The 72,089-nt window shown below is 42.3% G+C and overlaps 3 protein-coding genes across 3 annotated transcripts in view; 2 read left to right on the top strand and 1 right to left on the bottom strand.

Annotated features, from left to right (window-relative positions):
• The window catches only part of kcnq5a (potassium voltage-gated channel, KQT-like subfamily, member 5a), a gene marked incomplete at its 3' end in the record, with an annotated part of 155,628 nt that extends 129,371 nt beyond the window's left edge, over positions 1–26,257 (top strand). The window contains exons 6-16 of the mRNA XM_080849375.1: positions 1,228–1,338; positions 3,001–3,096; positions 6,109–6,203; positions 7,659–7,685; positions 12,005–12,228; positions 18,475–18,583; positions 20,675–20,806; positions 21,130–21,243; positions 22,502–22,615; positions 24,013–24,139; positions 25,214–26,257. Of these exons, the coding sequence (XP_080705501.1) occupies positions 1,228–1,338; positions 3,001–3,096; positions 6,109–6,203; positions 7,659–7,685; positions 12,005–12,228; positions 18,475–18,583; positions 20,675–20,806; positions 21,130–21,243; positions 22,502–22,615; positions 24,013–24,139; positions 25,214–26,257 (2,193 nt within the window). The remainder of the gene's footprint in view (positions 1–1,227; positions 1,339–3,000; positions 3,097–6,108; positions 6,204–7,658; positions 7,686–12,004; positions 12,229–18,474; positions 18,584–20,674; positions 20,807–21,129; positions 21,244–22,501; positions 22,616–24,012; positions 24,140–25,213) is intronic.
• Positions 26,258–29,057: 2,800 nt separating this feature from the next.
• On the top strand, positions 29,058–42,454 carry ddx43 (DEAD (Asp-Glu-Ala-Asp) box polypeptide 43; the record flags this gene model as incomplete). Its single annotated transcript, XM_080848435.1, has 16 exons — positions 29,058–29,391; positions 29,600–29,655; positions 29,858–29,975; positions 30,261–30,416; positions 30,802–30,883; positions 31,234–31,390; positions 32,434–32,552; positions 33,229–33,339; positions 35,776–35,917; positions 38,669–38,769; positions 39,276–39,363; positions 39,608–39,735; positions 40,075–40,184; positions 40,932–41,070; positions 41,865–41,952; positions 42,296–42,454. 16 exons carry the CDS (start codon positions 29,058–29,060, stop codon positions 42,452–42,454), a joined length of 2,088 nt encoding a protein of 695 aa, XP_080704561.1.
• Positions 42,455–47,542: 5,088 nt separating this feature from the next.
• cgasa (cyclic GMP-AMP synthase a) lies at positions 47,543–66,277 on the bottom strand (the record flags this gene model as incomplete). Its single annotated transcript, XM_080848569.1, has 9 exons — positions 47,543–47,879; positions 48,232–48,331; positions 50,784–51,044; positions 52,947–53,116; positions 63,263–63,577; positions 63,976–64,075; positions 64,739–65,002; positions 65,220–65,436; positions 65,717–66,277. The coding sequence occupies 9 exons, from the start codon at positions 66,275–66,277 to the stop codon at positions 47,543–47,545; spliced, it is 2,325 nt and encodes a 774-aa protein (XP_080704695.1).
• Positions 66,278–72,089: the final 5,812 nt, after the last annotated feature.

Here is a 72,089-nt window from a genome sequence, read left to right as displayed (position 1 = left end):
CAGCAGCAAAACAAACAGGTTAAAAGCGTATCTATCTTGTTAAAGTAGCCAACTTACCTCACGCACATATGCTTTAGTAAGTATAGGTCTGAGGGAGGAACAGAGAGACATAGAGCACGGTTGTCACACAGCTAACACATCAGCACCCAGCGCCTGTGTAACACACAACCAGCCCTGGGCTACCAATATGCTGTTTACCCTGGGTAGGCACCAAGGACCTGTCCGCAGTACGTCACGGTGCCAACAGAGGGGTAGAAAGGGTCTTAAGTTCACCCAGCGCACCCCCAACCACTATCCACCCCTTCATACCCCATCTAGCATCTGCCCCTTCAGAGCCTTGCTCCGATGGCGTTTTCTTGCGCTACTGGCCAGGGGAATTTGCTTTGGCCCCCCAACCGTTTAAACATCTCCCACCTCGGCCACGTCCAAACCGCTAACTCGGCTGCATTAGCGCAGGAGGTTAAAAAAAGACTTATGCTAATGATGGTAGCGGTTTTTAAGGCGTCCTTGATGATTTTCACAGAGGGACTCGAAGTAGGCCTAAGCGAATGATTTGCAACCCTATAACTTGCTGTTGATGTCAGAAGCACTTATGCAAGACGTATTGGTGTTATCGAGACAGAAGTCATGCCTGGCTACAAGAATGAGGCTTTTATACAGCTCAGTAGCCTATGAGGTGATGTTCAAAACAGGTCAGGTCCAATGACGAAATGCAAACCTAGGCAAGCTTTTAATCTTATACCTGTCCAAAACATACTTAGTTAAGGAGTTAGTTAGTTAGTTAGTTAGTTAGTTAGTCCCCTCTCTGCTCTTATGTATACAGATATTTGAGTGTGGCTGGGCACTCTGAAGCTTCCATAGCTTCCGTAGGAGATTAAACTCTGGGTACACAGTATCACAAGGCTGGCTTCCTCTTGGCTTTTACCTAAGCACAGATAAGGTGAACCCAGATGTATGCCGGCCATTGGTCTGTGTCATTCCCCTCTTCAGTCTGTGGCCCACACTGTAGAGCTCCTCATTATTAATTATGTTAAAATTTAATCCATTAATTCTCGAAAAAACACAGTTCTGTAATTAACTGTAGGAATGTTGTTTATTTACACAATTAAACAGGCAACACAAATGGCTTGTGTTTGTTATGACATTGTGGAACAAAACGTTTGTAAATTTAAGTATAGAAATGAAATGTAAATGTGAGCCTCTTGACCTTATAACCTTTGACTGCAGATCACCCTCACTACTATTGGCTACGGGGACAAGACTCCGCAGACGTGGACAGGACGACTGCTCTCGGCTGGCTTCGCTTTGCTCGGCATCTCTTTTTTCGCCCTTCCTGCGGTTGGTAGTGCTATGAGCCTGGGCACACACACACACACACACACACACACACACACACACACACACACACACACACACACACACACACACAACACACACACACACACAGCACACACACACACACACACACACACACAGCACACACACACACACACACACACACAACACACACACACACACACACACACACACACACAAAAGGGATACACATTAACAAGCACACTCCTCAGCTGATTACTGTGTACACATATTCCTTTGTGGAAACAACCATGAAAACTTCAGAAAGATAACCCTTACCCTAACCGTTATAATTGTGACCGCAATTCATCACGTTTCCTCTCAAAAAACTGTGGCTTGTTAACTAAAGTCGTGTGCTTTGTTTCCATATGACGGCGCAGTTTGCATGGCCGCATACTATCGTTAGCCAAAACCTCTTTGCACACCACACATTGTGGCAGAGGTGCGCTCTCGGAACCCGACCATGTAAACCCTATTTTTAAGTAATCGGGATCATATTTCCTACGTTTTTTTGTGGGCTCCTCCCTTTCTGCTGACTTTGGTTGTTGTATCAGAAAGCGATGCATTTTTCATTGGGCCAACTTGTTCACACACGCAAGCACGAACAATGAGTTAACTGCAGAAACGGAAACCGTTATATATTTCTTCGCTTGTTTCGCGCCTCCCCTGAAAAAAAAACAAAAAACATACAGGCCAGCAAGGACAGCTTAATTGAGGATATAAGAGTAAAATATCCAAATAAACACGACAAGAGATTTAAACATAAACACAAACACAGTATATACGTATATATATGTATATATATATATATATATATATATATATATATATATATATATATACAGTATATGTATGTATGTATGTATGTATATATATATATATATATAGACTATAATAAAATGTTCAGACCCACATCACAAAAGTTACATTGTACACTCCCTCTGCACCTAAAGTTACTATACATTTTCGAAGGAAATCACTCCAGTTATACGTAGTCAGACAGACTGCATTTCTAAATTCATAACTGCAGCTGAGTGCCAGAGTATCTGGATGTGAGATGGTTGATGGTCGTCTCCGAGCCCTGGGCTCTGATCTTGCCAAAAACAGCTCCTCGCTGCCTGCACGGCGTCAGTTCAGAATGTGCGGGGGGTCACCGAGCGTTATTTCCGATCGCAGCTCCACAGCTCACAGAGTCCTCAGAGCTGGGTGTTCTTCCAGCGGACGACTGATTGCTGTTTCCACTCCTCTGTGGCTGTTTCTGGAGGCCTGATGCTCCTCTGTTTCTCTCTTTTTATCTCACTCAAGAAGAGAAAACAAGAGGGGGGGGGGAGAAAGAGACAGATATATTAATGTTCCACATGTGTCATATTTGTTCCCATCCCTCTTTGAGAATTATTAGAGCCAGAGTTGTTTTATGAGGGTTGGATGCAGATAGGACACACAGTTTCTTTTTTGGTCTTGTGTGGTAAAGTTATTGATGCAACTGCAGGCTTTTATGTCTGTGTGTGTGTGTCTGTGTGTGTGTGTGTGTCTGTGTGTAAGTGTGCGTGTATGTGTGAGGGTGTGTTTGTGCATGTGTGTTTGTACAGATTGTCCATTGCCTGTACTAAAAACTGATGACCAACTGTGTGTGTGTGTGTACAGGGCATCCTAGGGTCAGGCTTTGCTCTGAAGGTCCAGGAGCAGCACAGACAGAAGCATTTTGAGAAAAGGAGAAATCCAGCAGCCTGTCTCATCCAGGTAAAACCTCCAGCCACAGCCCTGCACACCTCCACACCGCATCACTTCACACCACATCACTCCACACAGTATCACTTCACACCGCATCACTCCACACCGCATCACTCCACACCACACAGTATCACTCCACACCACATCACTCCACACCGCATCACTCCACACTGCATCACTCCACACCGCATCACTCCACACCGCATCACTACAGCTGCAACACACTAAAACCCTCCACACCACATCACTCCACACCGCATCACTCCACACCGCATCACTCCACACCGTATCACTCCACACCGCATCACTCCACACCGCATCACTCCACACCACATCGCATCACTCCACACCGCATCACTACAGCTGCAACACACTAAACCCCTCCACACCGCATCACTCCACACCGCATCACTACAGCTGCAACACACTAAACCCCTCCACACCGCATCACTCCAGACCGTATCACTCCACACCGCATCACTTCACACGACCACACCACATCACTACAGCTGAAACACCCTACACATCTCCAAACCGCATCACTCCACACAGTAGTTTCCTCTGCCAAGTATAATATTCTTGTATAACAGAACACCTTTAAGGAAGTTATCCCTTACATAATTCTGTATAATTATTGTGTTCTGTGCAAAACCTCAAATCTGAAACCTCTAGCGGTTCCTTATTTTTTTTTTTTTTTTAATCACTGTAACTTTTTATAGAGACATACAGTATAAGGGTAATTACAATATTTTAATTTCTCACAGGAATTGTAAAAATGGAATCCAGACAGAAAAGATAGAGGTAGCATTTTTCCGTCATAAGTTTTCAAATGCTTCATCATGCAGTGTGTGTTAAAAACCTATAGACAATATTTTGTATATACTATATAGTGGACTCAGTCCAACGGTACCTTTGAGCCGACCTTAGCTTCGCTTTGTTCTTTTTTTATTGTCTGAGAGACAATAAATAAACAAATAAACACAATACACAGATTTAAGGTTTTGCACAGCAACAATATACTGAAATTAACCCTAGAAGTCATTGTTTAACTTTTCTTTACTAGTGTAAAGTTGGTCTGGTGCATAACTGTAGTCATTGGACTAAATCCCAATCTTACAGGACACTTTAACCAAGCTTTTGAATAATATGCCCTTCAGACAAATTCAGTTTTATAGGAAAGGAGTGGATGCCCTGACCAATGTTTGTTTGTCTGTACATGTTGTTTTATTATGAGAAACAAATAATACAATTTTGTTTTTGTCGTGTCTACAGGTACCAGTCGGTTGTCTAGACACATCTACCTCTAGCCTAATGTACTGAATAGAGTCTGAGTGACTGTCCTCATAATACTGAAGTGGCTTGTCTTATGGACCCACTGGAACATAAACTTACATTCACACACACACACACACACACAGACACACACACACACACACACACACACACACACACACAGACACACACACACACACACACACACACACACACACACAAACACACACCAGACACGACCACACACACAGATTTTAGTGTGAGAGGTAGAAGCCAGTCTCATTAATGGTGCAGAAAGTATTTGTCATCTTTTTCTCTGTTTTATTTCTTCATTTTGTCTGTTTGCTGAAGAAAATGAAAGATCATTGGATCTGCAGCCATGGTCCTTTATTAGATCCAAAGGAAACACAAGCAGATATTTATGTTACTTTTCCATGGAAGGAATTTTGAGTGTGCAGGTCCCATAGGACAATAGCTCTTCTTAACAGACAAAACCAGCCGCATCTCGGACAGTTGGAACAGCAGAAAGCAGATCTTCTTCTGGAAACTACGGAGTCATGCACACTAACACACACACAAACACACACACACACACACACACACACACACACACACACACACACACACACACATAAATTGACATGAACACACTCATCCATGTGCTAGCATATTCTGACACACACACACACACACACACACACACACACACACTGTGTTCATCCCCCATGGCTTTCCTTAGCTCCTCAGCAGTGTTCATCAATGTATTTTCTTTCATTACAGGACCTTCCGGAAGAATAAAGGCACACACCATGACCTCAACTTGAACAAATATCTATATCTTTGTCCTAATCACCGCCGTCTCTCTAGGCTCTGTGAATAAGAGGACTTGACTCAGATTCGTCTCAATAGGGCTCAGTCCCTTCCTCATCTTTATTTCGTTTGGAGAGTGGGCATTTGTTCAAAATCTACCTCTTACCTCTGAGTGTCATCTGAATTGACTCCTATAATAGATTCAATTCAATTCAATTCAATTCAATTCAATTCAATTCAATTCAATTCAATTCAATTCAATTCAATTCAATTCAATTCAATTGTATAATAGATCAAGTGATAGCATCAGTGTTGTAAGTCAAAACTGGTGCTGCCATAAGAGGTATATGAGGTATATTTTCATGTTCCACTCTCAAAACAGGACATCCTTATAGGTGCTTGCTTACATATTTGGGTGAATGTGCGCGTGTGTGTGTGTGTGTGAGTGAGTGTGTACATGTGTGTGTCTTGTTGTTTGTGTTATGGCCATACCCTCACCGTGCCCATGGCTTTTGTGCACCCTTCTTTGTGTGTGTGTGCGTGAATGTGTGCGTGTGAATGTGTGTGTGAACGTGCGTGTGTGTGTGTTTCTTCCACGCCAGGCTGCGTGGCGCCTGTATTCCACCAACAGCAGCAGGACGTACCTGAACGCTACCTGGCGCCACTATAAAAGCGTTCTCCCCCCGCAAAGGCATGTATTCCAGCAGTGCGCTGTAGACGACACTATGACCTGTATTGGTTTGTACTAATCTACCCTTTTTTTGTTTCTTTCTTTTCCCTTTCTTTCTTTTACTCTCAATTTTTTTTTTCCCCTTTTTTCGGCCTTGTTCTTTTCTTTTCTCCTCCCTTTTATTTTTTATCTCCTGTCATTTTTTCTTTTCTTTCATTTCCCCTCTTCCTCCCCGTTTCCCCTCCTTGTTCTGTATACTCTGCACGTAGTGTGTTTGGCGTAGCTATGCGGCTGATGAGAACTCGGTTTCCATTGCTACCTGGAAGCCTCATTTGAAGGCGCTGCATACCTGCAGCACTGTAAAGTAGGTACAACTGTGGCAGCTGGTGTTGTCTTTGGTGTCTGTGCTCCTCTTGAGCCCCCTATTACTCCTCCTCTCCTCCTCCTCTCTCCATCCCTCCATTTCTGGAGCCTAATTGGCATTTCCTTATCCTCCTCCCCTCATCAATCTGTCCCCCCCCCCCCCTCGATCTGATTGTAAACGGCCCTCTATCTCTAATCTGTTCTAATCCCTCTTCCATGAACGCATTTATCATGATACCGTCAATCTGTCGCTGTTTATTTTTCTCTCTCTGAATTCACCCTTTTGTGACGTGAAAAAAGGCTCACAGTCATCAAGCATGCCAGGTCTGGCCAGACTTGTGTAGTCCGACCGGTGCAGGTTAGGTGGAGGTGTCACAGCTCTCCAACTCCCAGCTGTCACATGGCTGTGAACACACACACACACACACACACACACACACAAAAGCTAAGGATGCCTAATCGATAAAGATTTTATCAGGGGAAGCTCTGTTAAGCAGAACAGGAGTCTCTCTCTCTCTCTCCAGATCATATCCTAGGACTGCTGGAGTGAGTTTACTCACAAAGAATGAAAAATGAGATAGACAGAGCGTAGGAGTTAGAGAGAGAGATTGTCAAACCTGTCAGTCGCTTAGTTACTGTACCGCAGTGAAGAGCCGCTTGCTTTAAAGTGCATAGCTGCCTGTCACTCCCTCTCACAGAGCACCTGCAAACACACCCACGGTGGACCACGGCGCAGTTGCACTCAGCTGTCACTCAGCTGTCACTCTTCATTACACTGCAGATGACATGTTCACTTCTGCCAGGTCCCCATCCTCCCATCTTTCTCACCCACATTCCACATTCCAGCTCCAGTTACTAAAAAGGTCCCCATGCACAGTAAATAATCATGCATTACTAAACTATTCTTTATATGACGTTACATTATCATTGTTCACATCACAGCATATATATAGAAACATTTTTAAATGTCACATAATCATTTAGTCCCCATGCACAGTAAATAATCATGCAGTATACTTTTAGTATACTATAATGTCTGTCACATAATCATTTAGTAACTTCATACACCCTTTGCATTCTCGATCTCTTCTGCTGCTCCTTGTCCTTCTGGCTTGTGCTTCCTTAGTCGCCTAGTGTGTGCATCCCCTGTTTGCTTTTGCACATGCCTGATGAGTGTGGCCTTGAGAACAGTGCTGCTCCAAAAAAAAGTAGCCGATTGTGTTGTTTGGTCTTTTTTTTGTGTGTTTGCTTTGTGTTGTTTTTATACTTCAAATTGTTGTGTTTTTTTAGTTTCTCCTTTTAACTCGTTCACAGGTGAATATATTGAGAATCAAGTTCTGGAAAAGCTCTCGATATATTTTAAGAGCACCTGTGTCTTTCTGTTGTGATAGTTCTGCGCTAACTTGTTAAGCTAACGGTCTTCACCTCTCTCTTCTCTCTGTACTAACACCTGAAGGAAAGACCAGGGGGAGACCACTACCAGGTTTGTTCACCTCCTCTTTACAAACACGATTCTGTGTGTTTTATTGGTTTCTGTATGTAATGTTTAAATCCTGTGCTCCTGTTATCCGATACATATACATTTTCACTGGGTTTGATTTATGGTCAGTGTAATCCATTGTCTGTTGTATACTGATACTTCTTTGAAATGGGTTTTACATAGCTACCTCAAACTGCGTACTGTATGTATAGTTTGTGTGGTATGTGTGTGTGCGCTTATGTGTGTGTGAGTGTTAGTGAATGTGTGTGTGTGTGTGTGTGTGTGTGTGTGTGTGAGTGTGTGTTTATGTGTGTTAGTGTAAGTGAATGTGAGTGAATGTGAGTGACTTTGTGAGTGTAAGTGAAAGCGTGTGTGTTTGTGTGCGTGTGTGTGTGTGTGTGTGTGTGTGTGTGTGTGTGTGTGTGTGTGTGTTACTGTGAGTGACTGTGTGACTGTGTGTGTGTGTGTGTGTGTGTGTGTGTGTGTGTGTGTGTGTGTGTGTGACTGTGTGACTGTGTGTGACTGTGTGTGTGTGTGTGTGTGTGTGTGTGTGTGTGTGTGTGTGTATGTCTGTGGGTGCAGGTGAGATGTGTGTGAGAGCTGGGAGCTGCTGAGTGCTGGGCGCAAGTATCCCGTGTTTGTCACTGCCTGTGCTGTGTCTGCCGGCACATGCTGATGACTGAGCCATGATGCGCTTTTTCCATTCAGCTCTTATTTATACAAGCCATTAAACACCGGCCAGAGCTCAGCAGTTCCTGTGCACACCACCAGAGAGAGCAGACAGAGAGAAAGAGAGAGGAAAAGAGAGAAAGAGAGAGACAGAAAGGGAGAGAGAGAAATGGAGGAGTGAAGGAAATTAATGACAACGGAAATTCAGCAGGTGGCTGTTCTCTAGTTTTCACTCAGTTGAGTGTGTGTGTGTGTGTGTGTGTGTGTGTGTGTGTGTGTGTGTGTGTGTGTGTGTGTGTGTGTGTGTGTGTGTGTGTGTGTGTGTGTGTGTGTGTGTGTGTGTGTGTGTGTGTGTGTGGTGTGTGTGTGTGCATGTATTTGTGTGTGGTCCGTCCTTGTGATGCTTGCGTAGCTGAGGATTTCAGTGTCCTGAGCTTTCTATAAAGATAGCAAATGCAACATTAAATAGGGAGCTTACTCTAATGTTTCTTTAAAGCTGTGCATCCCCAAACTTAAATTACACAAATATTTTCTCTCTCCATAAAGGGAAAAGCCCTTTACCAGAGTTCTGGAAACTGTTGCGACCCAGCTCCCAAAAAGCTTCAACTGTTTTCAAATGTATTCTTTCAATTACTGTAGCTGGCGTCCTAATGGAATTTTTGTGTGTAGAACTCGCAGATGAAAAAGTGAAAACAACCATAGAGTGGGAGAGAGCTGAAACAATCTAATTTACAGCTCTGAGTTCTGCTTGGTGGTAGAGAATGGGATTTCATTTGTGTGGAAAAAAACAAACTTGCCACGCTGCAAAAAGCACAAAGCAAGCACCCATATAAGCTTTAATACGCTTTCAATGCATGGCCTAATCTCTTGTGGTGAACACACGCTTGTTTACATGAAAAAAAAACAATACGAGGGAGAAAGAGAGACAGAAAAAAAGTGAACCGAAGGAAATGGCCTTCAAAATACTTTATTATGTAAGAGTGTGTGGGTGTGTTCGGGTGTGTTATGACTCGTGTGTGTATATGTGTGTGTATGTGTTTATATATTGTGGATATTTGACGGTTAATTCATTGTATCGCTTACTTGTGTCTTTTCAATGTGGTCAGATCACAGCCAGGTCAGAAAGAGATGTCAGTCGTTTCCAGTGGCATGCTATATATATACTGTCTATGTCTCTCTCCTTACATTGTGTTTGTCCTCATGTGCTTCAGTGAAAGTAAAGTGCTCCTCTCTTCTATCCATTTATATCCCCCTACTGCTGCTAGTAAGGGTCTTAGTAATAGACAGAGACTCTTCCGGAGATATACCACACGGAAACATAGGTACCCAGCATCCCCTTCTCCTGCTCCTGTCACATGACCTCTGACCTCTGGGAATGCTCAACTAACTGCAGGTGCATGGACGATGACAGATTACCCAGAATGCTCTGGTTTCGGGTCCTTGCACTCCTCCTCCTCGTATGAATCCCGCGTTTTGCTAGAGAGGAATGGTTCCGACTTTGACTGAATCGTGCCCGTCTGGCAACAACACACACAAACTGACCCAATAGCACATACAGTTCCAGTCAAAAGTTTGGATACACCTTTATTTTGTGTGTTTTCTTTACTTTTATTATTTTCTACATTGTAGATTAATACTAAAGACATTTAAACTACGAAAGAACACATATGCAATGATGTTCTAAACAAAAGAAGTGTTATCTTCCATGTAAAAAATAATAAAAGTAAAGAAAAAATTTGTCCAAACTTTTGACTCGAACTGTACACTTACAAAAACATGTTGTTTACTGTCACAGAAGATATGATTTGTCCTGCACACACACAGACTCACACACACACACAAGCATGCACCCACTGTCTCTCTCACACACATACCACAAGACATGATTCTACGAAGGCCTTGACTGCACACACAGACTCACACACACACACAAGCATGCATTCACTGTCTCTCTCACACACATACCACAAGACAATGATTCTACGAAGGCCTTGTCTAAATGTACACATTGTCTCTCTATCCACTATCAGTACAGGAGTGAGTCTATCAGTTTATTAAGTGAGAAGAGATTGTGGAAGACCACCAGTGAAAGTCTGTGTGTTGCATGCCATGCATTCCATACGCACGGCATAGAACTAGAGAGAAAATAGAGAGAGCATTTCTAAAATATGGGTTCTTTTAGCATTGCCTTTCTATGAGGTACTATAAACACATCATCCCAAACTCACTGCCTAGCTTTCACTTATAAAGCTGTGCTAGCCTTCTGAGGTTACTCCTGAATTCAATGTAATAAATGGATGTCAAGCCTCAACCATAGAAATAGCATAACTATGACACCATTTCCCTTTTTGAATGGTGGATTCCATCTACCCGTGTTATAATTCCATCTACCCGTGTTATAAAGATTGATAATATATATCCAGAGTCATATCTTCAGTTTGGTAGGCACAGCTGAGTCATGCTAATGTGAGCATTAGCATGGTAGCGCTTCACACAGTCCTTACCAAGCATGTTGCATGTGCATATAATTCTGCATGCTCCCAACACTGGGCCATGGGTACCAGTACTCACCGTGAACACCTTCAGCCAATGTCATCAGGGTGAAATGCATATTCAATTATCAAATTAATAAGAATTTCTATTTAAACTTATGGAATAGAATTAGGCCCACAATCAGAAATCTATTTATGTATCTATTTATCAGTTTATCTGAACAGTCAACTGTCTGTAGTTCTACCAAAAGTCTATTATTGATGATGTATGCATTTAATCCTGAGCCCTATCCACTCATCTGCATTCGCATGTACATATTAACCCCAACTGTCATAGTTTTCACTTGAACCTCAACCAGGCGGAGGGGGCATAGGAAGACTGCATTGGACAATGCATCACAGCTGTCTACAGTCCTGTTTAGGTCTTCTTTCCGGGCCTCTTAGACTGTGTAGAGCTATACAGCTGCTGGCGAATGCAGTGGCCCTTGTGCATTTTCACTCAGAATGTCCCAAAGATGTTACCAGAGCATTTTGCCTGCTTTGCCATTCAGTTTGAGCATCTGGCACCATCACATAGACTCTGGTGACGTTGTATGTCATGTCAGGATAGTATGTTTGGTTTGTCTGACCAGGTTGCCCTTGGTCGCATTGCCTGGTTGATTTGAAATTGGTTTGAATAGGTTAGCCGCTGATGTTTTTATGCATCGGCTTTGTTGTAAGCCTGCATGTGGTATTTGCAGACATGATATGAGGCAACTGTTGTGGCCAGTACCTAAAATCCTTTCTTTCAGTCTTTATAGACACTTAGGATTTGTGAATGTCCTCTTGATGATTCTGCACCTTTGCTATTCAGATCAGTAGTAAACACCCAGTCACGATTTGTCTTTTTTGTCCTCTCTCTCTCTCTCCTTACTTTTCTATTTTTCCCAACCTCTCTATCTCTATCCCCTGTCCTCCTCCTGATCTCTGGACACTTGCATCCTTCTATCCTCCTCTCAATCTATCCCTCTCCTCCACTCCCTCTCTCTCTCCTCCTCTCCCTCTCTCTCCTTCTCTCCCTCTCTCTATCTCCTCCACTCCCTCTCTATCTCCTCCTCTCCATCTCTCTCTCAATCTCTCCCTCTCCCGCCTTATTCCCCCCCCTCCTCCGCCACCGTGCAGTCAGAAGCTGAGCTTTAAGGAGCGTGTACGGATGGCCAGCCCTCGCGGCCAGAGCATCAAGAGCCGGGGGACGGCGGCGGTGAATGACCGGCGCTCGCCCAGCACCGACGTGAACGTGGAGGGAGCCAGCCCGGCCAAAGTGCAGAAGAGCTGGAGCTTCAACGACCGCACACGCTTCCGACCCTCACTCAGGCTCAAGAGCCAGTCACGCACCGTGCCTGAAGGTGAGAGGGGTGTGTGTGTGTGTGTGTGTGTGTGTGTGTTGTTTTTAATGACTTGATGTGTTTGTTGTTGGATGTGTAAAAAATGTATTGTGTATATATATATATATATCAGTTTTTGTTTGTTTGTCTAAAAAGTGTAGGAACATATTTCCTGTTTGTGTGTGTATGTGTTTATATGTGCGTGTGTGTGTGTGTGTATTTATTTTGCTGCACAGGCACTCACATCATCCCTGGCCTCAGCTACGTCCTTAAGCTGGGTTTCATGTCTCAGTTATAAGACTTGCGATGGCAGTATCAAAACAGTATGCATTGATTTTGTCCGGCTGGATTTTCAAGTCAGGCTGGACTATTTTTCAAAGCGAACTCTAAATTGTGCAACCAAGCAAGTCACAGTTCAGGTTGCGGTCTCTGGAGACACTCTCAACCCTCTCTTGTTCCTATCGACAGTGAGGCTGTGTGTGTGTGTGTGTGTGTGTGTGTGTGTGTGTGTGTGTGTGTGTGTGTGTGTGTGTGTGTGTGTGTGTGTGTGTGTTTGTGAGTGTGTGTGTGTGTGTGTGTGTGTGTGTGTGTGTTTTTGGCCTGACTCGGTGGTAAACAGAGTAGCTGAGGGTGCATGGCTGGCCCTTACCACCCCCACCTGGCAACACACACACACACACACACACACACACACACACACACACACACACACACACACAATAACTGTTTCCTCTGCTTACTTTAAAGTCTTCATGCTCTGGGGTTTCTGAGGGTGTTGAAGGGGTGTGGGTGAGAGAATAAACTAGAAATTCTTTTCAGCAAGAGAAAGTGAAGGGTGATTGCTCAACTGCTGCAGAGGATCAGTAACAGTAAATGTACAGATCAGACATACTGTACAAGAACACGCATATATCAATGAATAGAGACTGTCGGTAGAGGAAGTCAGGAAGTAAAGAAGTAATTCTGGTGTCTGATTGGTTAAGCCACAATCTGTTGCATAGTGTAAAACAGATATTTTAGGTGCTAGAGCTGTAACGTTAAGTCCCGTAAGAAACCACAGGTTGTGAGTTAAAGGAGAATAACAGAACAATTGCTAATCGCTAACGAGGTGCTAGCGGCTATAACCAGCAAAAAACCTCTTGAAATGTGCTTACTTTGACACTATGACAAACTAGTTAGTCAACAACTGTCCTAACTAGGGATGGGAACCGAAACCCGGTTCTTGTTTAGAACCGGTTCCTAATGAGCCGAATCTTTGGAATCGTTAGCCAAATTCATAACCGGGTCTGTAAACGGACCTCTGTGCCGTTTGCGCATGCGCGAACTCTTCCTTTAAAAAATCAGACCGCAGCAGAAATGGCAACTAGACAGAAGCGATCTAAAGTGTGGCTTTATTTCACTCGAACAAGTGCAAACATGGTCACTTGTAACGTCTGTAAAACATGTATTTCGTCAAAGGGAGGAGGTACATCTACTATGAATAAGCACTTGAGCATACAACATGGTATTAAATTACAAGATTGTCATGTTTTTGATGCCTGCAGCAGCTCAACTAACGACGGCGCTTCATCCCTAACTTACCAAGGTAAACTCCTCAAAATGTTTTATCATAACGGTGTTACTCGTGTGTTATCAGCAAACGTTTGCGTTGTCGTGTTAACCATAACTATTGAATTGCTTAACAGAATGGGCGATGTTGGACATTGTCATAACGTAGGCTAGCTTAGCTGTAGAATCTTCTATTTTCAGCCGTTGGCTTGAGGCAGAGGCAGTGCTTGCCTCCCCTCTGTTGGTTCTAGAAAGTTTGCTGATAACACACGAGTAACACCATTATGATAAAACATTTTGAGGAGTTTACCTTGGTAGTCAGGGATGAAGCGCAAAAGACTCCGTTAATAATGGCGTTGCCTAGCAACGCGTGCATCTCCCTAGATATGGATACGTTTCTCTTTCAATTCAGTGGCAGTAATAGTTAAGTTTTAAATATACTGAGTGCCTAGTTTGCGAATCATCTTTGTTCAAATACGTATGTGAGGCATTGTGTTAATGATACAAGTAAGTATGTTTCAGTACGTTATTGTGTTTGTAGTGGGTTCTACATTGCTGTTAGAAGCGTTAAGCATAACAGTTGGCGATTAGCCATACAACCAAGCAACCTACAAGAAAATATACAGTCCTTTACTCAATAACAAGGGCTTCATGTCAGATCAGAAAATTCAACGATTTTGTTAGTGCCATTTTATTGCCAGATTTAGTGTATCTGAAGAGTGCAATGAGGGAGGGGTTTAGATTGGACTAACTTAAACTAAACCTGGATGCATTGTAATGTTCCAACAATTATGAGACATTCCCTGAGGTATCTGCTCTGGAAAAGAAAGATCAGTAGGTAGCAGAGGAAGGGTTGTATAGGGGTTGTTTGCTATTTCACTCATTGACTCATACACTCATCTATACAGTATAGTATACAGTATAGATGAGTGAATGAGTGAAATAGCAATCAACAGTGCTCTGCAATGTCAATATATAGCTTTAGAGTTGACACTCTCACCACATATGCATTTAAATAATTTAATATTTAGTGGCAAGAATGTCTGTTTTTTAATAAAAGTTTTTGGTTATTTATGTAAACATTCTGTTTATGGTGTGTGCAGCATTCTAGAAATGTATATAAAAGAACATTTAAGTTAAAAAAAAACGCTTGTGCTCTTTTTTCACCCCTTACCCAATAAGAATCGATAAGAGAATCGATAAGGAATCGAATCGATAAGCAGGAATCGATAAGGAACCGGAATCGTTAAAATCGTAAAGGTTCTCATCCCTAGTCCTAACACAGTCAAACATCAAGCAAGTGCAACACAAGACAAAGCAAGACAACAAATAAGCTACTTACTAGTTCGGCAGACAGAAGATGCTGCTGACACATTGGCTGATGTTTTGTGCCTACAGCATTGAGGGTTGTATCAATCCATTTTCATTCACCATGCGTTCATGATACTGTACAGGTATATTTTTTTTAAGTGGCTTTGCATTGCTGAGCCAGTTAAGTTAGATGGCTAAACAAGCGACACGGGCCACTGATTAACAAGGATCCACTCCATGTATGACAGAGTATGCCAGCAGAAATGACTCATTGTAGATGTCAATAGACGAAATAAAAATAGCACACAAATACAATAACAGACCTAATTGGTCCATTCCTTATTCTTTGATATAAATGATTTGATAACAGCCTGATGGTTTTCATTGTGCCTTATACCTGTGAAGATGGTCTTAGCACAGCAAGGAGAGTTTCAGTACTTGGAATCCATTGGAAATCTCTGTTTTTCCCGAACTTCCCCAATGAAAAATACTGTTCCGCGGTGAGGATATAACGCTGGTCCTATACTTTTGAAAGCTTTGAAAACCTTTCCTGTGGCTGTTTAGCCGAGGAAGGTCCCAGGTGGCGACGCCAGTGTTCTCAGGGGGGCTCAGATTGTCCCCGGGTCGGGATTGAGGATGACGCACGTCCACTGGCCCCGGATCAGTCGGGGTGGCCCAGGAATGCAGCGGGCTGGGGGGGGGTGTGTGACATGGGGCCCTTGCCTGGGACCAGCTGGGAGAAAGAAAGCAGAGGTTAATCACACCCTGGAGGCAATATCACTACTGCACTTGCTGAGTCAGCAGAGAGAGAGGCTTTCCACCCAGGAGCTGTGGCATGTGGTCCTCACACACTGTGGGGGTTACTAAAAGGGGGGGGGGGGTTACTGACACTGACTTAAAAACTTTAAAAGCAGCAGTATAAGGAGTTTTGCTCGGAAACTGGTTTTGGTTGCTAAACTACTGAAACTACTTGCATGCAAAGACTTTAGAAACACCCAACAACAGCACAGTTGGCACTGATGATCTTTTGGCGGTACAGTTGACGATGTTGCACTGTGAAACTTTCTTTACACATTCATCCAACTGTAAAGTGCATAGCCTAGGCAGCTAGTTGAAATGACAGGTGTGTTTAATTATATATCCTTCATGTGACCATATGCCATGGAAATTAATTTGGAGATGATACCAGTACAAGATGCTTATTACGCATGCTTCAAAAGTGGCAGGTTGGGGCAAAGTGCCTCTTTGCATTAGTGTTCAAGTGAGTTGTGCATGTCTCATCTCAGAACTGTTTGCTGAAGCTGCTGTTCTCAGCTGAGTGTACCACAACATCAGGGACGTGCACAGGAATTTTTAAGGGCAGTTGCTCTGCCCTGGAAAAAAGAGGCAACACATTATTTGTTATCACAGCCACTGCCACGCCCCTTGCATCTGATCGCAAATTTTGCCAATATAATTTTAAACTCTCACTAACTGCCGCTGCCACGCCCCCTTCATCTGATTGCAAATTTTGCCAATATCATATTAAACTCTCACTAACCGTTGCTGCCACGCCCCCGTCCCCTGATCGCAAATATATATATATTCCTTCGGAGGGGCAACTTCAGTTGAGGAGGGCAAATGGGCAGTTGCCCGAGCAACCTTAGCCCACTCCTGTGCACGTCTCTGCACAACATTGTGCATTTACGTCCATTAGTCGCGGTGTACAGGGCTGAGAGCACATGTCTCCGTGGCAACCGCACTGAGCTGGCGCTCCTGATTGATGCATCTGACAGCAGCCCCAGAGGCCCTATATCCTACAGCACGACAAGAAGCCCTATAGATCCAGTGTGGAGTCCTATATAATCTACTATTGAAGGGATAAGATGGAACGTAGGGAGAGGGAGGGGTGGAAGGGTCAGAAAAAAAGGCTTGACATAGCATTTCTGGGAGCTGCGCTTTCCGCCGCTATTTCATTGGGCTGTCGTTTATTTGTGCTTTACAACATATCTGTCCCATTAACTGTAAATCTCCGAGCAGGCAGCAGAGCTTGGGTTATCGCTGGCAGCTGGCAGCTGGGCGGGCAGGAGGGCAGGTGGGTAGGTGGGCAGAGGACCAGAGAACCAGAGAACCCAGGTGCTCAGCCTCAGGGAGTTAAAGCACAGTGTTCAGGAGATGCCTGTCTTTGGGAGAGTGCATGTGTGTTTTACATTTACATTTAGTCATTTAGCAGACGCTTTTATCCAAAGCGACTAACAAGTATGTATACACATTTTACATTCACACTGATGGCACACTGCACATCAGGAGCAATTAGGGGTTCAGTGTCTTGCTCAAGGACACTTCGACAGGGAATGTGTATGGATGTGTATGACTGTGAATGTGTGAAACAGAGAGCGCTTGTGTACCTGTATTTCAGCATGCATGATCGGTGTCTATGTGCGTTTATGCATGTGGTGTGTTCCTACCCTCAGGCATCTTAGTTATTTTATGTCATAGCTGAGCTGATCTTCATATTTGAGGATGAACTCCTTGCACTCCTTTTTTTTTGATCTGTTCAAATGATTTATGTCTCCTCTTCTGTCTTCTTTCCCAGTGTATGTGGCAGGCTTTCAGAAATAACACAGCTTATTCTGTAAACACACACACACACACACACACACACACACACACACACACACACACACACACACACACACACACACACACACACAGACACACACACACACACACACACACACACACACACAGACACACGCATACGAACAGGAAATGAATTACACTGGGAGTGTGCAGCGTGTGTGTGTGTGCAAGCAAGTGTGTGCGACTCACTGTCTCTCATAAACGGCTGGTCGTCATCGCGAAGGGAGCCAGGGGAGAGTTTTATTTGAAACGCTTTGTTAGGCTGATTCAGTGTTTTATCGATCGAGCCGGCCGTGTGTGTGTGTGTGTGTGTGTGTGTGTGTGTGTGTGTGTGTGTGTGTGTGTGTGTGTGTGTCTGGGGCTGAGCTTGTCTTGTCTCGGGCTCCCTGTGAGCTCAGGGGCTTGTTAGGCCGTACAGGCGAATCAGTGGGAAGTTGGAAACGGTTCCTTCATTAGGGTACTCCCATTGAGTCAAACACTACCACTAGGTATTCAGTGATTATGCCAGTCACTAAATCTCTCTCTCTCTCTCTCTCTCTCTCTCTCTCTCTCTTGCTGTCTGTCTCTCTCTTTCTCTTTCTTTCTGTCTCGGTCTCTCTCTCTGTAACATTCATCTCCTTCTCTATCATTTCTATCGATTCCTCTTTCACTCTGTCTCTGTGCATTGTTATATTATATGCATTGTCTCTCATTCTCTCTGCCTCTCTCTCTCTTTCTGTCCCTTTCTCTCTCTCTCTCTCTCTCTATATATCTCTCTCTCTATCTCCCTCTCTCTCTCTCTCTCAGCTGACACTAACATGGGAGCTGATGATGTAGTGGATGAGCGGGGCTGCCACTGTGACGTGAGCGTCGAGGACCTGTCGGCCCCTTTGAAGAGCGTCATCAGAGCTGTCAGGTGAGCTCGCACCCCCCTCTCATGAACACTTGTGGTTGCCATGACGACGATGGACGGAGTGACAACACCTCACTTCAAATGAACAACCCTCACCTCTTGGTTCCATTCACTAGACAGTCTGATTGCAGGGAAATCAGTCAATACTACCAGATTATTCAATACTACCAGATTATTCACTGGACAATCGAATACAAACACATTCCCACATTAGGAAAACTCTATTGAGTGGAATAACACGTGTGGTCAACAGACTAAGTTGGCCCTGCATTTTATTAAGCTTCTTTACACACTGTGTACTTATCGGTAACATTCAAATCAAGAATAAAGCCACAGTCCCTTTTATCCAACAACATGGCATTGAAAGATGTACTTGGGGTGAGATTTAGAAACTGGTTTATGGTAATAGTTATCATGATAAATATTGAGACCAGGAGTCTTCATATTGTGTTAACCTAGGAGAATCTGTTTTTAGTGACACACTATCTATTTACATTGGATTCACCCGATGTGAAGTCGCTGTCTGCACCTCCCCTGTCTGTGTTTTCAAAGCTGCACCTCAGGCAGTCTCCCCTGTATTTGACAGACAGTCAGCAGGATTGTCAACAAATATGGGTAATTTTATACTATGACCGACAGGGTGTACATAACAGAAGGTACACTGTGCACCTTATGCACTCCGCCTTATCCCCAGACGGCCTGTTAGTCCAGCAAACAAGGCTCTGTTTGATAAGGCCGTGAGGTGGTGTGCTGTTGTGTTTACATTTGGGGTCATACACAACAGCGGGGGACATAGTGACTATGTTCTGGCAGAGATAGTGACACCCTTCGGTTACCAGCCCAAAACCCTAACCAGTAGGCCACAGCTGTCAGAGGACCTTAAAAATGTCCCTGTGATCAATTTTGGGTAAAGGGGTTTCCGGACTATAATCCCAGTGAAAACTGAGCTGGGAGCAATAGGCGGACGGAGCCAGACTAGACCTGACCCGGTCAACCCGCAGGGGGGGGGGCTACTCTGTGGGGCGGTGGAGCCGCGCGTCAGACAGCCTTGCCCTCTCAGCAGGTGCTGCTTACTCAAAGGGCTCACCTGACGCTGGGCATCCAGTCGGGACAACATCGGACAGACAAAATACATTCTCGCAGGTGACGGTGTCGCTCACGAGGCCGGGTCCATTTACCACTGTCAATATTATTTAGCACAGCAGTGGCTCAGCAGAAAATAATAAGCAGACCTGCAGGCTGTGGCAGGCTGGGCCGTCAGGCTCCTCAATAGTTTATTTTTTAAATTGATGCCAGACTCTCAAAGGCAAGACTGATGTTTCATTGTTGTAGGACGTTGTGTGAGGTTTGCACAGGTTTGTGGGAAAGTGCATTAGGATGGACCAGTGTGCTGTCTGTAAACTTCAAGTCATAGGGTGGCATTTTTGGTTTGTTAGCGCCCCCTATTGGCAAAATTAGATTTTGAAGATAAGTACTAATAAAAAAAAGATACCTTAGACTCTAATCCAAGTAATGTAATTTGTACATGTTTATTGTTTAAAACGAATTAACCTATTCAAATTAGAGGTTTATTAAGTGTAATACAATAAACACAATTTAAATATGCAATTACATTTTTGCAATGTTACTTTTTCCTACATTAATGATGTTAATGCTTACTTAATGTAATGTAATACTAATGTACAACATTTATATTATATTCCTTAAAAAGTTAGAGAAACTTGATATTACAGGAAATAAATGAATCCAACAAAAAATATATATTTTTATACCTACAAAGATCTAAATTTGTTTCCATTGTCATGATAACCACAGAGCAACAAAAACAAACAGGCCTCATTTCCCCAGTGGTGTGAGCACACACAACAAACTGTCAGATGCAACCATCAATGTCATCCAGCATCAGCACCCAGAGGAAGTGACTCTTCCATGAAAGCTTCATTAAAAACAAAACGAAATCACATGACTCTAATGAAAGGAAGGTTATTAGTAGTGGATGTTGTCATTCCATAATTTTCTTTTCATACACACAAAATATTTATGCTCTTTTTTGCTCTCTATCTCTTTCTCTTTTCGTCTCTCTGTCTCTGTTAGAATTATGAAGTTTCATGTTGCCAAGAAAAAGTTTAAGGAGACATTGAGGCCTTACGATGTGAAGGATGTTATTGAGCAGTACTCGGCTGGCCACCTGGACATGCTCTGCCGAATCAAAAGCCTGCAGACCAGGTGAGTTGTGCCTGGTCTCATACAGTATAGCTGTATGAAGGGATATGAAGTATATGGTAGATGACATGCTTTATGGTATTAAGTTTCAATCTGCTTCAATCTCATTTCATTCATATTATTATTCACTGGTATTTCTCTGTCTCATTTACCTTGAAGGGAAGTGAAGGGGCACTGAGAGTGTGTACTGAGAGTGTGTATGTGGTGTGTGTGTGTGTGTGTGTGTGTGTGTGTTTATTTGTGTAAGTGCCATTTCATTAGTGTGTGCGCGTGTGCGTGTGTGTTGTATTCGATGTCTCACTCCATATCTTCACTCTCTCACCCAGGCTGGACACAATTGTAGGTCCCTCACAGACCCTCTACAGCAAACCCAAGACCTTTTCCTCCCCTTCCCTGCACTTGTATTACAGCCAGGCCAGGAGGAAGTACTCTGCCCCAGGGTCAGACAGCCCACCGTACCCAGCGAGCTCCTTTAGATAGCATGCCCAATACTCACACAAGGCTGTCAAGGAGACCAAAAGCTAAACAACTGAGTTTTCTGACTGGAATCCATGTCATCACAGTAAAATCCATAAATGATGAATACTGTAATCATATTTGCCAAGTATTAAGGATAAATGATAGACCCAGTGTGGTGTGTTATATAATCTACTATTGAAGGGATAAGATGGAAAGTAGGGGGAGAGGGAGGGGTGGAGGGGTCAGAAAAAAGGCTTAGGTATAGAATTTCTGGGAGCTGCACTTTCTGCCCGCTACTTGATTGGGTTATCGACTTAAAGGGGATGCAGTAGGTTGTGACAATTATTCATTATTATTACGTCTTTAGATCGTTCGACAAAGATACGAATATTTCACCCACACATGTGAAATAGAGACTCAGATTTTCAAGCTTTTATCTCCTGATAGACCTTGGATTGAGAAATGATTTGGACATGTTATGTCCCTGTCTCTCTTCATTTTTAACTGCTTGAGTAAAACGTGGATGACTGACTGCTCGTAAGTTGATGAATGTGACTACGATATCAGAGTTTAAAATGGGCTGTATTAATGAATTAACTCCGAATCAGTACTAACACATACTCAACCTACGCCCATGTGTAGGTGAATAAACAATAACATTGACCTGTTGCATCTGAGAACTGTCTGGACATACTATATGTTTCACAGTTTTAGCTGGTTGTCAGTATTTCTGTACTACGCATCTTGTTTAGGCTCTAAACCTGTTTGGCCTAACTGATGATCCCTTCTTCACTTCTTGCTTGATCTGTAGCTGCCTGGAGAACTGTTTTAACTGGATTAGCTTTATACATTATTTTGCTAAAGGTGACGCAGGTGTAACCTATACTTATAAAGCGTTCTCTGGTTTGTCCTCATAAGAACACTCTTAAAGATTCTACTCAGAATCATTAAAAGATGTTTTTTCAGCCACGGGGACTATTCGAATATTCAAACTAGTGTAAGATTTGAGGCTTTAAGTTTATTATTCCAAATATAACTATGTCTTAAGGAGAAGCCATAAGAAGTCTCAAATGAGGACAGGCCAAAAACTGCTCAGGCCCCTTGTTCAGTGTGTAGTGCCCTTCCACCCTTCTCCTCTCCTCCCTCCTCCTAATTATCTTCCTCTAGTTCTCCTATACTTGTACCAAGACGACTCTTGTGAGCACCACTGACCTCCACATTGTGCCGTTCCCCATCCAGGCTCGCCTCAGGCTTGGGCCCACACCAGACTCTGGCCGCCAAAAGCAGGACCCTTTCCTCCCCCTCCTTGCAGTTGTATTACAGCCAGGCCCGGAGGAAGCCGTCAGCTGTTGGGTCAGCATCCGCCAGGCCCCCATACCCCTTCCCTGCACCCCTCTGGAGAGACCTGAGAATGGAGAGGGGTGGTCACTGATTGCACCTATATTCATTTGCAATTATTTAAGAAGTAGACCCTGTCAATATTGGCAAACTCCTGAACAACTATACTGTAAACAAAAAAATACTGCATATTGCATTACACTCTCGACTGTTTATGAATTCTTGAGTTGTTCTAGATTTATTTTATACAAGTTCGATAGCTATTCTGATACCCTGATCCTATTCTCATCCTGAGGGGTAGCTATTCACACCAAACATAGTTACCCCCCTGAGGGGTAGCTATTCACACCAAACATAGTTACCCCCCTGAGGGGTAGCTATTCACACCAAACATAGATACCCCCCTGAGGGGTAGCTATTCACACCAAACATAGATACCCCCCTGAGGGGTAGCTATTCACACCAAACATAGATACAGATCGGTTCCTCTGAGGATGCCATGCTAGAGATGAAGAACTACAGTTTTAGTGATTTCACTATTCGCGTTAGACATTGGAATATTTACTAAAACCTAATGCTCTCTGAGTGACAGCTATGTATTGTTTTCAACATATCATGTTGGACCATTTACATACAGGTGTATTTTTGTTAGAGTGAGTATGGATGTGCTGGTTTTGGTCAGTTTGTCACCCGTTTTTTTTTTTTTTTTTTTTTGGTTTGTCATCTTCTGCCATGGTTTCTCAGTTGTTCTGGTTCTGGTTCAGTTTTCATGTAACATCCTGTTGTCTTGCACGATGATGAATATGACATCAGAACTGAGCTGAATGCGTGTCATGTGATTCGACAGATTTGCACTAACAAACTCAAAGTAGTTGGTTACTCACTCTGTTGTTAAGTATTTCAGAGTTCTTTTTTTTTTATGTTGGGTCCATACTTTCTTTGGGGACAAAAACATATATGTAACAAACATATGTGTTAATACATGTGCATTTGGTTTGCTTGTGTACAACAATGAAACATACAAAAATTGTTGGCTCTTGCATGGCAGGGTTAACATCTGGATTCTGATTAACATGTTTCGTTTTTTTCTAATCTCTCCCCATAGTTTCCTGTTATGCTGAGAGACCCTTTCTCTCTTTATTTCTCCATCTCTCTCTCTCTCTCGCCCTCTCTCTCTCTCTCTTTCTCTCTCTCTCTCTCTCTCTCTGCCCGTTGAATGTAAGCTTGGGTAGTAGTGTGGATTGTGGTAGCAGGATGTAGTGCGCTAACCCTTTGATTGTCCTCCGCTAACTGGATTCAGGTGTTACCCACTGGTGCCCTTTGGAAACATCTGACACTACTACTTTGAGTATGCAGATTGAGCATGCTTCTTCTGGGCAGTATCCCTGAAACTGTATCCTTGTGTCCTTTAGGGTGGATCAGATTCTGGGTAAAGGGCAGATACCAGTGGATAGGAAGATGAGAGATAAGGTCCACCCAGAAGGAGACCCGCTCGAGGATATGAGTATGCTGGGTCGCGTGTGCAAGGTGGAGAGACAGGTAACTGACTGACTACATTTACATTTAGTCATTTAGCAGACGCTTTTATCCAAAGCGACTTACAATGTATACACATTTTACATTAACACTGATGGCACACTGCACATCAGGAGCAATTAGCGGTTCAGTGTCTTGCTCAAGGACGATTCAACAGGGAATCGAACTAGCAACCTTCTGATCACAAAACGACTTCTCTACCTCCTGGACCACCATCGCAGACCACCTATGATATAGAAAAGCATGTTGATTAGCGTACTATAAATAAACTATAGCTAACAAAGAAGCTGCAACTAGCATCAGTGACAGGTGTACAGTCTAATTAGCCTGCTTAATTTGTCTGCCTTTTATTTAAACTTTAAAATGTCTTTTCTCTTTTCCCATGTCCTCTCCTCACCCGTATAGATGGAACACTTCAAACATGTCTCATAATTATGAATTTTGCCTATTTAGAATTGAAGACCACACACACACACATGCACACAAGGAGAAAGAGAGCAGAGAGAAAAGATGTATGCAACAGGCACAGTTACACCCCCAGACATCAGGCTCGATAGCTTTTCTGTTCTGAGTTGTATTATTTAGAGGTGACTGTGGAACTCAACTGTGGAAAGCCCAGGTTTCAAACTATAGTGAATATAATGAATGAACAAATGAATGATTCCTCTCAGTGAAACTCTTAATGTGAACACTTCAAACATGACACATAACTATGAATTTTGCCTTTTTAGAGTTGAAGACCCCAAACACATCTGGCGCACACACACCCACACATTCCACAACTGTGGAAACCCCAGGTTTCAAACTATAGTGAATATAATGAATGAACACATGAATGATTCCTCTCGGTGTGTGTTCCTTGAATATTATTTATTTTTATTATTCACATATTTATTTATTATTCACATATATATATCTTATTTATTCACTTATTCCACTTTACATATGCACATACTCTGCACTTTTATTGCTATTTTGCACTTCTGGTTGGATGCTAAACTGCATTTTGTTGTCTCAGTACTTGTACTCTGTGCAATGACAATAAAGTTGAATCTAATCTAATCTAATCTAATACAGGTGCAGTCCATTGAGACGAAGCTGGACTCACTGCTGGACATCTACAGGCATGCGTTGCAGAAGGGTTCCTCCTCGGGCCTCACCCTGGCCTCCCTGCCTCTGTTTGAGCTGGATCACACCTCCGACTACTCCAGCTCCCTCCAGAGCTCGGAGCACACCTGCCCCACGCTTCCCCCGACCGGCCGAGGGGTGCTCCGGTCCCACAGCGCCAACCTGCCCCACGGCCTGCAGCTCATCCTGGCTCCTAGCGACTTGAGTCTGGGCAACGGCCCGCCGGGCTATCCCACGTCCGCGTCCTCCCTCAGCCCCTCACCCCTCCTCCACGGCCCCTCGCCCTCCTCCCCGGACAGCAGCCTCTACCCTGGCTCGCCACCCCCGATCTTCACACCCAGAAGCCTCTCTGGGCCTCCGCAGTTCCCCAGTCTGGCAGCCAGGCCCACACCCACCACCACGCCTGGCTGCCCCGCCGCTTCTCCCACCACCCTTCAGCTGCCCGCGGTGGGGATGATCCCTGAACTGGTGCCTGAGAGCGGGGGGGCGGTTCAGGAGTGCCTGGTCACTGGGCCGCCCACGGAGGCCAAAGCAGACAGCAGCAGCAGCTGCGAGGACGCAGAGCACCCCAGGAATGCCGTGAGGCTCAGGAGCCGCCCTCCACGAAGCCCCAAAGAAGACGGCTCCTGGAGGAGACACCTGAGCCTGGACGTGGACCCGCTGGACCAGCTGCTGCTGCGCCCCACCACCGGGGAGGGGGGCGCCTCCTCCAAGGACCGTGACCTGGGGAAGTCCTTGTCCGTGCAGAACCTCATGCTGCCATCCAGCACAGACAGCAACCCCGCAGGCACCCCGCTCAGCGACTGCAGCGGTGGCGGTGGAAACAACAACAACAACAACGACCACCACACAAGCCAAGAGGAGCCCTTGGCAAAGTGGGGCGAAACGGAACTGTTCATCGCAGACAGCAGCGAACTGAGCACGCCAACCTTGGGAACTTTCGACTTCCTCTCACAGCAGAGCACGGACTTAAACTTCGTCTCTGACCACTGAAGCAAGGTGTCGTGAGTGACAGTTGGGGGGGGGGGGATGTTGGGTGGGGGGATGGGGCCTGCAACATCAGCATCCGGCAGCTCAGAGTCTCGCTAGTCTGCCCTAGGTCTGGCTAAATTGACCCCCTCTTGGGCTGTGATCGGAGCCATGATGTCAGGACTTGACATCTGTTCTCCTCTGTTTTGGTCCTCTGTTCCCATATATTTGTTAGTTTGTTTGTTTCAGATTATTTTTAGATTGTTGTTTTTTTTCTGTAAGGGGTGAGGTGTTTGAAAGTACCCACGGAGCTGAACACTCTCAGTCTGTGGACTGAATTGAAATAGGTCCTCCCATAGTGTTTTGCTCATGAATTCATATCACTGCATGGATTATTTCTTTTGAATAAAAGGAAAGGTATATAAGGAAAGGTATATAAGGGGTAACCTGAGGAGATGGCGCTACCTGACGACAAGGAGCAAAACAGAGGGCGGGGGGGGAGACAAACGTAAGGCAACTGTAAGAGGTCGTATCTCAGTCGTGCATGGGCACTGCATGTTTCTGAATAAAATTGCAATGGTGCATTAGGCTGAAAGTATTTATGCACTCTTTAAAAAGCCCCTCCTATTAGCAGCAGATTGGCATCATATATCTTTGTTGAGCACTCCCAAAAGTTCTTAATTTTGCTGTCATGCATGTATTAGATTAAAGATAGCATTCAGAACAAAATAGGCAGACCCAAGTTTATGTATCTTAGTAACTCTTGTTGGTTTTGAATTGTTTTGGTACGACAAAGCTCCCAGTATACACAATCAAGGCTCAGATCCATGATTACATGTAGTAACTCTGCCTTTGATTCAAAAATACATATAGTCCTACAATATCAAACCCAGTATAGATTTCTATTTAAAGTTTAATTTTGTTGTCTCATCACCCTTTTCCGAAAAATACAAACTTTTAACATCTTAAGGTATACGACAACTGGCAGGGACGTGGCCAGCTTGAGGGTTGATGAGGGGTATTTTCCTCTTCAGACTTCTCTGCATGTTGGCAAGGGTTGAACCCAAACCCAAATGTCCCTTGACAGGTTGTTACTTATAAGTCGCAAGACTCATCGCACATGTCTCCATATTGAAATGCAAACCTCTGTCTACAGTTTCCTTATGGTGCCAATGCAGAATGTCATATGTCACATATTAATTCAACGTGGTACTTTGGTACTAATCTAAATGTTGTTTTCACTCTCACTATTTCTTAACTCTGTGTTTGTCATTGACAACGTAAGGAATGTTTGAATGTGATTGTATTGTTATTTGCATCTGTCTTTTTTTGACTGAGGCACTGTCAGTAGTATGTCAGAGTATGTCAGAAAAAAATGCTTTTGAAACAAATATCAAAAAACATCTTATTGTGTTATTTATTGTACCTTTTTCCATCTGGGGCAAAAGAAGAACACATCAGTCTTAAACCTCTGAAAAAGGGATTGAAAAACATCAAGGTGACTTCCATTCATCGTATTGTTTTCTGTGTGATGCATTTGAATGGTACAAAAGTGCTTTAGCTGAGCTGGCTAGCAGTATACCCACAGAATGTAATGTGTACATCTTTAAGTTAATATTATGTTGATATGTATATGTGATTTGCATATCATGCATAGATGTGTTGACATACCACGATTTGCTTAAGTCAAAGTCTCTAAATGGATTGTTCAGTGCATTTGTTGGCACCGCTTAGTACACAGAAGCACAAATGTCCAAAGATGAAGGAGAAACCTGCAAATGTGATTGCACAAAAAGATTGCAAGGTCACAATACAAATGAACTGTATTTAAAAAAAATAATGGAAATAGTTTAGAAATGTGTTGCTCTGCAGAAAAGGGTTATGCACCAAAGGAAACTCTATTGTCAGCTATTCTATTTTAGAACTACCCTTGGGGTGGCCGTGGACTCTCAGAAGAGTTGATGTCATGCTTCTCTACAGGGTTGAGGCTGTAAAAGAATTAATGACTTCACTTTAGAGGGAAGAAAGAACATAGAAGAAAAAAACTAGACTTATTTTACACTGATTTTAATCTCTTTTGTTTTATTGTTCTTATGTCAATTCTTTACTGTGCCTTTATGCATTTTATTATTATTACTTATGATTACTTTTTCTTCGATAGCTGCATACCTACTAAAAAACAGAGATAGTCTAGAAGTTCTGAAAAGTAGATGCGCACAAGGTGCATACCTTTATCTGGCTGGCTGCAAACCTGGTACATGTTTATCATTTAAATCAGAATTTATTTTATTTGTATCACTAATAATGTAATTTATCACACAAACTGGCCTTAAATTACAAGCTTGATAATGTTAACGTTCTATGACATGCAGATTAATTTATTACAATAAACGATGTGCACATAACAGAGGAGACAAACACTCTGTGACTGAAAAAAAAAATGAAAGATGCAAAATTCAATAAACAAACTTAAAAATATGTATTGACTGCGTGTGATTGTTTTGCATGGAGGAGAACAAACCTGCATATAGCTGTCCTTTGGTGCAATATTTATATTTATAAAAGAAATACTAGGCAAGATTACATTAACCCTCAGTCCACTTGAACAGAATTTTTGACTTGCGATAATATCATTATAATTATTAGAAACAAATCTTGTAACGTGGGATTTCTTTAACAACCAAATAATGGTTGTATGGCAAAATAAATTGCAAAGGTCATGAAGAGGTCAAAACAACGGATGTTAGAAACTGTTAAGAGCGTTTATTTCATGCACCAGCTGGGTTACTGATGTAAAACAGTTTGATAATCTGTATGGTTTATAATGTCTGATTGGGAAGACGACTATGATGCGGATGGTGGCGTGAAAGTAAAATCTGCACCGACAGTTCAACAATCTGAATGGCGACCCCAGGCCCCCAGAGGGAAAGAAAATGTATGTTTTGGGGTAAAGCGTGGTCAGCATGCAGCGCTTGGAAGGAGCGACCAAGATGGTCCACCGTGGACAAACTGGAGAGACAAGTCTGACACGTGTGGTCGCGACTTTAGGAATGGTGACCGTGATGAATGCAGGAAAGGTCGAGGTCCGACTGTTGGGACTGGTTCGGGTTCACCTTTGTCCTTCTCCGTGGATAATTCGGTGGTCGGACGAGTAATTGGTGAATTGGAAGATTTGAAACTTATACAAGCTAGCCTCTAGCCAACTAACTAGCTAACCTGTTACCAACGATCAAACCGCTAACTTAACGTTAGCCTGTTTTGTTCTGTACAGTTTAGGTTTTGCTTTATCATCATACAACGTACAAGTTAAGATTTATTTTTTTGTAAATGCACAGTACAGTAAACATGTGTTTTGTGACCCAACAGGTCGAGGTGGAAGTAAAATTCGTGAGCTTGAGGAGTCTAGTGGTGCAAGAATAAAGGTAAACTACGCCAAATATCTTCCTGCTGGTAAAATGTGCAGCTCATTTTAGCAATGTAGTAATAGCTCAGTAGTCTGCATTTTATGGTAAGGATCTTGATGTATATACATTGTCTTGATGGCTTTTCAGTTAGGTCTTGTCTTATGCATCCCTTTCACACAACCAGAGACTTGCAACTTGTTTTCTGTCTGACATTCCTTAGATCAACCGTGGGGAATTTGAGGGCGAAGTTGTCATCTTTGGTAACAGCGATGTTCAGCAGAAAGCCAAGGGGATGATTGATGACTTGGTTTCAGACAGTGGCCCAAGGTTTAGCGATGGTAACTTGGTGATATCTTGTAACAAGCTATTTTTGTCCATTGTCTAATTTAACTGAAGAAATGTTTTGTGTTTGAAGAGCAGGGACCTTTTGCATCCACGTATCGAATGTAAATAACATTTAGTATTTAGCCTGCCTAAAGTAAAATATTTCTAAAAAGATTCAGTGGAACATTTTTGTAATTTGTACGTACAACCTTTGACTGGCCTGACGACCGGCAAGATCTTCATTTCTTTGAGTCTCCAGGATGTATTTAGGGTCTCTTCACCCTCTCCCCCTGTTCTAGGGCCAAGGGGACCTGCCCCTGCTGGCAAAAGAGGCTCCGTCTGGTCCTCGGCTGACCTGCAGACGGCTGCAACTCAGCCCGAAGAGCCTAGGGAACGCATTGACTGGCTAGCCCTCAGGGAGAACAAGGAGAAGTATGCTGTCCTGAAGTGGCAAGGTGAATGGGAGCCAGTTGAGGCAATGCATGAGGGAGATGGGATGTGATTGCGCTACTGTATTTGCTCAGGGAATAATGGGCAGTGTACTGTCATAAGTGGAGTGGAGTATGAAGCAAATATAAAGGTTTATTTCCGAGGACTGAGAAAGCGTAAATGCAAACCTATTACTTGTCAATGCCATGTGAAGACCATTGTAGATTGAAATTTCGTTGTGTTTTTTTTTTTTTTGAAGGATGAGGAATTTAACAGCGTATACTCAACCACAGTACCTACTTTTATACCATTAACTGTTTGTATTGCTAATCTGTTTTCAAGCCACATTCACAGAGCAAAATTGAAAGCAGGTTTATATGAGGTTTAACTTCTGTCTCCTCTATAATTTAGACCTTCCTCCTTTGAAGAAGGACTTCTACATAGAGGATCCGAATGTTGCCGCTCGCACAGCAGAAGAAGTTAAAGCCTGGAGGTGATTTAATATACCCTTGGAGTAATTCTTCGGGAACTTGCCCCGTTTAAATTAACATTGGCACTTTTTGACCAACAGAGGGCCCTATTTTAAATAAAGGAATTTCAAAAGGACTGTAGTGTGGTAGTTTGACCAGCAGGGGTCCTCCTCGATACGTATAACAAAATGTATTCTGGTTCTGCAGGCAGCCTGTGTGCTATAGGCTGAGGAGCTTGTGTGCAGTTGAATTTGGATGTATATAACTATACATGTGGAAATTCCCAAACGTTCCCCTCTAGTTCAATCACATTTGTGTTTTCAGACGGTAGACATGTGGGAATTCCCAAACTTTTTACCTTTTTACCTTGCAGGAAAGAAAACCACGATATTTTTGTGGATGATATTAAGGAGGAGGAGAAAAGGCCTATCCCGAACCCAGTGGAAACATTTGAGGAGGCCTTCCTGCATTATCCTGGGATTATGGAGAATATCGTTCGGGTGGGGTTCTCCAAGCCAACTCCTATACAGGTACACATGGAGAATCAGTGAGAGAGACCTAGTTGCAGACTGCATTGGTATGTGCTATGCAGGCAAGCAAAGACTCACACACTGGCACTTCCATCAACCTTGCATGAAACGTTCCAGATCAGTATGCCAAACTTAATCTAACCTATTTTGGCAAGGATATGAAATATACCGATTTAAAAGGTTGAATGTTTACACATGGCCTATTTGCACGATCAATAAAAGTTGAGTTGTGGTTAAGAATTAACTTGTTAAAACAGGTTTAACCGGAAGATGCAATGATGACCACGTGTGTAAAACTAGGGCAAATTATGTCACGGCCTCCAGGGAAAGAACCGTACTAACCCAGATTGACTGCACTACTGGAAACACCCTTTCAGTTCCGGGCCTGTCCGGAAAACTTCTCTAATTTTGCCGTGACAACGGGATTCCGCTTCATCCAGCAGGTGGTAGTGCTTGAGTGTGGTTGAGTTTGGGGTTAAAAAAAAAAACGCTGACTAAACTTTAGCGGTACAGAGAGGAGGCTGCTTTGCAGAGACGACATCTTTTTAATACTCAGCCCACCACACTGCTTCCTGTATGCAACGCAGCACTCTGCACTTCAGTGGGCTTTAGTCGCCACGCTTTCTAAGCACCGATGGGTGGGTGGGTGGTTATGACATTGGCATGCATTTTCTTGACATTATAACAGAAGCTTTTTCTTGGTTAGTATGATGTAATTTAGATATGAGGAAATTCCCTTGTGAGCATGTGAAAGGGTGGTTTACAGACCTACGCCCCCAGATTTTGTCTATTTATTTTATCTATTTATGTATTTTATTTCTTATTCAAATTTGTATAATTTTTTTTGATGATGATGTATATAGATAATTGATTACTATTCCCACTACCCCGCTGCTTTGGCAATTGAATTTCTCGCACGGGATTAATTCAAGTTTATGCTATCCTATCCTATCCTTAAATTGCCCCTTGATATCTGTATTCTTCATCTTATATTGCCACCTTATATATTGTCTTGACTGTTGTTGTCTATGTGCTTACTCCAGTCCCAGGGCTGGCCCATAGTCCTGAAGGGTTTGGACTTGATAGGCATAGCCCAGACCGGGACAGGGAAGACTCTGGCCTACCTCCTGCCAGGGTTCATCCATATGGACGAGCAGCCAGTGTAAGTACGGTGTCATCAGTGCAGAATACATCGTACTATAGAGATGTAGTGGAATTGTTGAAGCACCATGATGGAAAGGGAAAAACCTTAGCACTAGACCACACAGTGGTGAGCTCATGGACAGCTGTAGTAATAATAATAATAATATACTGACTATATATATATATATATATATATATATATATATATATATATATATTTATTTTGCTAAGTGTCTTTGTTTGTTTATTTTAGATAATTGAATGTCTTCACTGCACTCAAAGCAAATTGTGTCTGTTTCTAAACCTGATTGTTCAAATCCTTGATTGTGATTGGCTAAAAGCCGTTGTAAAATCCAGCATAACCTTACAATTTGACCTGATTACATTCCATATTACTGCGCTCCACTTCGCGTTGTGCCTAACAACTCCCCTTACATGTTCTAAAATCAGCGCAAAGAATGGCCTCTTGGGGCTTATTGCTTAAATAACATATGAAATGTGCTATATAAATAAACTTGAACCTGACTGCAGAAAGGTCACGCCTTCTGATTGGTGTGATTCTAATTGAAACTAAACTAACTAGTACTTAACTATTTCAATTTGTTCACACGTTTCATGCAGTTTTACACAATGTGGTGCCTTACCCTGTGTGTGGGTGTGCATGCGTGCCTGTGCGGGTATTTGTGTATTTCCAGGCGAAGGGACAGACTTGACGGGCCTGGTATGCTGGTGCTCACTCCCACTCGAGAGCTGGCCCTGCAGATTGAGACTGAGTGTAACAAATACAGCTACAAAGGCTTCAAGAGGTACTTTGATCCACTGCTGTCAAACTGTTGGTATTGTTTTTAATTCTTGTAGTACTGTAACAGTATGGTTATATTGTGGTCCATAGGTGTACTATATTTTGATGAGTGATTTTCCTATACCTTTTAAAGTAATTTTTTTCTACTGAAATGTTTGAGATCTTTGGCGCAGCCTGCAAATGTTAGCTCATTTAGCTTGTGGAAAACTAGGTTTCACTTTCAGTATTAGGACTGGACTCAAACTAAGACATCCGTCCTTTGTCTGTATGTCTGACTTGTCTTGTTTCCCCTGTTTGACAAAACTCTTCACACAGTGTGCTTTACAAACACACACCTTCAGAACATCAGTTAAGCTTTGCTACCAAATGTATTACAACCACCAAAACACGTCATACCTCACCCAAAAGTGACATAACTATTGCCATAACAATAGTAAATGCTCTTTCCCAGGAGGACTACTAAAATGCACTTAACACATAATCAACTTGAATCATTGCATAATACATATATTATGTGGTGTTGCATCTGTTTTTGAATTTGTAATCAGTGTTTCCCTGCAAAAAAAGGAAAACATTATGACGTTTTTATTGTGCGTATTGTATAACCAATCAAATGAACCTGAACTGCTGCATTATGCTTCATGACTGCACGTTGCTAAATTGAACATGGTAGACCACAGTATGGTGCAGACGCTTTTCACTTCCAGTCTAGTAAGTGAAACAACAACACCTGATACTACTACTGTGGCCCCATCCATCGGACCTCTCTGTATTAGGTATAAAATGTTTGTGAACTTCGTCAATAGTCTCCCTTACCTTAAGAAAAAAACTTAAGCATATCTTATCCATCCCTACAATTCCCCACATAATCAAAATTCACAATTCAAGCTAAGCAGTTATCATGACGCCAAGACCAAACTTGATCTGTTGGTTCACTATACTGTAGAGATCACTCCAAGGTGTGGCAAATTAATGCACTGTGGTTGCATTCTTGCACCACGTACTCTCATTAAGAGCCCTTATTACACAGCTCTTTTTAATGCTGTAGAATGCTCCATTCACTTGAATGGGGCTTCCCAACGTTCTGCGGTCAGTTATTAACTGATAGCAGACCGTTGCTATGCAATAATGACCGCTGTCAAGGAAAGTAGCCTTTTTGCCTCTGATTCACATCTTTCCTAGCACTCCGCAAGTAACTTATCAAGGGAGTTTCAGCGGACGGTTGACCAACTGTATTCAACTGTCTTTGAAGTTGAACGTAAAAAGACACACTGTGTTAAGTTATTATTTAGTTTTGGCAAGTAGCCGTATAATAAGCGGGATAATGTATAGAACGCGCTTCACCGTGAAGGGGCTTATTTTCCCGACAATGACCTGCGTTCTATACATTATCCCTTACATGACTTACATATACAGCAGTGATGGTGTAAAAATCTCTTTAGTGATAACTACATAGATTTTTTGACTATAGACACACACATTTCAATGCAAATTTAACCACGTTTATATTGACTGCTGCAAACAAAAAACTGAATGAAAGTTTCTGCCAAAAGCAGAATAATTTGTCATATTTCAAGTGCATAGTTTTACTTCCACTACTGCAATGACCTGACTTGTCAGGCTTTAATATGAAGGTTAACTATTTTGAAAAAAGTAAATGGTTGTAGTACAGAGTTTTTGCAGGCGATGAATATTGATTGAGAAAGGTATTCTTTATTTTGCAAGAATGTTTTTTGTATCAAATGAATGCAGAAGTATCCACAGTTAAGTGCACATGGTTGGCTGATACGGTAACTATGAAGTGTTTTGAAAAAGTGGAGAGTGTGAAAAATGTCGCATACAAAGTGACTGCGGCATGATTCCTTTATTCCATTATTTATTCATTCAGAATCTCCGGCCAACTTTTCTAGTCTGGATAGCAAGGTTTATTAAATGGCCAATATTGTTTGCTATTGATTACTCGTTCAGAATCTCCCAAAAATGTACATATTAATTTTAGTTTGAGGGTGGTAATTTAGAAGGCTACGCTGTAGAATGGCGTGGGAGGAGTGATTCGGCGGTTCACTTTCCTAGGGTGTGTGCCTTTCAGAATGGCGATTTTATGTGGCTTTAACACTCATACCACTCCAGTAATGCCCGGAAATGGGACCCCACTAGCGTCACCAGCTACTCCCTGTGCGATTTTCTATGTAGTTGCTCAATGAGTAAACATTGAAACCGTTTGGGTCGATCAGGATTTCTTGACCTTGACTTTACCTTTCTCATTACACAACCTTATTGAAATGCAGCAACTTTTTTCTTACTTCAAGGCACATGGATAGTAATATTCATTTATATTTGATAGTAGTTATTCCCTTGATGCCTCCTGCCGCTTCTTACCTGGCCATAATTTGGCCCTGTGTCTTTGTGTGTCTGTCTGTTTCTCGCACCCACTCCTCAGTATCTGTATCTATGGCGGAGGAGACCGCAGGGCCCAGATCGCCATGGTTCGCAGCGGCGTGGACATCGTCATCGCCACCCCAGGCCGGCTCAACGACCTGCAGATGAACGACCTGATCAACCTGCGCTCCATCACCTACCTCGTGAGTAACAGACACGACGTGGGCGTAATGGAGGGTTCATGCACCAACGAGGTAGAAGGAATTGCAAATGAAATCGCGATTGAAGAGTAAACGAGCAAGCGGCCGAAACCCAAATATGTCTGAGGCTGAACTGGGCTCAAATAAATAGCTACATGTCTCCAGGTCCAGAACTTCGGCACAGTATTCTGGTCCAGTTTATACAGTGGGGAAAATAAGTATTTAAACCCCTGCCGATTTCGCAAGTTTAGCCACTTGCAAAGAAATGTGTGATCTGGAATTGTATTGGTAGGTGAATTTTAACAGTTAGAAACAGAATATCAACAAAAAAAAATCAGAAAACTGCATTTTATAACATTTATGACTTTATTTGCATTTGATGCAAAAAATAAGTATTTGAACCCCCAAGCAAACAGCAAGAATTTTGGCTCACAATGACCAGTTATGTGCCCAAGAAGCACACAGATTAGTCCTCATTAGGTCTAACATGGTACACCTGATCTCAACTGGTGACGTTTATAAAAGAAACCTGTCCAAAGAATCATACTTCACACCTTCAACATTACCACCATGGGCAAGACCAAAGAATTGTCCAAGGACGTCAGAGATAAGATTATAGACCTGCACAAGGCTGGAATGGGCTACAAAACCATTGGCAAGCAGCTTGGTGAGAAGCGGACAACTATTGGTGCGATTATTCGTAAATGGAAGCAACACCAAACAAATGTTAATCGCTCTAGGTCTGGGGCTCCATGCAAGATATCCCCTTGTGCGGTATCAGTGATCATTCGAAAGGTGCAGAATAACTCCAGAACTACACAGGGGGAGCTTGTGAATGATCTCAAGGCAGCTGGGACCACAGTCACCAAGAAAACCATTGGCAACACACCACGCCGTAATTTTTTGAAGTACTGCAGCACTCGCAAGGTCCCCCTGCTCAAGGAAGTGCATGTACAGGGCCATCTGAAGTTTGCAATTGCACACTTGAATGATTCTAAGGAGGATTGGGAGACAGAATGTGGTCAGATGATGCCAAAATCAAGCTCTTTGGCATCAACTCGACTTGCCGTGTTTGACGGGGGGGGGGGATGCTGAATATGACCCCAAGAGTACATCATACCCACCATCAAGCATGGAGGTGAAAACATTATGCTTTGGGGCTGTTTCTCTGCCAAGGGTACAGGACAACTCCACTGCATCAAGGGGACTATGGATGGGTCCACGTTACGTGGAATATTGGGCTTGAACCTTATTCCCTCATTCCCTTCCATTGAAAACGCAATCTTAAAGATTTGGAGAGGATCTGCAAAGAGGAGTGGACCAAAATCCCTCCTGAGATGTGTGTAAACCTGGTGACTAACGACAAGAAACCTCTGACGTCTGTGCTTGCCAACAAGGGTTATTCCACCAAGTACTAAGTCATTTTTGTCAGTCAGTTTTGCTAGGGGTTCAAATACTTATTTTTTGCATCAAATGCAAATAAAGCCATAAATGTTATCAAATGCATTTTTCTGGATTTTTTTTTTGTTGATATTCTGTTTCTCACTGTTAATATACACCTACTATTACAATTATAGATCACACATTTCTTTGCAAGTGGCCAAACTTGTGAAATCACCAGGGGTTCAAATACTTATTTTCCCCACTGTATATTGATGAAGTGCCTTTGACGATGAACAAAGGGATAATCCCTCTTAGTGGTGAAATACGGCTTATCAGGTGGGGAATTTTCTGTGACTGCATAATTTCAATCCCTGTTTGAAAGTACACGTCACATGCCACACGTATAGCAAATATACCTCTCAAACTGACAGTCAATTTTCAGTGAAATACGGCTGATCAGGTGGGGAATTTTCTGTGACTGCATAGTTTCAATCCCTGTTTGAAAGTACACGTCACATGCCACACGTATAGCAAATATACCTCTCAAACTGACAGTCAATTTTCAGTGAAATACGGCTGATCAGGTGGGGAATTTTCTGTGACTGCATAATTTCAATCCCTGTTTGAAAGTACACGTCACATGCCCCACGTGTAACAAATATACCTCTCAAGCTGACAGTCAATTTTGAGGCCTTGATTGTTTTATTGGAAACCTTTACAGGGGAGAATGTGTTCAAAGTTAAAAAGATGCTAGTTAACCATAGTATTTGAATTCAAATAAACTTTGTGTTGAAAATCATGATTTCAATTTAAATACCAATTATTTCCGAGTTTCAGTCTTAAGAAGAGGAAAAAACAATTGATCACTTTTAATCACCCAAAATTGTGTTGTAAATTTTAAATGTATTGACCGTAGTAGGTTCTTTGTGTTTTGAGCAGGGTGTGAAAACACCTCCTACCATGAGGGCTCAGATACACATACGCGTTTTTGTAAAAACGCGACGCTAGGAAATACATTGATTCCTATGGTACGGCGCGCTTTCACGCAAAGCGCCCCGTACCATAGGAATCAATGCATTTCCTAGCGTCGCGTTTTTACAAAAACGCGTATGTGTATCTGAGCCCTGAGGAAGCTGGTGCAGAGCCTAGATTTCTATAGAAGCTTCTTGAGAGGGGGAATATTGTACTTCAGTTCAAAAGAACCACAAGCATTTGAAATGACTGAATCTATGATGTAACGAAACTACGAAACTTCTCAAATGAATGACGTATGAAGTGATTTGGAATTCACTGCCAAACAGATTTTCTTGGTTTCAAAATTACCTTTTTCTGAAGTTGCTATTACCTAAGCTGTCGTTTGTCTGCTGCCAGGTTTTGGATGAGGCCGATCGGATGTTGGACATGGGCTTCGAGCCTCAGATCATGAAGATCATTTTGGACATTCGACCTGACCGGCAGACACTCATGACCAGGTGTGCAAGCTTGAGGTCGTCGTCTTGTTTACATAAAACCCTTCAGTTTCACTGACTTTTTGGTGCTTTGTTTTGGCAAACTTACCTCTTGCGATTAGTTGGGTTGTTTATCACCAAGCAACAAGCCAACAAGAGCTTTGAACTTGATTCGCGCCATGTCTTTGTCATGTCATAGGTCTACAAATCTTGACATTTTCAGAGTTTTAGCTACATTTGAAGACTATTGTGTAATACATTAGAATGTATTTTCATTGTCACTAGTTTGGATCCCTGGTCCTTAGGTTAATGGGAAATAACTGTAATTATTTCGAATACCATACACTTTTCACATTTGCATATATCCTCAGGCAGAGGCAATCAACATACAGCTGTCACACACACACACACACACACACCTGTGCGCACACACACACACATACACACACACACCTGCGCGCACACAGTACCCTTGTGGCTACCTTTGTGAGTTCGAGTGTAAAATGTATTTGTTTCCCTCTCCTCGTCAGTGCCACCTGGCCACCAGGCGTGAGGCGTCTGTGCAAGTCCTACCTGAAGGAGCCCATGATGGTGTATGTGGGCACCCTAGACTTGGCAGTGAGTAGGTTCTGTTGCCATTTTGGACAAGCTGACTGGTGCACTTGCAAACTCGCTCTCTCTCTTTGTCTTTCTTTTTTTTCTATACATTCACTTTCTTCCTGCCTCCTCTTTCTCTCTGTTTCTTTCATACTTTCTTTTGCTCTTCTTTCTTTTCATCACCATTGTCCCTGACTTTCTCTGTGTTAATCCCCGTCTCCTGTCTTCTCATTTCTCTAATTCTCAATTTCTGTCCTCGCTATAGGCAGTGAACACAGTCCAGCAAACAGTGTTGTTTGTTCAGGAGGAAGAGAAGAAAGCGTATGTGTTCGACTTCATCAGCAACATGGAGCCTGAGGATAAAGCTCTGATCTTCGTGGGCAGAAAGGCCTAGTGAGTTGAGCTGGCACGAGCAGCAGCAGCAGCCACCACAGCAGGTCGCCCTCTGTCACACACACACACACACACACACACACTAGTGAGTTGAGCTGGCACGAGCAGCACAGCAACACTCATTATTTCAGACCCGGCACAAACCTCAACACACTCTCTCGCAACCTGCTGCCTTTAAAAAAAAACATGACTCACTCACAGCTACCAGCTACACAGTGTAGTTTGTTCACTTTGTCACTCATTCATTCATTGATTCATCCTGTACCAACTAACCCCAGTCCCTGTTAAAACTCTGTAAGAACAGTGAAAGCAAGTTTTATCTTGGTGTTCCCCCATCAGTGTGGATGACCTTTCCAGTGACCTCTCCCTAAGGGGCATCGCTGTCCAGTCCCTCCACGGCGACCGGGAGCAGTGTGACCGAGAGGAGGCCCTGCAGGACTTCCGAGATGGTATGGGGGAGGGAAGGGATGCAGAAAAATAATAAGATCATGGCTGGTTGACCATTTTCTGCTTTGTTGTGTGATCATTCACGTGACTTCATTTCACTGCAACTATTAATGACAAATGTTGGATGTTAGAATTATTTTTTTTAAAGATTTATTTATTTTTGGGCTTTTATGCCTTTAATCGGACAGGATAGTAGAGAGAGAAAGGAAATGAACTGGAAAAAGATTCGGGAGAGGGATGGGGAAATGACCGCGGGTCGGACTCGAACCGGGTCCCCATATTATTCCAGTATTCCAATCCACTTATGGTATAGGGCTGCTGCCGCTTGCGCCATTTTATGGCTTGCAAATTTATGGAAGAAATACAGTACCAGTCAAAAGTTTGGACACACGTTCTCATTTTTTGAGAGGTTTTTTCTTTACTTTATTATTTTCTACATGGATGATAAAAAGAAAAAATGTTTAGTACATCATTCCATATGTGTTCTTGTGTAGTTAAAATGTCTTCAGTATAAATCTTCAATGTAGAAAATAATAAAAGTAAAGAAAACATTTCTCCCAAAAAATGTAAGGTGTGTCCAAACTTTTGACTGGTACTGTATATAAGATGACCATGTTTATATACTGGGTACTGATTAGTGTGTCAGTCAGTGAGATACGATGCTGATCTCTTAACAGATTCATGGCGTGTCTGTACCTTTGCCGTTTCAGTTTACGTCTCTTGTATTCATGTGTTAATGCCTCTTGCAGGTAATGTGCGTATACTGGTGGCCACAGACCTGGCATCCAGGGGACTGGATGTCAGTGATATCACACACGTCTTTAACTTTGACTTTCCACGGAACATTGAAGAGTATGTCCATCGCGTGGGACGCACAGGACGAGCAGGGTGAGGAGTGGTGTGGGTGTGTGTAGAAGTTTCGGGGGGGGAGTGGGGTGCGCAGAAACAGGCATGTCTGTGTTTCTCTGTCAGTGGGCCTTTCCGTGTCTCTGTGGAAGAGGGTGTCAGTAAGAAAAGTGAGCTAGAAATAGAGGTTCATATGAGTGACCCCACTTTGATGTTGGTATGGATATGAATACAGCACTAAATTTTCAACTCTCAAATCCAGGATGTCATTCTTTCCCCACTAAAATTGCGCATTTCATTTTTCTATTTCCACAAAGTTTTTATTTGTACCCTACAACCTCCGTCAGACAACTGTGCCTCTTTATGTTGAAGAAAAAGTTACCAGTATTTTAGATAATGTAATTCTGAAGGAGCTTGACATAGACTAAGTATGTTCCTGTTGCTCAACTGGACTGTGGTTTTGTTTTCTGTACATTTGCTTACATTTCCAAATAGACAATGCATAATAGAAGAAGTTTGACCATATGTAAAATGCCATCTTGTGACAACAGTGGAAAAGTGGTGTGACTGATTACACACTATATTAGTTTGGAACCTGCCCTTAGGGGAATGCCCATCACGTTTGACAAGGAAATACATTAGCATAAAAATCTAGGCCCTAGCAGCCATTTGGTATGAAACAAACAAAATTCTACATTTGCCATTATTTTACCGTTCCTAATACTGCACCTGTAATACTGTACCTTTTCATTTAAACTGGTCTAGTCTGACTGATTGATGACAATGTGAATGATGACAATTTGTCCTCCTGAACCTTGCATCACCTCTCTGTGTAGGCGCTCAGGAGTGTCTGTAACGCTGGTGACGAGAGATGACTGGAGTAAGGCAGCAGAGTTGATCAACATTCTTGAAAGAGCTGGTCAGGTATGGTACCTAAATGGCTCTCTTGACAAAGATAACACACAACTGAGGTGACTGACGCAGTTTCTACAAGCTTGGGTTTTGTGGTAGTTAGGACCACCGTTTTTAGTAAGGTCCCATAGCACTTTGAGACTCTTAGCTACAGTGCTTATTAAATACGTGATTACTGGGATGAACGTCGTTAGGTCAAGGTTACCAGGGAAAGACACAATGGAGTCGGGATCTTCAGAAGGTTGATTCGGCACCCTTTTACTGAAGCATTTGCTCACTTCAGTGCTGCTCGTATTTGGGGGTTCATGGAGTGTGTGTGTGTGTGTGTGTGTGTGTGTGTGTGTGTGTTTTATAGGAGGTTCCGGAGGAGTTGGTCCTAATGGCAGAACGGTTCGAGAAACGTCAGAGAGAGAGGGCCATGATGCCCCCAGGTGAGGGGAGAGGAGGCGGGAGAGGTGGTGATGGGAGACGAGGAGGACGAGGGCGAGGGCCAAGGGATAAAGAATGGATTTAGCGATTCCAACCGGGGATTCTGATCCGCAGGTGCCATACAAACAGCATCACATGTTTGAGTGGTTTTCGCCTACATCCATTAATTCCTTTAATGCAAACCATGGTGTATTAAATTGTCCTGTTATTGGATTAAGTTGGGATCGTTCTAGGTTGCCTAACTGTTTATGCCTTTAGGGTGGATAGACTTTAGAAGCATGAATCTAGTGTATATAATCGAATACACTAGAGCCGCCACAGGATCAGGAGGCCTCCTGAAAAGTGTTTCTAGATGTCCAGCGGTTCCAAGTGTTTGTTTGCTATAAACAATAAACGATTGTTTACTCGGTTCTTGTTCGTTGGAAATTTCATTAAAATAATTTTGATTTGCCTTGTTGAAATAAAATTGCCAAAGAGGCATCTTTGAGTAGCTGATTCTGTATTTTATTGATTTATTTTGGTTGCATACATCATTAAACAAATGTAAACAATATCAAAACAACAATATCAAAACATAAATTGAAAACTGCTTTTGGTTAGTCATTAAGAAGATATTCTTTGAAAATTGGGAACCCATTGTTGAGTTCATATTCTATACATGTCGCAAGATCATTGCAGGTCTTAACGCCGACAGAGCCGAGGAGGTTATGTCCGGGAATGAAGAAGTTTAGCAGTTTTCTATGCTTCAAGTGTCTCACGAAATCCTGCAGCAGAAGCTGGAAGCAGTCGTGAAGATTGGAGAGCCGCCACTCGCCATCACTAGTTCGCTCTGTGCAGGCATGCAGGAGGGTGGTCTTGGCGTAGTAGGAGCAGAACTTTGGGTGTTTGTCCTTGAGTTCCCCCAGAAGGTGCTTCAGTAGTTTCAGACACTGCTTTCTTTAAAAACAAAACAAAATTGTACTTGTACTAAGTGTTATTTACATAATAGTATTACTAGGAGCTATATCTGCATTCCCTATCAAAATGGCACAGACACTGAGAGACAACCCATTGGGTGAGTAGGCTACTTCAACTTTTAATACTTAAAGTAAATTTAAAAGTAAGTACTTTTTACTTAAGTAGGATTGTTGATGTAGTAGTTTTACTTAAGTACTAAACTTCAGTACTACCTCCACTGAATACTACACATTAAATATTTTTCCTAAAACAGATGAAGAACGAGTGCCATTTTCATACCTGCAACATTTTGCCCCCATTTCCTCGCAGCAGATTTTTTCTGAGCCGTGGTTTTTCATGATTTCCTTTTACATCATAACACCGAGCTAATGGTAAACACATTTGAGATGGGAGGACTTCAAACAGTAACCTTGAGATTTTCGGTGATGTTCAGGAGCAATGTTCCTACATACTATCAGCATTTGGATCATAGTTAAGGGAAGGAAAAACTTTTATTAGTAGACATCAATTTGATAAACAGATAAGGAGATACTTTTAGGTATGGCCATTTTATCAGTATTAATATAGACATTAGCAATGTGATATAAAAGGAGAGGGAGAAAGAGGCTGCCTGGGTAGGTGTAGGAGGAATGTCTTGATTTGAGTATGGAAAGGGTGTCTGCATCTCGGATGGAGGCAGGCAGATTATTCCAGAGGAGGGGGGCCTGGTAGCTGAAAGCTTTGCCTCTTATTGTGGTTTTGGATATTTTTGGAATTACCAGGAGGCATGCGCTCTGGGAACAAAGCAGTCTTGGAGGGCAATAGGGGACAACTAAGTCCTTAAGGTAGTTTGGAGCCAGGACCCTAAGTATGTTAGAAGTAGTAGGTATGATGGAAGGAGAACTTTAAAATCAATTCTGCAGCAGCGTTCTATATAAGCTGGAGACTCTTTATTGAGTTGTTGCTGCATCTGGACAAGAGAGCATTGCATAATGAAAGCATACAGTTCTTTCCTCTTGCAAAGATTTAACATGACATTTCTATGAGTTTCAGACATTGAAGGACTGTTTCCACTTTCATACTTTTGCTCAATGCTCAGATAATTCTGTTTGGGACTGAAACCGATACATTTGGCAAGTATTTAGAAGGTGGAAATGGAAGATATGGGTTTCATTTCACAAGAAAAAAAAATTCAAATACTTCAAATTCAATACTGTATCTTTTTATTTCAACTGTTATTGTATTCCCCTGACTGATTCAGTACAGTGAAGGAAGACAATCGAATGTGAATTGGTCCTCCTGAACTTTGCATCACCTCTCTGGAGTGTCTGTAACGCTGGTGACGAGAGATGACTGGAGTAAGGCAGCAGAGTTGATCAACATTCTTGAAAGGGCAGGGCCCTATTCTTCGTGCCTCTATAAGCGAGTTACCCTGATCATTTTCAGGATAAGATAACGAAAGTCCGCCTTTTCGGTTCTTCAAAGCAACTTTGGCTAAATCACCATAGCAACACATCAATAAACTTGAACCTGCTCCAGTGCAGGCCAACAGCTTTTAGTGAGCTGGATAAGCTTGCTAGCCTGGCCATTACCAGCCTGTGACTCCATTTCTTTCCGTCAATCAGTTTGGCCTAACCCCATGCATTTTCATTCTCGAGATGGGCGGGCGCTTAACTTGAGGTTTAAAATCAGTGGAGTTCCCTTAACCAATCAGCAATGTTTGGTAAGCATTCGGTAGATTAAACTCTTCCCAAAGCCAGCTGGGAGAAGAGCTACGACGTCCTTTCCAATCATAAAACTTACAAGACAATACTCTTGTTCTCCTTTTAATTTTCTGATGTTCTCGAGAGTTGAGACAACTTTTCCGATAGCTTTTCGTGCTTCTTCCTCCAAGGCGAGTTTTGCGTCACAACTCTGAACTGTTCGCTGATTGGTGCGACTGGATTTTGAAGCCTGGAAACGATTGTCAACGGGGTTGGGCCAGACTGAGTATGAGCTTGAAATCAATTCAGGCGGAAATACGTAGGCTGGTGTTACCAGGCTATAAGCTTGCCACTCCCCCGGAAAAAATGTCAGCTCCCTTCCTTAGAGATCCCATTGGCTAGGGAGCAATATTAGTTAGATCAGCGTTTCATAGGGAGAGAGTTCTTGATAAGAAGAGAGCAATACACACAATTTATTTTCACTGCTTCAATTCATTGAATTTCTTAATAATACATTTACATTTAGAAAACGCTTTTATTCAAAGCGACTTACAAGGAAATGTAAAAATACACTTGGTAAGGAGGTGAGGGGAATTGAACTGGCAACCTTGCGAGTACTACATGACTCCTCTTAACAACTCCTTTACTCCCTGTACCACTGTCACACTTGTAGTCATATATACATAAATAGATATCCCCCCCCATACACAGCTTCTTGTCTTGCTTTCGCAGCGGTGGCAGTGTTGGATTTTGCCGTGATTATGGTCTTGTATTCTTCAATAGCGTTCATGATCATCTCCTGCTTGCCAACAGAGAAAAAGTTTGAGTTTAGTAGTCAATGGGCCTCATTTATAAAACGTACTTACGCACAGAACTGATCTTAGACTGTGCGTGCGATCAAATCCACGTCTAAGTACAGATTTATAAAAACCGTCTTGGACGTAGAAAAGGACGTATCTCTACGTCTGGTTTCTGTTCGTGTAAGTATCTTTCCTTGCGGCAATACTGGAGTACTGCAGGAATTCAGGACTGTCGGAGCGCCGACAGCCGACACGCAGTTTCATCATCATCATCATCATCATCATCATCGTCAGCAGCACCACCGTCACCATTTGGACTAATGGTGAATGGCCAAATTAATGTTTCGCTCATAAAAACATTTTGCTCAAACTTATAGCCTATAAAAAGACTAATAGTGGCTTAGTTTTCAGTAGGAGATATGGCTGCATTGGCGTTGTTAGAGGATATTGCCAACTGTGCAATAAGGAGAGAGAGGATTTTTTTGTGATCGCGCAGACTTTTTGACACAGGATGATGTATGTCTGATTAGCAGGTACCGCTTGCCGAGAGCGTTGTGTCCAAATGGCCTCTCGTCTAGAGAGGCGCACCAGAGGCAACCAGGCCATACACGTTCAGGTATTGTCCATTCTTGGATTCCTGGCTACAGAACGTTCCGATGAGAAATTGGAGACCAGTCGAGCAATCCCCGTCATCCTAGACCCGTCATTGAAGCCCACTTCAATACAGCACAGGTCGGTAGTGGAGCGCATCAAAGCCTTGGTGCTGCTGTCGCAGATGCGGCTTCTGGTGCTGCTCGTGCCGCAGATGCTTGTGCTTCGGAGACGTGTCTACTACATGTCAAATACTTTGCTTTTGCCATTACGCCACCAGACAGGCTTTCTAACGATGTTTAGGCCCGCATCTGCTCTTCCATCAGCAGAACATCGATGTCAGCCTCACTTTAATTCTTCTGATTACATGTTTCTTTCTTGCTTGGCACTGTCACAGAGAGTTTGTGCATTGAGGATGCGCTCTGTTTGTGCATTGATAATATGCTGATTAGATTAAATAGGGGCGTTTTGAGGGCGGAGATTCAGTCGCGCACAATTTCACGACCATTTGTGATTTATAACCGAAGGATTGGCGCACACGTGTTTTTTTGTTTGTACGTTCGTTTCTGTGCATCTCACTTACGCTCATTTCAGGAAATGTCTTAGAGAAAATGTAGGATGGTTTCTTCGCAACGCATTATAAATGAGGCCCATTGTATCGTCAGTTAATCATGGTTTTGGTGATCGACGCTTCCCCCTTTTGAAGTAGGATGTGGACGCATAATTGCCCTGATAAGTGAAGTTTGAGCGTGGATCAGCCTTGGACGAACCGAGATAGCCTGTCCTCAATCATCGCATTAATTTAAACTGGCTAATGGGACATTTGATCGGCTTAATTGAACCATGTACAACGAATAGGGCCCGTGAGGCTTCCTGAATTTTTTTGCAGATGTCCACAATCCAAGTGTTTGTTTGCTAGAATCAAAATAAAAGTTCTGCTTTGTTTAAGTTTGTTAGAGAATTTTCATTCAGAATTTTGAGTTGCCTTGTTGAAATAAAATTGCCACAGTGGCATCTTCAAACAAAACTGAGTAATCGATTTGTGAAATTTTATTGATTTTGTTTTGTTACATACATCATTAAACATTACAAATGTAAACAATATCAAAACATAAATCGAAAACCGCTTTGGCTAGTCCTTAACTAGTCAGAATCTTTGAAAAACCCTTCTTTGTCTCTCTTTTCGATAGACTGCACAAGATATTTGCAGGTCTGAACATCAACAGAGCCAAGGAGGTTATGCTGGGGAATGAAGAAGTTTGGCAGTGTTTTACGCCCCAAGTGTCTCTTGAAATCCTGCAGCAGAAGCTTGAAGCAGTTGTGAAGATCGGAGAGCCGCCATTCACCATCGCTAGTTCGCTTTGTGCAGGCATGGAGGAAGGTGGTCTTGGCGTGGTAGGAGTAGAACTTGGACAACTCTCTCGGATGTTCCTCCTTGAGTTCCTTCAGAAGGTGCTTCAGCAGTTTCAGACAGTCCTTTCTTAAAACAAATATTTACTTGTTGATTTGTACATACATGTACTTGATATGTATAATCTCATTAATTTAACCCCAATTTGTGCCCAACACGGATCAAAATGCAGGTAAACAAGGCTTACATTTATGGTACTGTGGTGTCATTCATTGTTTTTCATATGATATATATATCAACCTCGCTGCATTTCAACTTAAAAAGGTTAATGTTCATAAATGCAGTTAAATTGAGTGAAACGGTCAGTCTTTATTACATAATAGTTATGTTTATTGACCATATGAAAAAAGTAGCCAAGAGAAGGGCAGCTGTTAAAACTGTGCAATACTACACATTACATCAGATTAAGAACGAGTCATACCTGCAGCATTTTGCTCCCTTTTTCTTGCAGCAGGTTTTTTCTGAGCCGTGGTTTTTCATGATTTCCTTCTCCACGTGCGAAAAGGAGATCCTCCAGACCTCTGTAAAACAAACAGGTATTCCTTTTTCAGCTTTCGAAATCTATTACAGCCACTTCCCTTTTCTGCTGATCAGAATCGACATTGAAGATGTGTTAACTGAAAGCGATACACCGGTAGCTGAATAGGATACTGATCAATGATACTCATGGAAGACCGAATTGGTTTACTATTTTAACTTCAGTGAGGACAGATGTCGACATGAGCTGATCTGACATTAACTGTTGTTAAACTGTAGCTGCGACGTGTATTTGGGACAGTATTGAATAATATGCAATAGGGTGGTTCTGTTGTCAAAACTCCTAGTAAAATAATTGAAGATTTGAATTATCAAACTAGAAAATGCATTTCCTGAAGGAAATACCAGTGCATGAAATGCAAAAGTTAAAGGTGCAATAAGGATCAATAGCTATTCGCTTAAGGTATGCTAGCAGCTAAAACTAACGAAATCTCTTGAAATATGCTGACTTTGACATTATGACAAACTAGTTACTCAACGACTGTCCTTACACAGTCAAACATCAAGCAAGTGCAACACAAGACTAAGCAAGACGGCAAATAAGCTTCTTACTAGTTCGGCAGAAGTCATGTCGGCGGGCTGCGGCAGGCGAAACTACAGAACGCAGTTATATGCCTATCGACCCTGCTATGCCAATGGCACCGACACGATTCTCCATATTAAATGTCATTCTAGCGCCCCAATTTTTTTTAAGCTGTTATTTTAAGGTTAATCTGCTTATCCTAACCCTAATCCTGAAGCATAATTGTTGCATAATGCACCTTTAAGAAAGGAAGAAGAAAAGAAAGAAGGCGCCAAGTGACTCAGTGCAGTGTTCGCACGAATTGTTGTTTTAGTGTCTGACATTGACAAGACAAAATGTTCCAAGGCTCATCTTCTCTCTTTGTCCCTCTCCATTCAACCATTGAATTTTCAATGTGCCATTTGTCAATGTAAAACATTATAACAACATTTCGTGCGAACACTGCACTATCTGGAACTGAGAATATTCCTAGTTATACAGTTGAATAGAGAGGGACAGAGAGAAGAGCAGCCTTGGAACCTTGGCGCAGGTGTCAGTGAAGCACAGGTGCAAGCCTGTTTAATGACCCTATTATGATGTCATAATGGCCCAATGTCAGTCAATGGGAAAATTTAGATTCGTTTTTCTTTAACATCTTAAAAAGTATAAAGTTTAGAAAAGTGAAAAATACATAGCATAAGTGTCCCTTACAAGACCTACGCGACAAAGTTTGAACAAAGTTTCTATGTTAAGCGGTTCGAACTGTAACTAGAAAATGCATTTCCTGAAGGAAATACCAGTGCATGAAATGCAAAAGTTAGGAAAGGAAGAAGAAAAGAAAGAAGAGTGAAAGAAGGAAAGAAGAGTGGAAGAAGGAAAGAAGAAAGGATAGAAGAGTGAAGAAAGGAGAGAAGAGAGGATGAAGGAAAGAAGTGTGAAAGAAGAAAATAAAGAAGAGTGAAGAAAGGATAGAAGAGTGGAAGAAGAAAAGAAAGAAGAGTGAAGAAAGGAAAGAAGAGTGAAAGAAGGAAATAATAGTTGAAGAAGGAAAGAAGAAAAGGAAAGAAGAGTGAAAGAAAGAAGAAAGGAGAGTGAAGAAAGGAAAGAAAGTGAAAGAAGGAAAGAAGAGTGGAAGAAGGAAAGAAGAGTGAAAGAGAAAAAGAGAGTGAAAATATTTTAAAAAGGAGATAAAAATGGAGTGAAGAAGAGAGATTGAGTGTGAGAGAAAGTAGACTGAGAGGGATAGAGAGAAAGATGGAGAGATGGAGAGAAAAAAAGTAGAGAATGGAAGGTGTCTTAATGTTCCTAGTTACAGTTAAATTGAGAGGGACAGAGAAGAGGTTCCTTTGATTTGGCGCAGCTGTCAGTGAAGCACAGGTGCAAGCCAGTTTTAAAGACCCTATTATGAAGTCAATGGGAAAAATTCGATTCGTTTTTATTTAATATCTTAAAAAGTATAAAGTTTAGAAAAGTGAAAAATACATAGCATAACTGTCCTTTACAAGACCTACGCGACAAAGTTTGAATGAAGTTTCTACGTTAAGCGGTTCGGGCTGAATTAATCGCAGAAAAAGGTAAGAAGAAGAAGAAGAAGAAGAAGAAGAAAATGCCTAGGAATAACAATACAGGGCATTTCATGCACTGTAATAACTATGATGCCACGGGAAAACACATCATGCTACATATATGCGTTATAGGTATTTTAATTAGGTGTGGTGTGCCCTAATGAATAAAAAAGCTTCAAACAGAGGAATAGAACTCTGAGAATACAAGAATACTGAGAAAGTAAAAATGCATTTCTTTGGGATACAGAATTGGTATGTTATTTTAAGTCTGGGAACATTCAGTAATTCCACATGTAAGCTAAGAATTGGGACTGTGCTGAATATGGATAGGCCTTTTGAATGAAATGCGTATGAATAGGGGTACAATACCATCTGCACGAACTCCATCTTCCACTTTCCTCTTCGCTCTCCTTTCGTGCTTGGGAACCAGATAGTAGGGCTTGAACTTGTAGTGCTGTTTCACCTTCGTGCCGAGCCATGTATCAATAACCATGCCCTTTTGAGCACTAGACGGCCAGCTGCCATCAACCTCTAGGGCAAGGACGATATCGATTGAGATCTTGTCAGAGTATGCCTCAACTCTCAGAGTCACGGCTGGAGATCTTTCCTTCTTGCGCCCCACTCTTAACTCTGCAACGCAACCATTAAAACACATGATTTGACACTTTAACTAGAATATGCATTTCCTGAAGAAAATACAAGTGCATGAAATGCAACATTTAAGAAAAGGAGAGTGAACAAGAGTGAAAGAAGAAAGGAAAGAAGAGTGAACAAGAGAGTCTATGGGTAAAGACAGCAAAGAGAGAGTGAAGAGGGAAACGTTTAAATGGAGGAAAATTATTGACTGAAGTAGATAGATGGCGTGTCTGAAAGAGGAGTTGGAGAGGGGATAGAAGAAAAACACGTGGATGGAGGTTGGAGAGAGAGAGGGAACAAGTGGCAATAGGAAAGAGAATGGACTGGAGGAAGGAGATGTTAAAATGATCGATGGATAAAGTGGAAGATATAGACATGGCATGGAGGAAGTAAAGGAAATGGAAGGGAGGTCCTCCTGGGCTTACAGTTCCTCTGCACATGTTGAACAGCAGCTAGGAACATTGTGTTCCACAGAGCTAATTAAAGGGATGGGATGTTTGGTGGAGGAACGTTGGAACTTGTCTGACCAGTCCGATTAGTCGGACAAGTCAATGGGAACATTTGTATTAGTTTTTCTTTAATAAAACATAGCATAAGTGTCCTTTACAAGACCTACGCGCCAAAGTTTGAACACATTTTCTAAGTTAAGTGGTATTTTCTAAGTCTGTCTAGTAAATGTACTTACATGCAGCTCCGGAGTATACAGTAACTAGGGTGGATGTTCACATATCAGTGGAAATATTGAAAAAGGAGAGAAAAACGGAAAGTCAAAGAAGGCTGACAAAAAAGTTGAAAAAAGTGTAGGAATTGATGGACATAATAATTGAAAGAAAAAATGATAGAAGAGCGGACAGGAGTGGCAATGGATAATGAGATCAAGAGAGAGTGAAAATATTGAAAAAAGGACAGAAAAATGGAGTGAAGAAGAGAGATAGAGTCTGAGAGAAAGTAGAGTGAGAGGGATAGAGAGAAAAAAAAGTAGAGTATGGAAGGTGTCTCTTAAAATACGTAGTTATACAGTTGAATGGAGAGAGAGGGACAAGGTAAAGAGGTACCTTGGAACCTTGGCGCAGGTGTCGCACATGTGCAAGCAAGTTTAATACCCTATTAAGATGTCAAAATGGCACAATGTAAGTTAATGGGAGAAATTGTATTAGTTTTTCTTTCCGGGAATGGAACCATCTCCCACAGAACATTAGAGAATCAACCTCATTCAACAGCTTTAAAAGAAACCTTAAAACATGGTTAATTAAAAAACAAAAATGTGATCATTAGTGGGTAAGCAGTAGAACTTATTTATTGGGATTTTATTTTATTTTTGAATTTTTGTCAATGTTATGGTTGCTATATTCGTTAATGCCTTTTTAAAGTAGTTGAGCCTTTTTCACTCTGGCAGCGGGACTGCCAATGGAAACTAGCTTTTTGGCTTTAATTTGGTGCATTTACATTTTAAGCGGTTCAAGCTGAATTAATCGCAGAGGTCGTACAAAGAATAAGAAGAAGTATAAGAAGCGTAGGAATAACAATACAGGGCATTTCATGCACTGTAAAAAAAAAAAAAAGTATAAGAAGCCTAGGAATAACAATACAGGGCATTACACTCACTGTAAATACATTCTTGTTTACAGCCTAAGCCCCAGTCTGATAACAAAAAAATATGTGACAATTCTAAGGTTATTCTAAGTTTTTTCCCCTTGTGTAGTATAGTTAGTCTTGGCCTGTATCATAAGGCTTATCAGGCTTTTGTTTCTGTGTTGCCACCGTTCTTATCCATTCTAACCACCCTGTAATTTACAAATGTCGGGACCTTGGTGTGGTGATGTTTGATAGCAGGTTTTATGCTATAAAACATCTTTTGCTTTTCTTTTCAATATCTTCAACGCAAATCTCACTTACTTGGTATAGTCATAGTGGCTGCTTCTACTTCACTTCGAAACTTCTCCATCATGCCGCTGGCGCACAATATACCATCATCAGATAGAAACTCATCGAGGTCATGGTGTGGATGGCGCTTGAACCTCACGCTGTAATAAGCTCCATCTAAGTCGAAAGGCTGTACATCTGCCCTGCCCACAGGGATTGTGAACATCACATCAAATTCGTCGGGTTTACCAATCTGGAATTCATAAACAAATAGTTGTATTAAAAGCAATGCTATACCTGTCCTGCTCAACATGTGACAACATTCTAACTATACCAGTTTATAAATACAGTAGAATATTTGAATATGTGCGCTCGTTATCATGATTTCATCTTGCGCAAAAGCAATAATTTACGTCATCTGAATATTAAACATTTTAGGACTCATGGGCTTCAATTTAATAAAAGCAGTAACAGCAGTAACAGTGAGCTAATGGTAAACACATTTGAGATGAGAGGACTCAAACAGTAACCTTGAGATATTCGGAGTAGCTGCCAGTTGGTAAAATCTGAATTCTTTTAAAATTACGAGACTTCTCCAGATGAGTTTTGATCATTTCGAGCACTAAATTTTTTTTTCTCGAGGCTTCGATCCGGTCATCTTCTCCTATCTTCAGTTCATCTAAAATGCGCCGAAGATTACTGCCTGGTGGATCTTCCTCTGAGCTCATCATGTCCTGTGCCACATGAAATGACTACACGGTGGCTCAGAGGCAAATTTTGTAGCAACTGATTACAACAGCAATGTAATGTAACTACATCAGTGGACCCGAACTTCCTAGTTCAACTAAAAGGAACCACCCGCGACAACCCCCAGTCCATAGTGATTGGCTGTCAGAACATAACGCAATAGTATGGGCTGCTATAGCCTCATACTACAGTGCTACTTCTGAAACTTTGCCGTAGGATTTGATTCGTTACGTGCAGTCTCCCTGCTTTCGATCCGGACTATTTCGGCGCGCCCTTTTGCCTTTCTGCGGGGGTGGATTCTGCTCAATCACGCTTTCTACAGGACAATTTGCGCCTCTGGCACTCGTTGGATTTTGAGCCGTTGCCGGTGTGTCCGTCAGGAACCTGGTTCGAGCGGGAGTAACGTCGTGCGCTTTAACTTCTTTCGACATAGAATGCTCCTCTCTCTGTGTTTTGACTGTGGCGCTACATTTAGTCCGCGCTTTGCCGCTACTCTTTATTTGCGCTTTTTGGAGATGCTTTTCCTCTACCCGTCGTTTTGCTGTTCTGTTCATGGGGTACAGGTAGTGAAAGGAAAAAAAACTGGTGGCATTATTGTTCAAAGGCAGGTTCAGTCTCTCTTCTTTCTTTCTTTCTTTCTTTCTTTCGTTTTTTCTCTCACACCTGTAACACAATACAACTGATCACACAACTTCACCACCGGGCTTCCAACTTGCCCAGGGAATTATCTGCAGCTGTTTACGTTCCACCCCAAGCTGACACCTTCGGTCACATCCCACGCCCCACGCCTTCGCCTGCTTAGTGTTTGTCATGTCCTGAGACTCCTGGCTATCCTTAGCATAGACATGTATAGATAGACACCGCCTCCACTGCTTCAGCCCGTTGCGTCGGCGAAACGCGTCGCCGCCATTTTGGGAAAGGAGCTCTCTGCCGTCAGAGGTCTGTCAGACGTGTCAAACACGCGCAAGTTGCCAGGAGCTGCGGTTTTTCTGGATAAAAATCACGATAACCTTTTACATTTCGCAACCAATTTCATGGAGTATTCAAAGGTTTATGCTCTACGTGGAGTGTGTGAAAAAGATTTGCCTCTACGTTACTTTGAATCTCGCTAGTCAAATCGCCAGTCATACATGTGCATGGGTCTATGATAAACGCTCACTTTACTTTCAAAACTCGTGCATTTTGAAAATACTGAGAAGATCTATAAACTATCGAAATAGTGCTTCTTTAGTTACTAGTATTGACCATCATTAAGAGAAAGAGCATACATCAAATAGTGAGAAACTGGCAGTCAGTGTGTTTTTCATAGTTTAATTAATTCCTTTTCAAGTATGTGCATTAAGAAACCTTGAACAGTGCAATTGGCAATACACAGTTATTTCACAATTATATATTGTGTCAATTGCACTGCATAGATCTGAAAATGTTAAGAGCATGATTGTATATTATGTCAAATTGTACAAATGTATGCATATATACTTATGCATATATACTTATACTTAAAATATATTATATTGTATCACATATTATATATATCATATGTTATTCCATTGCACATTATACTGAGTCATTATATTATATTATATATATGCTATGTTATTTATATTACAGTTCAACTATTGAGATGTGTAGGCTATGTATATATTGAGATGTGTATATTTTTACTGCTATAGAAATATATAGATTTTTTTTGTAGCCTAATGTTGATTTGTGAAATAACTGTGTATTGCCAATTGCACTGTTCAAGGTTTCTTAATTCACATACTTGAAAAGGAACTATTAAACTATGAAAAACACACTGACTGCCAGTTTCTCACTATTTGATGTATGCTCTTTCTCTTAATGATGGTCAATACGTAGTAACTAAAGAAGCACTATTTCGATAGTTTATAGATCTTCTCAGTATTTTCAAAATGCACGAGCGTTTATTATAGACCCATGCACATGTATGACTGGCGATTAAACTAGCGAGATTCAAGTAGAGGCAAATCTTTTTCACACACTTCACGTAGAGCATAAACCCTTGAATACTCCATGAAATTGGTTGCGAAATGTAAAAGGTTATCGTGATTTTTATCCAGATAAACCGCAGCTCCTGGCAACTTGCGCTAGTTTGACACGTCTGACAGACCTCTGACGGCAGAGAGCTCCTTTCCCAAAATGGCGGCGACGCGTTTCACCGAGAAGCAGTGGAGGCGGTGTCTACCTATACATGTCTATGATCCTTAGCGCCAACGCAAGTGGCAGCTTTTTCATGTAGCTCTGGTGTTTTATAATCATGTATGTATTGTTTGTGAGTTGTATGTATCTATGTGCTGAGGTGTGTTTTTTGTGTTTGTCATGTCTTGGTAGCCTACATGTCATGTTTTTTTTTTTTGTACTGTTCCCACGCTGTACTCCTCTAGGAGCATAGTCTGGGTGTCTTTACTCTCCTCCCCTCCCCAATGTTATGCTGTAATTCTTCCCTATCTTAAGCCAGTCTCACTCTGGCAGGGGGACTGCCATTGAAAACTAGCCTTTTGGCTACAATTGGGTGCATTTACATGTTAATGTTTATTAATGCACACTGTCCCTCTTCATCAAATAAATAAATCAATCAATCAAAACCAGGGCTGTAGTGGAGGGTAAACGCACGTAAACGCTATTTATGCACCTCTGGATTTTGTAAATAGCGTTTACATACCTCTAAATATCGTTTACGCACCTGTAAATTGCGTTTACGCACCTCAAAGTTTCCTGGGCCTTGTATTCTGCCGTTGGAATAATTAGAAATACATTTGGTGTAATTTTGATACACCTAAATTTCAAATTGTTGAACATATAAACGCTGTAGTCTGAATCATTTGCATCTGTGCTGTATTATGGTGACCCTCCAATCAGTGCCTCGGGCTGCGACACCAATAAGGATCCAGGAAGTATGTAAACACATACACGTTGTAACTACCTGATCCTAGTCCTCTACCAGATCCTAGTCCTTGTTCATGTGCAAAATGACATTAATTTACCTTCAGTTAATAAACTAATCTGGAGAGGCACTGGGATGTAGACCTACGTTTATTAACTGGCATTAACCTGCCCCTGACAGGACACTGTCCTAACTGTCTTTAGCTATCATACTGCTAGAATGAGGTACATCTCTTTATACATATATTTTATCATAGCCGGAGTGACAGGGGAGAGAGGATGAAACAATATCACAACCTGACCATGCACTGGGCAGATTAACTGAAACACGAATCTGTCACTAGCACCACCCGTTGGAGACGGCATGTGAACCAAACTACTTTGAGGAATAGGAGGATCATGATTTTTCAACACTTAAAAAGCACATTTGTTTACGTTTATAATAAGCACCGCTTGTGTTGTCGTGCGTTAACTTCATATTACTATATTTAAAAATATATATATATATTTCCGATGTTTGTTGGGGGGGACAACTTTATGGTAGGGGGGGACACGTCCCCCTGGGATCTCCACATATGCCAGTGGCACTTCCCCTTGCCCGTCCGGAAACTTAAATTACCTGTCCTAAAACATTCTGGGAAATGCTGTCTTGTCAGAAATTGAAAGTTATTGCTGCTCCTTACCACCGAAATGTAAATTCATACAGAAGCATCTTAACTTTAACTTTTAACACTTGGGATTTCACAAATGCCTTTACACAAGTATACTTTTGCCAATCAATACATACACACACACACACACAGAAGGCAAAGAGAAAGAGGAACTAAATCCTCTCATTCTCACTTAAATCAGCAACCCGATCCCTTTCAAAAACCATGACTCATTGACACTATATGTTTGTTTTATGTATTTATTTTATTGTCTCCTTCTGCCTCTGATGTTGTGCCAGTGGCTATTCCCGTCCCCCATCCTGAAACTTAACAGACCTAAAAACTTAAACTAAACTTAAAGACCTTAAAAGAGGAGGCGCACTATTAAAAGTTATAGTGTGACTAATATAAATGTATTGCAGCAGCGACCTCTTTTGGGCACTTGTTGAGGCTGAAACACTGTTGAAGCTGACACTGTGTGTCCGAAGTAGCTTTTAAAATGGCATAAATGCAAATGTTGCTAGGCAAACAGCGAGAATACCTTATCATAATAATGGGACACCACTCTCTCCTAATATTTTCTCAAAAATGTTGTCGCCGTGATACGCACATCATTACTGTCAACAACACTTACAAGTTTTTATGGGTTTGCAAACAGGAATGCGGTCTAGTGCAACAGTGCTGCAGTAAATCTCACCTTAATGATTATTATAATGTTAAGTTTATGTTAAAACTGTTTAAGAGAGGTGGCCATTGAACTGTAGGATCATTTGGATTTAGTTTGTAGTGCTGTTAAACTGTACGAAAGAGATAGGGCCCTAACAATGGTTTTCCCCAAAAAATCTTCAATCCTTACTCTAAATTCTTGTTAAATACTTTTCAACAAAAAAATGGGCACGATGTAAATTGTAAACAAATTGGAGGAATTTTAACTTGTTTGGCGCATTTCGTCTTCTCCTAGCCCTATGCCATGGCTTAGACAGCAGGCTAGGATGATCTGGCAAACCTTTTCGGGGTCATGTAGCAGTCTCCCTACCGATGCATCCAAACATCGCCACCTTCCCTTCAGCATGCCCTCAATGTTCGCAATTGGGGTGAGAAGCCATTGGGAACCCTGTTTTAGGCAGGAAAACCTTTTTCACATTCCGCTGTTTCTGGGCACTGTATGGAAATCGAATAAATTGCGGACATAGACGGATAATAGGCCTACTGCGAAGAACATTGGGCAACCTTCTGCTTAATGATGTCTGGGATATACCCGACTGGTCTCCAATTTCTTGTTGGAACGTTCCTGTATCCAGGAAGGAACCCAAGAACAGACAAAACCTGAACCTGAACAGGTATGGCCTGGTTGCATCTGGTGCGTCTCTGTTGATGAGGGCCCATTTGGGCACAAAGCTCTAACAGAGCCATACTTGGCAAGCGGTACCTGCTTATCAGCCATACATCTTCTCGTGTCAAAAAGTCTGCGCAATCACAAAAACCCTTTCTCTCCTTATTGCGCGGTTGGTAATATCCTCTAACAACGCAAATGCAGCCATATCTCCTACTGAAAACAAAGTCACTATCAGACTTTTTTATAGGCTATAGATTGAGCTAAATGTTTTAAACAGTGCTGTGGACTGATTTCAATTATTCTAATTGTTTAATTGATTTAATTGAGCGTAATATTAATTTGGCCTTTCACCATAAGCCCTAATGGTGATGGTGGTGGAGATGATGATGAAACTGTGTGACGGCACTCTGACAGTTCCGAATTCCTGCAGTAATCTGGTATTGCCACAAAGAAAAATGCTCACGCTTAATGACGTAGAGATACATACTTTTCCACGTCAAAGATGTTTTTTATAAATCTGTACTTTGACGTGGATCGTGCGAACATTCTGAGACCAAATCTGTGCGTAAGAACGTTTTATAGAAAAGGCCCTATGACTCAATCACTCTTTAGTTTGTTATGTGCTTCTTATTCATTTATGTAATTATTTTAATTGTCTCCTTCTGCCTCTGATATTGTGCCAGTGACACTTCCCCTCCCCTGTCCTGAAACTTAAATTATCTGTCCTAAAACATTCAGAGAAATGCTGTCTTTTCAGAAATTGAAAGTTATTGCTGCTCCTTACCACCGAAATATAAAATCAAACAGAAACATACAAACTTTCACACTTAAGGTTTCACAAACGCCTTTAGACAAGTATACTTTCACCAATCAATACATATACACACACACACACACACACACTCACACTCTGAAGACAAAGAGAAAGAGGAACTGAATCCTCTCATTCTCACTTAAATCAGCAACCCGATCCCTTTCAAAAACCCTGACTCATTCACTCTCTAGTTTGTTATGTTTGTTTTATTTATTTATTGTATTGTCTCCTTCTGCCTCTGATGTTGTGCCAGTGGCACTTCTCTTTCCCCATCCTTCTAGAGCATTCCGGGAAATGCTGTCTTTTCAGGAACCGAAAGTTATTGCTGCTTCCTACCACAGGAATGTTGGCATTGATCAGGGCTTAACCACAGCTAGCAGAAGGACATCATGGCAGTTTACATTCTGCAGTTTTGCTTGTTTCATTCAATTGACTGTTTTTTCTGACTGTTTGACTGACAGCAATTTACACTTTAACCTTAATTTGACTTTGAGATGCCTTTAAGATCTTGACTGGGTGCAAGTTTCTTTTTTCAGGCTCCTGGTCCAAGTGGGTGAAATGTAGTCTATCTCTTGTGCAACAGCAACCAGCTTCACAGTGTAGTTTGCTTACCTTGTCACTCATTCATTCATTGATTCATCCTGTGGGTGACTTTCCACAAAACACTGAAGAGTATGTTAATCACGTGTGACGAACAGGCCGAGCAGGGTGAGGAGTGGTGTGGGTGTGTGTGTGTGTGTGCCAGAGTGTGTGTGTGCGCACACACAGGCATATCTGTGTTTCTCTGTAAGTGGCCTTTTCCTGTTTGTGTGGAAGAGGTGTCAGAGAAGAAAACAGCTATAGTTAGAGGTTCTGATGGTCATACCATATATTTGTTGGCGATATGACCATTCCAGGAAACATTCCAGGTTTAATCTTGTACAATGGTGCACACCAAGGGAGAGTCACAGGTTTCACTGAACAGCTTCACCTAAGAATATTTCTGTCAGCCATTGTAACATTACAGGTTTTTATCCTTTCCTAGAACAAGGGGTGTCTTCCCATAGCTCCTTCCCTTCATGAATATGTATCAACTTATTACCTATTTACCAAATAAGAGCAATTACAACTAGAAATAAGATGCATTGTAATTATTGACTTTGGTATATCTTTATTAACTCTGAACCTTCATTTCTGATTCCTTCATTTCATATGAGTGACCCCTCTTTGATGTTTGTATGGATATAAATACTGCACTACATTTTCACCGACCTTGTGTTTTTTTTGTAAGTCCTAGCCTCTTGTTTTGTTGTTTTTGCAACCTGTTTTTTAATCTTCTGAGCGTTAGAACCAGGCAGCACTGATGCCACCAGCCCGAGTGAACCAGGCAGCGCAAATGCCACCAGCCCGAGTGTACCAGAACCTTGCCCAGTGAGTTTGTCACTGGACCAGTAAACCGGCGGCCAGGGTTTCGATTCTCAGAGCCGGCCCTGACATGTCGCTTAACAGAAAATATTCTTCTAGAGGACTGTGGAAATGTAAGCAAATGTACAGAAAACAAGTCTGTGAAATACACTTAGTTTTAGGGGTGTTACCGTCTTTTCAAATATGCTTTGGAGACAAGGTACCTGGATTCGACATGGGGGAAGGGAGTTCAGACTACTTGTCACACCTCACCTCACACCAGGGAAATGAAATTAAAACAGTAACAAGGAACAAATATAAGGACTCAACTTAACTCTAAGATGAACTAAACAAAATGAAAATGTTGGGATTAAACATTAGAACAGAAGATAGCGGATTGTGTGAGATTTCTGAGGTGTACATGACATGTAGCATTACTGTGGGTGGATGGTTGATACAGTGTGTTTTTGTGTGTGTGTGTGTGACTCAGAGTGGATGTGTAAGTGTCTTTGCTGGTGACAGTTGATGGCTGAGGGTGTTGGCTAAGGTCCCGTCGAGTTTGTCTCCCTCTCGATATCCTGGTGAGATGCTGCATGGTGTTTGTTTTTGGTTTCAAACGGTTCTGCTGTTCCCTCTGTTGACTAGCCAGGCGCTGAATGGGGCTGCAGTCCTGCTGTTCTCCAACTTCCTGAAACTGGCAAGAGGTCTCAGAAAAACAGTTAAATCCGAAGCCACAGGCTTTATCTGTGATCAAGACTTTACATGCAAGTGTGTGTGTGTGTGTATGTTCCGTAGCTCCTATCTGATGAGGTGCATTACAAATGGTTTGTGTGTGTGTGAGTGTGTGTGAGATCTCACCTCCAGATGTGCGAGTGTCTCAGCGGCTTGTGTGGTGTGAGTTGATGCGTTTAAGTTTCTCATTAACATAAAAAACTAGGTCAAACGTCAAAAAAGTTGTTTGATGCACTTCATAGCCACTGGACCTAGCAGTCATATGGTATGAAACAAACTCAATTCTACAATTACCATGTATTTTACCGTTCCTAATGCTGAAACTGGGTTGTAGCTGTATAATGGGGGCAATACTAAACTATCAGTTTTCAGCATATTAACATTGAAGAACCACAAATAAATAGGAATGGGTTTCATTTCAGACAAAAAAACGAATTAATTACTGACATTTCATTTAGACTGTTATGGAATTTCCCTGACTGATTGATGACAATGTGAATGATGACAAATATTATTATTGATTAGTATTGCCCCCATAATACAGCTACAACCCAGCATTGGATTTTGTTTGTTTCATACCGAACTAGGGGCAGTTTTGCAAGTTAATACTGTACCTTTCATTTAGACTCTTATGGAATTCCCCTGACTGACTGATGACAATGTGAATGATGACAATTTGTCCTCCTGAACCTTGCATCACCTCTCTGTGTAGGCGCTGAGGAGTGTCTGTAACACTGGTGACGAGAGATGACTGGAGTAAGGCAGCAGAGTCCATCAACATTCTTCAAAGAGCTGGTCAGGTATGGAACCTGTGTGTGTGTGTGTGTGTGTGTGTGTGTGTGTGTGTGTGTGTGTGTGTGTGTGTGTGTGTATGTGTGTGTGTGTGTGTGTGTTATTCAGGAGGTTCCGGAGGAGTTGGTCCTAATGGCAGAACGGTACAAGAAAAGACTGAGAGAGAGGGCCATGATGCCCCCAGGAGAGGAGGTGATGAGAGACGAGGAGGAGGAGGGAGAGGAGGTGATGGGAGACGAGGAGGAGGAGGGAGAGGAGGTGATGGGAGACGAGGAGGAGGAGGGAGAGGAGGTGATGGGAGACGAGGAGGAGGAGGGAGAGGAGGTGATGGGAGACGAGGAGGAGGAGGCGGAAGAGGAGGTGATGGGAGACGAGGAGGAGGGCAAAGGGATAGAGATGGCTCTAGAGATTCCAACTTGGGATTCTGATCCACAGGTGCCATACAAACAGCCTACATCCATTAATTCCTATAATGCAAACCATGCTGTATTAAATTGTCCTGTTATTGGGTTAAGTTGGGATCGTTCTAGTTTGCTTAACTGTACTTTTAGAGTGGATACCCTTTATAAGCATGAATCTAGTGTATAGATTAGAATCTAAAACGCTAGTGTCGCCACAGGATCAGGAGGCTTCCTGAAAAGTTTTTGTACATGTTCAGCGTTCCAAGTGTTTGTTTGCTAGAAACAATAAAGTATTGCTTTACTCGGTTTAAGTTTGTTGGAAAATTCATTATTAATTCATATTCATTCATAATTTTGGGTTTCCTTGTTGAAATAAAATTGCCACATAGCACAGGCATCTTCAAACAAAACTGAGTAATTGATTTGTGTATTTTATTGATTTTGTTTTAGTTACATACATCATTAAACAATACAAATGTAAGCAATATCAAAACATAAATCGAAAACTGCTTTGGCTAATCCTTAATTTTCAAATCCTTAATTTTGATAGCAACTGGATTAAAGTTCCAGAATTTGTGAAAATGGGGAACCCGTTGTTGCGTTCATATTCGATAAGGTGCGCAAGATCATTGCAGGTCTTAACGCCAACAGAGCCGAGGAGGTTATGCCCGGGAATGAAGAAGTTTGGCAGTGTTTTACGCCTCAAGTGTCTCACGAAATCCTGCAGCAGAAGCTGGAAGCAGTTGTGAAGATCGGAGAGCCTCCATTCGCCATCGCTAGTTCGCTCTGTGCAGGCATGCAGTAGGGTGGTCTTGGCGTGGTAGGAGTAGAACTTGGACAACTCTTTCGGGTGTTTGTCCTTGAGTTCCGCCAGAAGGTGCTTCAGCAGCTTCAGACACTGCTTTCTTTAAAACATTAAAAATAAATCCAAATTGGTACTTGTTGATGGCACATTTACATGTGTGATCTCATATTCATTGAACGCCAATTTGTGCCTTACAGGGATCAAAATACAGGTACACTAGGCCTACATGTATGGTAGTGTGGTATCATTCGTTGTAATTCATATCATATTAAATCAACCCCTCTGCATTTCAACTTCAAAAGGTTAACGATCATTGGTGCGCAGTTAATGCAGTTCAATTGAGTGAAACAATCAGTCTTTATTACATAATAGTGATGTGTAGGCTATTGGTATCATATGAAAAAACTAAAGATACCAAGAGAAGGGCAGCTGTATATATTGTACAACACATTACATCGTTTCTCTTAAACAGATTAAGAACGAGTGTCATTTACATACCTGCAGCATTTTGCCCCCTTGACTTCGCAGCAGGTTTTTTCTGAGCCGTGGTTTCTCATTATTCCCTTCTCCACGTGCGAAAAGGAGATCCTCCAGACCTCTGTAAAACAGAAAGGCAATCCTTTTTCAGCTTTCGAAATCGAATAAGGCAACACCTCTTTTCTGCTGATCAGCGTCACCATTGAAGATGGGGTAAGTGAACGCGATACACTGGTCGCTGATAAGATACTGATCAATATAGGCCTACTCATAGTAGGCCAAATTTGGTTTATTTTAACTTTAGTCGTGCAGTCAGTGAGGACAGACGTCGATATTTGATCTGACATTAACTGTCGTTGACCTCAGCTGCGCTTTATATTTGGGACAGTTAAGGGTGCAATATGTGGTTCTGTTGTCAAAAACAAAACTCCTCGTTGTATAATTGAAGATATGAATTATCAAATAACTATGATGGCACTGGAAAATACATCAGCCTACATATATGCGTTAAAGGCATCTTAACTAAGCGTGTCGTGCGTTTATAACCCTATGGAGCCCATTTGTTCAGGGACGGAGACATGCAGATACATGCAATAAAAAGACTGGCACAGAGAAATAGAATTCACAGGAATACTGAGAGTAAAAACATATTTCTTTGGGATTCAGAATACGTTATTTTAAGTCTGGGAAGATTCAGTAATTCCACATGTAAGCTCAGCATTGGAACTGTGCTGATCATGGATAGGCCTTTTGAATACAATGCGAATAAATAGGGCTACTATACCTTCTGCACGAACTCCACAATCCGTTTCATTTGCTCTCCTGTCGTGCTTAGGAACCAGATAGTAAGGCTTGGACTTGTAATGCTTTATCACCTTCGTGCCAAGCCATGTATCAATTGCCATGCCTTCTTGAGCACAAGACGGCCAGCTGCCTTCAACCTCTAGGCCCAGGACGATATCAATTGAGATCTCGCTGTCGTCTACTTTCAGTAACAAAGTCACGGCTGGAGATCTGAGCTTCTTGGGCTCCATCTTTAGGCCTTCAACTGTGGAAACACATGATTTGCCACTTTAATTACATTGTGTACATAGGCCCCACTCTTATCAAAAGTGAAATAGATAATTCTGAGGTTATTCTAGGGTTTTTACCCTGTTGTAGGATAGTTAGTAGTATTGGCCTGTATCATCATTGATGTTGCAACCATTCTTATCCATTCTATACAATCTATAGGTTATAACCACCCTGTACTTTAACTCACTTACTTGGTATAGTCTTCGTGGCTGCTTTTACTTCACGTCGAAACGCCTTCAGCATGTCGCTGGCGGACAGATTACCATCATCCGATATAAACTCTTTCAGGTCATGGTTTGGACTGCGCTTGAACTTCACGCTGTAATAAGCTCCATCTGAGCCGAAAGGCTGTACATCTATGCGCGCAGGGATTGTGAACATCACATCAAATTCGTCGGGATTCCCAATCTGGAATTCAGAAACAAATAGACTTATTTAAAGCAATGCCACCTGTCCTGCTCAATATGTGACAAAATCCTGATCGTACCAGTTTTTTTAGTAAAGAGCAGAATATTTGATTATGTGCGCTTGCTTGTTATCATGATTTAACCTTGTGCAAAAAAAAAGCAATAATCTTCAACGTCATCTTAATATTAAACATAAACACCTGGGTCTCAATTTTGTAAAAGCAGTAAGAACCATAACAGCGAGCTAACACATTTGAGATGAAAGGACCCAAAACAGTTACCTTGAGATTTTCGAAGTAGCTGCCGGTTGGTAAAATCTTAATTCTTTTAAAATTACTAGACTTCTCCAGATGAGTTTTGATCTTCTCGACCACTTCATTTTTGATTTTCGAGGCTTCACTCCGGGCCTCTCTTTTGATCTTCAGTTGGTTTAAAATCCTTAGAAGAACTCTGCCTGGTTCTTCCTCTGTGCTACCACCTCTTCTGAAACTTTGCCTTTCTTGCGGAGGATTTGATTCGTTACGTGGTAGGGTCCCAGTGGGTTGCTTTTGATCCGGACTCTTTCGGCGCGCTCCTTTGCCCTTCTGCGGGGATGGATTCTGCACAATCACGCTTTCTACAGGACTACTCGCGCCTCTGACACCCTTTGGATTTTGAGCCTTTGCCGGTGTCTGGCACGAGCTGGTCCGAGCTGGAGTAAGGTCGGGCGCTTTAGGTTTTTTCGACATAGAGGTCTCCTCTGTTTGTGTTTTGACGGTGGCGCTACATTTAGTGCGCGCTTTTCCGTCAATCTTCTTCGCTGTGCTTGGGCATTTTGGAGATGCTTTTCCTCTACCCGTCATTTTGCTGCTCGGTTCAATGGGTAGAGGCGGTGAAAGAAAAAATGACTGGTGGCATTTTTGTTTAAAGGCAAAAGGCGGGGGCGGGTATCTTTCTTTTATCTTTCACTTTCTTTTTCTCTCTGCCCCTCTCTCTGAACAACTGACCACACAACTTCACCACACATACACTGGTGCTAGAAAGTTCAAGAGGAACAGTTGAATGCAACAATATACCAAGTTTAATATATTGTTTGAACAATATGTGGTAGGGTAGTCTGCTTTTACCGTCAATCAGCTCAATCTCCTCATCCGTGGAGTTGAAAGGACTGGACAGCGTGTGCGTTCGTGACGGTGTGCGTAACCACCCCCACTTCTTCTGTTGATGTGGGCTTCCTGTTTAGTCGGGTAGGTTTTAGCTCTCTAGCGAGTGGGATAACTTTTACCTATTTCTTTTGGGCTTACCCTTTCTTGTATGTTTTGTAGCCCCATACTCGTAGCCCAGTACTTCTGCCGCTTGCGTCTGTCGTCTGTTTATAGTGAGGAACCGTACTTCGCCCCTGACCTGGCGGACTCGGTTGGGTATGTCTCTAGCTTCATCTGGTTAGCCCAGTGGGACTGAGTGGCCGTGCTGAAGGGCCTGACCACACAGGTGCTGCTGTTTTGTATGACAACCTGACAACGGTTATGACATAGCATGCTCATTATCTTCAATTAACTGTTGTTGTGCATGCTGTCTGATTTATTTTTGCTAAGCTGGGTTTTGTTTTTCTTTGTTTGTCATTTTCTTTTGTCTTGGAACCGTGGCATTTTATCATCTCCTTGGTGTAATGCTTCTGTCTTGTGTGTTTTCTGTTTGCATGTGACTGTGGATAAGGATGGTGGTGCTGAAGATTGTCCTGGTGCATGTTTGTGTATGTTCTGGTCTGTTCTGCTATTAATGTCTATGAGTGATTACCTGATTGATGTCTATGAGTGATTACCTGATTGATGTCTATGAGTGATTACCTGATTGATGTCTATGAGTGATTACCTGATTATTGTCTGTGCTTGACTGCTGGTATCTACGGAGCCCCTAAAGGGACATGAAAAAAAAAAAAAAACTTTCTTGTGCGCACCAGAAGCTTTCTCGTGCACACGAGACAGTTTTGCGTGGTGGTGTACGGAGTATACCCACTTATTTTTCAGTCAGCATTGGATTAACCACTTCTCAAAACAGGGCGTTTATCATGTACTGTATGGGCTGCTTAAAAATAAATAAAGAGTTTACCCAGTTCTCCAGGGACCACTACACCACTGGTTGTGCCGAAATGGCCTCTCGTCTAGAGAGGCGCACCAGAGGCAACCAGGCCATACACGTTCAGGTATTGTCCGTTCTTGGATTCCTGGCTACACGAACGTTCCGATGAGAAATTGGAGACCAGTCGAGCAATCCCCACCATCCTTAAGCAGAATTTTGCCCGATGTTCTTCGCAGTATACTATCCCATATGCCCACAATTTATTAGATTTCCATTCAGTGCCCAGCAAAATGTGAAAGAGGATTTCCTGCGTAAAACAGGGTTCCCAATATATTCTCATCCAAATTTCGCACACTCAGAAAGCCTAGGAAGCCCACTTCAATACAGCACAGGTGGGTAGTGGAGCGCACCAAAGCCTTGGTGCTGCTGCCGCAGATGCGGCTTTAGTGCTGCTCGTGCCGTAGGTGCTGGTGCTTCGGAGACGTGTCTACTACATGTCAAATACTTTGCTTTTGCCATTACGCCATCAGACAGGCTTTCTAACGATGTTTTGGCCCGCATCTGCTGTTCCATCAGCAGAACGTCGATGTCAGCCTCACTTTAATTCTTCTGTTTACATATTTCTTTCTTGCTTGCCACTGTCACAGTCAGAGAGTTTGTGCATTGAGGATGCGCTCTGTTTGTGCATTGATAATATGCTGATTAGATTAAATGGGGGCGTATTGAGGGCGGAGATTCAGTTGCGCACAATTTCACGACCATTTGTGATTTATAACCGAAGGATTGGCGTACATGTGTTTTTTGTGTGTACGTCTGTTTACTGTGGATCTCACTTACGCTCATTTCAGGAAATGTCTTAGACAAAATTAAGGATGGTTTCTACGCAGCGTTTTATAAATGAGGCCCAACGTTTACTGTCTGGTATAGCCTAAGTAAACATAGAGATTCACATCCGAACATCATCTTCCCCTCTTCTTCCCACTGTGGTGAAGTGGATTATGCATCTGACCTACGCAATCAGAGGCCTTGGGCAAGCATTCCGGTGGATGTGCACACCAGTGTATGTGCCCACCAGTGTATGTGTAAGACAAACCTGAAACTTAACGAAAAAAACACTGCCTTGGGCAGACACACACACACACACACACACCCTCACTCACAGGTGAAGCTCACTGAGGAAGCCTTCAGTTTGAACCTGAACAGAATAAGCCAGTTGCATTACAAATCCAGGCACTGAACCCCTCAGCCCCTGATTGACATTTGTGGAATTTTGACTATGAAGCTGATGTCGGGACATAGGCATCATTTGGGGCTGACAGGAGATAGACACAGACAGGAGATAGACACAGACAGGAGATGGACACAGACAGGACAGGAGATGGACACAGACAGGACAGGAGATAGACACAGACAGAAGATAAACACAGACAGGAGATGGACACAGACAGGACAGGAGATGGACACAGACAGAAGATAAACACAGACAGGAGATGGACACAGACAGGACAGGAGATAGACACAGACAGGATAGGAGATAGACACAGACAGGAGATGGACACAGACAGGACAGGAGATAGACACAGACAGGAGATAAACACAGACAGGACATAGACACAGACAGGAGATGGACACAGACAGGACAGGAGATGGACACAGACAGGACAGGAGATAGACACAGACAGGACAGGAGATAGACACAGACAGAAGATAAACACAGACAGGAGATGGACACAGACAGGACAGGAGATAGACACAGACAGGACAGGAGATAGACACAGACAGGATAGGAGATAGACACAGACAGGAGATAAACACAGACAGGACATAGACACAGACAGGAGATGGACACAGACAGGACAGGAGATAGACACAGACAGGAGATAAACACAGACAGGACATAGACACAGACAGGAGATGGACACAGACAGGACAGGAGATGGACACAGACAGGACAGGAGATAGACACAGACAGGACAGGAGATAGACACAGACAGGACAGGAGATAGACACAGACAGGAGAGGAGATAAACACGCAGACAGGAGGTACATACGGTCCCGCTCAGCAGTATTGGCACCCCTAGTGAATATGAGCAAACAGGCTATGAAAAAATATGTCTTTGCTGTTTATCCTCTTGGTCTTTCACTCAAAATATTCATAAAAATCTTACCTTTTCATTGAGGTAAAACATTAAATAAATATTATTCTTCAAAACATGTGTGCACAGGTATTGGCTCCCCTTAATTAAATGTTTTGTGCAGCCTCCCTTTGCCAAGATAACAGCTCTGAGTCTTCTCCTATAATGCCTGATAAGGTTGGTGAACACATGGCACGGGATCTGACCCCATTCTTACATACAGTATCTCTCCAGATCCTTCAGATTCTGAGGTCAACGCTTGTAGACTCGGCTTCAGCTCATCCCACAGATTTTCTTTGGGGTTTAGGTCGGGGGACTATGATGGCCATGGCAAAACCTTTATTCTGCGGCCGGTGAACCATTTTTGTGTTGATTTTGAGGTATGCTTCGGATCATTGTCCTGCTGGAAGGTCCAACCATGGCCCATTTTAAGCTTACTAGAGGGGGCTGTTAGGTTTTCATTTAATATCTGCTGGAATTTGATCGAGTCCATGATACCATGTATCCTAACAAGATGTCCAGGGCCTTTGGAAGAAAAACAGCCCCACAACATCAAAGTAGGTATGGGGTGCTTTTCTGTATGGCTATCTTTCTGTCTACGCCAAACTCACCTTTGTTGTTTTTGCCAAAAAGCTTTATTTTGGTCTCATCTGACCATTTAACTCAGTCCCATTGAAAGTCTGACTTCCATTTGGCAAACTGTAGGCACTCTAGTTTGTTGTTGATTGACAGCAGAAGCTTTTTTCTGGCAACCCTTCAAAACAACCTGTGGTGATGTAGGTGGCATCTGATGGTAGTTTTGGAGACTTTCTAACCCCAAGACTCAACTAATGTCTGCAATTCTCCAGCTGTGATCCTTGGAGATTATTTTGCCAGTTGAACCATCCTCCTCACGGTGCGTTGGGTCAATGTACACACAAGTCGTCTTTCAGGCTGATTCTTAACATCACCTGACGCTTTAAACTTCTTTATTATTTCCATGATAGTGGAAATGGGTATTTTCAACTGGTACGAGATTTTCTTGTGTCCATTTCTTGATTTGTGCAGCTCAACAACTTTTTATTGCACATCGTCACTGTGTTCTTAGGTCTTTCCCATTGTGATGAATGACTAATGGAATTTGGCCTGTGTCATCTCATATTTGTACATCAGTGGAACAGGAAGTCATGGTTAACCTCTTAAGAGTTCATAATTAAACAGGTGAACTTAAAAATGTAAAACATGACTGGAAATATACTTCAGTTAGATTTCAATTATAAGATTTTTCTAGGGGTGCCAATAATAGTGGTACACATTTTTTTGTAAAAAATATGTATTTAATCTCAACCGTTGTTTTCTCTTACAATAATTTAACTTCAATGTAAAGGTAAGATTTTTGTGAATATTTTGAGTGAAACACCAAGAGGATAAACAGCACAGACATATTTTTTCATACCCTGTTTGCTCATATTCACTAGGGGTGCCAATACTGCTGAGTGGGACTGTATGTGTCCTGTGGAGTGGGGCGCTGGTGGCGCAGTGGTAGTGTCCACGCTCCACACCACCAAGGTCACCAGTTCAAACCTCAGCACAGGAGAGAAGGTGGAGAGGACCTGGTGGACTCAGAGGCCCTGAAGCAGGTGGTACGTCAGGATGGATTGCAACGAGAAAGAAATTGGGGGGCCTCCTTGGCCCCCCGAAACAATCTAGTAGACAAGCAGGGGGTTATAGACTTTTATCAGTGTTCTAGAACAAAACAAAACAGTATGTGTATAAAAAAAGTCTATAGTCTTGTCAACTAGGTGGTTTTGATAGGCCAAGTAATCCATGTGTTGAGGTTTGAACCAATGACCTTGGTGGTGTGGAGCGTGGACACTACCACTGCGCCACCAGCGCTCCACTCCACGTGGACAATTGTCTTTCATCTTTCAGACAGGTCACACAGCTGGTGATAGGCCTTCATAATTGAGAGGATGTGAGTCAGGTTAATTAAGGGATGTGGATGTTACAAACAGCAATCTTTTACCAGGAGTGGGGTTCGAACCAACGAGGACAATCGTCCATTGGATCTTAAGTCCAACGCCTTAACCACTCGGCCATCCTGGTACTGAAGAAAGATGGTGATTAACCATTTATTTTTTACTTGGAGAGGTTAGAAGGTTGGACGTGGAAACTGTGCATGTTTCTACCCAACATTTAATAAATGAGGGCCCTAGATTCTAGTCTCCGCTGTGGGATGCTGCTGTGGTCTCTCCACTTGATCTATCGACACACACACACACACTCTCTCTCTCTACATGCTGATGTAGTCTCTCCTAGAAACCCTCTGCCTACACCTACCCACCCCCACCACACTGCCATGCATTAACTCCACTCCACTCATGAAACATCTACATACTTTCTGCTAGCCTATTTTATTTATGTAAATAATTGGCACCATGGACATAGTTTTCTGTGTCATTTTTACCCTTGTAATAGAAAA

This window comes from Sprattus sprattus (assembly GCF_963457725.1).
Source record: "Sprattus sprattus genome assembly, chromosome: 12".
Classification (NCBI taxonomy): Eukaryota; Metazoa; Chordata; class Actinopteri; order Clupeiformes; family Clupeidae; genus Sprattus; species Sprattus sprattus.
This window is presented reverse-complemented; position numbering and strand designations above follow the sequence as displayed.